At 43.5% G+C, this 70975-nt stretch overlaps 2 protein-coding genes across 2 annotated transcripts; both read left to right on the top strand.

Moving 5' to 3' along the window:
- The first annotated feature begins 4852 nt into the window (after positions 1 to 4852).
- On the top strand, positions 4853 to 45616 carry ATP10B (ATPase phospholipid transporting 10B (putative)). Its single transcript, XM_027892705.1, has 18 exons — positions 4853 to 4989; positions 5964 to 6248; positions 7241 to 7435; positions 18685 to 18889; positions 22455 to 22540; positions 24851 to 24957; positions 28383 to 28514; positions 30604 to 30731; positions 31846 to 32098; positions 33035 to 33270; positions 35836 to 36015; positions 36510 to 37074; positions 37567 to 37661; positions 38333 to 38459; positions 39949 to 40133; positions 43397 to 43435; positions 44876 to 44952; positions 45504 to 45616. Exons 2-17 carry the CDS (start codon positions 5983 to 5985, stop codon positions 44894 to 44896), a joined length of 2820 nt encoding a protein of 939 aa, XP_027748506.1. The 5' UTR covers positions 4853 to 4989; positions 5964 to 5982; the 3' UTR covers positions 44897 to 44952; positions 45504 to 45616.
- A 1979-nt stretch (positions 45617 to 47595) lies between these two features.
- LOC114061850 (probable phospholipid-transporting ATPase VB) lies at positions 47596 to 52039 on the top strand. The gene is made up of 4 exons (XM_027892697.1): positions 47596 to 48177; positions 48286 to 48390; positions 48815 to 49002; positions 51550 to 52039. The coding sequence occupies exons 1-4, from the start codon at positions 48031 to 48033 to the stop codon at positions 52037 to 52039; spliced, it is 930 nt and encodes a 309-aa protein (XP_027748498.1). The 5' UTR covers positions 47596 to 48030.
- The last annotated feature ends 18936 nt before the right edge of the window (positions 52040 to 70975 follow it).

Here is a 70975-nt window from a genome sequence, read left to right on the forward strand (position 1 = left end):
GCTGAAAGCAGAGCTGTTAAACAATTACAGTTTCCATCATCCACTTCAGGGTTAGAGCCCAGCCCAGCTCAGTTAATAGCTGGAGATGACTGACTCAAGTGCCCCAGTACCAGCAGGTTGTAATCAACTTCAGTGTGAAGACATAAATTTACAATCAGGTGCTTTTAAAAGCAAAAACGTCAGCTTGCAGTCACTCTAGTAACACTCCAGTAGGCTGCTCTGACAGGAACACCACCCTGGGAAGCAGGAGTAGAGAAACTCTTTCACACACTCTGGGACCAGTGGAAATGCTTCAGGATTTGTTGGCAAGACTTGGCTGCAGGTCTCTCTTGTATTATGTGTTTTGTGGCATTATAAAATAGTTTCTGTTGCATTATCTTATCTATCTAGGTCATTTAAATGCAAATATGTGCACCCCAGTTACCTTGTCTATGGAGGAATACAGTATAGGCTTAAAAAAACCCAGAGAGATAGGGTTGAAGGGAATCTTGCTCCTGTTTTTAAAAAGGAATTAATGCTTGCAAGGAGCACTTCACAAGTACATGTTATTATTATGCATTTTGTGCTCAGATTCTTTTAGTTGTGGTGGTCTTCAAGGCCAAGGAAACCTGTGAGCAGGAAGGGCAGATCAGCTTCCTGCATCTTAAGCTGTGTCCATCCTCCAGCAGTTCACGTGGTCCTCTCAGGTCTGGTGTTCTCCTCGTGGTCCAGCACTGCCAGGAATGAGTTTCTGGACTGAGGGGATTTTCACATCATTCTTTCAGAACTGTCTGACAGTAATTGCTCTGGGCAGAAGCAGAACAAGCTTGTGCTGGTTCCCCAGCCCAGGTGTTACTGGACGTTCCCTCAGCAGTTCTTGTGATTAGATCCTGATGGAGCTTTCCCTGGATCCTCGACTGACGTGGAGCTGTGCCCTGGTGAATTGGCAACCTTTTTAGCCACTCTCTTTTTTCTTTCCATTCACATAAATAAGTAACTATTCTCTTTGAGGCACTTTAATATTCAGATTTGGAGAACTGAAATTAGAGTCAGCACATTCTGACAAAAATATAGTTGCATAAAAGGTTTTTACATATAAAGGATCTTCTGGTCACTTTCCAGTTTATTTTCAATTTTTCTGCTTCCTTTTGGAATTTTTCAGCATTGCTGAGTTCCCACATGAACATCTGCAACGTAATTTTGATTTTAAGTGCTTTATAATCATACACTCTATAAATATTAGATTGTCTTTTAAAGGCCACTTCACTTTGATTTTGAATATTAAGTGGAACAAACAAAAAAAAATTATTGTTCAGACAATTGCTCTAATTTTGGTGTCCTCATTTCTGGGCTAAAATGTAACTAAATTCTGCCATTGCTGGAATTTGAAATACATGGTCTTCTAATTAAGTAGTGTGCAGGAGCACTCAGAGAGCTGGAGATAGAGGCATGCATTGGATTGAAACAAATATTAGTCTCTTTACAGTAGCAAAAAAAGACTTCTGAATAGCCAGATGAGAGCACGAGGGAGTGCTTCCCCAACCTGCAGCAGTGAGAATGTTTCTGGTGTGTTCTATTCAGAAAAACAAGAGACAGCTGTGCACAAAGCCCCACCCAGACACAGACACTGGGCTGGATGCGTTTCAGCCTAGCAAGTAAATCTTTGCTGATTAAATGAGTTTCCAGTCCGGTGGGTCTCCAGTTTGCCTCCCTTTGCCTTTCCCCAGGGCTGCCTTGCCTCCCCTCTCTGCCATCCCTGTCTCTCTGTGCTTCCCCTTTCCCAACATCTGGGTGGAGATGGCTCAGCCAGGGCTTTGTGAGGCCACCTGGGTGGGGTCTGCCCTGGAAGTTACTGAGTTACTGCAGTCACACTTCATTTATGTTTTGGAGGGTTTATTACACTCTGTCACTCCAATGGGGGTTTTAGATTGTTCAGGGCCCAACAAGAAAATTGGTAACTGGGCCCACAATCCTTTAATGCTTTTAAAATCCTTAAAGAAGGAATTTTCTCAACCCTATTTGAAACTTACTTGACATACAGGGGCCCAAATGGAACACCAGCAGGTCCCCACAGTGCTGGGAGTGCTGGCAGCAGTGATGCTCCTTGCACATGGCCAGAGAATTTCAGTCTAACTCTCTATTTAAGTGAGCACATAATGTGGGACATCAGAGCAAGCTCCTTATTCACAGAAGAAAGTTTAAACCAGCATGACTGTTTGCAAACTGGAAACTTCCTTCTTGAATAATATCTGATAATCATCCTTGTCTGCATGACCTGTGTGTCAGCATATGCTGAGAGCACATCTATTTTAACACCAGTCCTAATAACACAGCTGCAGCCCCGGGGAGGAGTGTTGTGCCTGAACATGCTCGAGCTCCAGGAAGGTTCTGCATCAGGCACTGAAATCTGCTCTTTCCTCAGCAAAGAGTCTTCTAATTAACCTATTATTGCAAGATTTTGGAGCTTGTTTCCAGAGGAGAGAGAATCTAGCCAAGACATGAAAAACGTGTCAGTGTAATTCTGCAGCAGCAGAGTGAAGCCCTGTGCTCTAATGACACACCAGATTTATCAGAACTCTTTTCTGTGTATCCCTCACAAACACAGACTTGCACTCAAACCCATTCTATAACTGTTAATCCATATTACATTTCTCTTGTTAGTTGAATGACAACAGTCTGCATTGACCAGGGTTTTTTTGAATGAAGCAGATTTTTGGAGCTCTTCTTTAATTGTGGCAATATTCTTTCATACTGCAAAGATATATCTAATACGAAATGCTAAAGGATAATTTTAGGCTGTGGTTTGTATCCTGCTAATCAATGTAATTGCCTTCCTCATTCTTCCCAGTCTCCATTCCTTTTTCTGGGAGTCTTAACCACAAAATATTTTCTCTGAACTGTGACTGAGGAAGAGTTTCTATATAGCATCACTAAAAAATGAAAGCCGTTTCTAGTAGGTAATTGCAAAGCAGATAAAGAAGTTTGTGGCTGAAATGTCTATAATACTCAGCTCGCTTGGTACTGTTTATCTCCGTGGCCAAACCTTCCCTGGAAAGGCTCTTTTGAGTGTATGCCACATCATGCATATAAGCATCAAGAAGAAAAATCACTGCTGCTTTCAAGTAGGAGATAAAACTAAAAGTTTTGGAAAAATGGAATAAGATTTTAGAGGGAACTTATGTTATTATATATCTTCTTGCCTTAGAAGTGAAGATGTAGAAGTGAAAACATCAGCTTTACTTAGTTGCAGTTCCTGATGATGCACATATCTGCATCTTAGTGCTGATTCTATTCTCATAGTCCTGATTTTCAAAAACAAGCTACACCCTGTCTGAAATTTTGCCCTGAAGTTCAGAAATACCCAACCAGCTTTTGAAAATGAGATACAGACCTTGTCTTTCTGGGATAGCTCTGGAAGTGACTGCTTTGTCTTGCTGCCTTCTGAAGCTGGTTTTGCATATGCCTATGAGCAGGACTGGCTTTCTTTTAATGTGGGTCTATCGTGCCCTTTAATAAACAGCATAGGATTGTGTAAAAACATGATTGTAAAAACATGATTGTTAAAACATGTGTAAAAACCTCTGTGCACACACAGGAGAGACAGGATTCCTCTCTCCAGCCTCTCAGTGTGGGATGCAGAGATCTGCAGCTGAGCCTCTTGTTTGGCAGGAATGAGGTAAGTTCAACAAAGAGAAAATTGTTTTCTTATTGCTGCCTTCTGATGAGGGTTCTCTTATGGTCAGCAATACCTTCTTGTATAAGAGTCTTCAAAAGACAGATAGCACTTGAATACTTGGGAAGTTTGTGTCAGGACCAGTCCTTCCTTGTTGACAGCATCAGCACAGCTCTCCAATGCAGTTCTGCTTCTGCCACAGAAGGGGGAAGTTTCTTTTAGGATTGGAGGAGATGAAGTATCCAGAGGGAGGATGCCAATCAGACAATGAAAAACTGAGACAGGCTCTTTGCAAGATCAACACAAGGATGCAAGAGGCAAACTCTTACCATCAGTGGTCTGTTGTAACATCCCTTTTTCAAAAAGTATTTCCCAAATACTTTTGCTGGCTTGCAATTGCAGTACCTGCAAATGGAAGATAAACTCAAAGCATTTGGGGATAAAAATGCCAAATTCTAGCAACTGCATGCTGGTGTTTATAGTGCAAACTTCCCTCTGATTTCTTACTTGTTAACAAGAAAGTTCACAACTTGTATAAGAATGCCAAGTTCCCAGTATAGTATGACATATATAAAATAATTTTAAAAGAAGCATAAGCCTGCCAGAGAAGGTTGGAGACAGAGGAGTATGAGGTAGTTTGTGTGTGATAAGCAGAACCATCTGAACACGTTCAAATCCACACCTGGGAAGGGCTTGCCGTGATTCCTTCTGTCTGCAGACCCACTGTGCCTTTCAGCTCCACTCCCAACAAAAGCAATAAATCTTTATCCCATTTCTCTCCAGTTTCCAAATGTGTTCACGTGCCCTGGATACTCCATGTTATGGATACAGGCAAGGCCTTGCTGTGAAAGCTTGTCAGAGTGCAGGTTAAACCAGCAGTGCCCTGACTGATGTTTAGGGCAGGCACAGAGCTCAAATCTTATCAGTGGGGACAGTTTCATCCACTGATTAAATGCAGGAAGAAGGAAATAAAAGAAGCTTTCCAAACACAAATGGTGGCCTCTGGTTTTAGAGGGAAGAGTTAACAGCTCTGATTGCAGTGAATACATTGCTGTGCAAAATCCCCACAGGAGGCAGGGGAGTCAATGGCTTGTCATAAACGGGAGCTTTTCCAGACTACCAGTACAAAACTGTTTAATCACTTCTGGTTTAATCATTTGTATGTTTCTTGTCTTGTTTATTCCAAATGCAGAGGTTCAGGAATTGAGACTCCAAGACACCTTTAACATTTTGGCCATCTCTTGACACTGCAGTAACTCCACTGGACAGTCAGAGTAGAGTGACACAAATTGGGACTGTGGGAAGGAGCACTTCTCCTAAAAGGAAGAATAAAATAGGTAAATATCCATTATAATTTTATATAATGAATATACCTCTGTGGGTGTGGAGACTTTGAGGGACATCTACCCAAGGAGGGAGAGGACTTGTCCTAGGCTGGATTGCACTGATGTTTTCTCCCTAGAAAACCAGCTGGGAAAACTGTGTCTGCCCTGTTGGAAACTGCTCCCAGTCCATCCATCAGGAACAGAATGGAAAGAAAGAGGGCAAAGAGGTTCTTGAAACAGAACCTTCACAGAAGACTGGACAATGAGACACCAACAGTGATTATAAAGCAGCAGAGGGGAAATGGTCTGGGATATTCCTCTGTGTGACTTGCCTGAATAATTTCTCCAGGCTGCCTCCCTCTTACCAGCTTTTGTGGCTTTAAGGACATAAAGGCTGCTTTTTGTCCCCCTTGGTTTCCAAGTCTGACAGTGCTGAGCTGCTGTTGGGCTGCACTCAGCACTGGCATTTTCCATTCAAACCAGGTTCCTTTGGAGACTCTGGAAAAACCTTACGTGAGTGTAAATGAAATTAGATGATGCTGCAGTTCTTTATTGTCTGAGCTATTAATATTCAACACCTGAACCAGTCCCCTTTTAAGTAAGAATGAACAGGAAAGGGTATTGTATGAAAGTCAGACATTTGAAGAAAAATGCCTGAGTAGATTTGATGGCACTTTATGACCGAAAAAAATGATACAGAGTTCGTGATGGAAAAACCATTGTTCCCCTGTGATAAATCGACCTTATCCACGTTAGTTTGGGATTATTTTTCCCCCAGAGATAGAAATAGAGTTTTCCATATTGAAGATTTTGTTGTATCTTTTATTCTGTGCATTCTCTGCAAAATTCCGAGGTGGGAGGCTGAGCATGCAATGCACTGAGTAGGAGGGTTGTTTGTGGTGTTAAACCTCTGCTCACAGACACAAAGTGAATTTCCTACCAGAATGGAAGTGGTTGTCAGTGCCTGTCATGCCTTTGTCTTGCAGCCTGACCCCCCTGCTGGGGATGGCTTTGTCTGTGGACTCGGCTTGGTGCCGCTGGCAGCGACTGGGAGCTCCTCGGCCCTCCCTGGAATCCACACCACTGCTGTTTTCTGTCAGAGACAAACCAGAACTCAACCCAGACAAATGGAGGATTGTGTTTCCTGGCAGTGAGAGACAGTGGAAAGACTGGAAACAAGCTTCTACCTTTCATTCTGGAAACAGGATACAGACCACAAAGTACACATGGCTCACTTTTTTGCCCCAAAATCTTTTCGAACAGTTTCTCAGGTAAAAAGAAATCATTCAGTGCTCCACGAGATTTTAGGACTCTCTCTGAAACAGTGATATTTGAGAGTAATGGACAAGGGCCATGTGTAGTGGTGACAGTACTAAAACTTAGGTGATGATTATTTGTGGGCAAATGTCACTCAGTTCACACTGAAATGGAGGATTGAAGCAATCAGCACTGGGAGTGTCTGACACTGCTGCCATCAGCTTTGTTTGAATGCTGGAACAGTTTTCTTAGTAGAAATTTAAAAATCCCTCTGTTTTCATAAACTCTTGGTTTTAAAGAACGCAGAAAGGATTCATTGGATGTGTTGAGAAAATTCTATGGATTTCAGCAGCTCAATTTTGATATCTTTTTAATGTCATGAACTGTCTACCAACTTTGAAAGAGTATAAATCTATGTGCAAGTGCAGATCAGGTTTCTGTCCAAGTGCTGGTTTCAAATTATGTGCCCCCTCAGCATAATTAATCATGTCAAAAAGATGCCCAGGGAGATATCATTATGATAGAGAGAAATGAAAATTGTATATTCATCTCTAGCCTTGAAATTTCCATTCTGTGTATTAGATGTACACATTCATGATTTGACCTTCCACTTGTGGAATCCTTCGTGGATTCCTGACTGGGACATTTCATTCATTGGTTTGGGGTTTTAAGGTTTCTTTGGCTTCTGTTTGATTTTGTGCTTATTTATAAGACTGAGGCAGTGGGGGGTCATTAAAGACCTTGGAGCTCCTGGAGGTAAACAGTGTCTGTAATATGTGGGGAAAGGGACTTAGCCATCATAGTATCAAAGTGCAGCTCACAGGCTCCTCTAAAGAAATAATTAACAACTTGGTTAAGCAACTGATTAATTCATTCTGGAGAAAGGAAAAAGAGGACATAAGAGTGGAATGATTAATGTTCCTTTGGCACAAAATGGGTGTTGTTCATTAAGGAAAAGACACATTCTAATTTCTGACTACTTTTAATTTATTTTCTACTTTTTCAGGCTGGGCAATCTTTACTTCTTCTTTCTGATGGTTCTGAGCTGGTTCCCACAAGTGGAAGTCTTCCACAGGGAGGTTACTCTGCTGCCTCTGGTTGTGGTGCTGCTTGCCAGCATGATTAAGGATGCTATTGAGGACTACAGAAAACACCAATATGACAAGGCAATAAACTCCTCGAAGACCAGGGTGTATGACAAGTAAGTAAATGAAACCAATTCTTCCCCCTTGCATTTGTTGTGGTGGAAACTGTTCATCTGGTTGGGCAGTAATCCCCTCATTGACCCTTTGGAGCACTGTAAATTTGGAAAAGCTCTTGGAAAAGAATTTGTTCTACCTTTAAAATGCCTTACTTATCTCACTGAAATCATCTCAGTATCACTGGAGCTTTCTTACATATCCCAGCAGTGTGTGCTGATAGACAGGTTTCCATTCCAAGTTTTCAAACCAGCTTGCCAACTCACACAACATCCTCTCCAGGGAGCAGAAGGATCTGGAGGAAAGATGAAACTTATCCAAGTTTGGAAAGGATAACTGGGGCTGTTTAAAAAAATGTAAGATGTGTCACACTGTACCCATTAATAAAAAACTAGTGATCAACAACATTCAAGGTGAATCATGATGGGGAACTGAAAAATAATTTCTAGGTCTTCCAGTAAGCAGAGGGATCAATACAGGCCTGGCTTTGGGATGGTACAACACCTGCAGGGAGCTGTTTGCTCAGTAGTGACTCAGAGGGAAGAAATAACTTCATGTGTAATTGTTGTTGCAACATTTCCATTTCATCAGAGTTTCTTGTCCAAGCACCAACTTGACTTGAGACTGCTCAGCTTGTCACTATATAATGCAGTAGATAAGAGTTTGCATTTAGAAGTTTAAATATTTAGGTCTCTTCCTTTTTTCACCTCCCCTTAAGATCAGGCTACAGAGAAAAAATTACTCTGCTTTGCATACACGTCATTAGCTCTCCTGGAAATGAATATTTATGTGTCAGAGGCATGGGGACCAAAGAGGGGGAAGAAATGAGAGACTGGAAGGAGTGAGTGGATAAGAGAGGGAGGTTTGGGGTCTATCAGAGGAGAAGGATTGGTCTGAGGGGCAATCCAGCTACGCTGCCCTTCACTTGCCCATGTCTATGTACAACCCCCAAAACTGCCAAATCAGAGGTTTACTTGGTTTGGGGGGTGGGAGTTGTTGGTTGTTTAATCATCCATGTTATGATCGTGAAACCAAATAGTAGATAGAGGAAGTAGAAGAGAAATGGTGTCTGAACTGAGGCTTGGGGCAATCTTTTGTTGACATCTGGGACGTGCAGCTCAACCCATTACCTTTGAGCTTCCTGGCAACTCCCAGGGCCATAAAGTGATCCTGAACCTCCTGGAGTGAGCTGAGACAGTGGTGTGTGTGTCCTGTGCTCTGGCACTACTCAGGTCGGAGCAGAGACTGTGTGAGCAGCGAGGCAGTGCCAGGGAAATGCTCTGAGCTTGCCAGTGTTCCCCAACAGGAATAACCAAACATTCCAGATGCTTGTGCCCCAGGTGAGGTGCAGCCTCCCCAGCAGGCTCTGGGACCTGTGCAGCTGAGTCAGGGTGATCCCCGGCCCCGGGGAGGTGGAGGCTGCAGCAGGAGAGGCAGCTCTGGGCTTGGGACACCTCAGCTCTTCCCTCCACCGTTCCTTTGGCAGTTCCTTTGGATTACTGAACTCTTCTGACTTTGTTGGATTTCAACTCGAAGCTACTTTTTGAGAGGAAAACAAGATGTCAAGGAGGATTGTTCCAGGCTGCTTCTCTAGAATGGTATGGAAGAAACATTTCTTCAAGGAAACCTGCTGCCACTGTGGCTCCTCAGACACTGAAACCCAAAATGAGGAGCTGGAGAAGAGAGGAAAAGTAAAGAAAAGAAAGAAGAAGAATGAAAACAAACGAGTGATCATCTCCAATTTGCCCTTTGGAAGTAAGAAGTGGAAGGAAAATCCAAACAGACACTATGACTCCAATAAAATTAAGACCACAAAATATACCATCCTGACTTTCCTCCCTAAAAACATCTACGAGCAGTTTCACCGCTTTGCCAACATCTACTTTGTGTTCATTGCACTGCTGAATTTTGTGCCAGTGGTGAATGCTTTCCAGCCAGAGGTGTCCCTCATCCCCATCTGTGTCATTATGGCCATCACGGCCATCAAAGACGCTTGGGAGGACTTTCGGAGGTACAAATTAGACAAAGAGATCAACCACATGGGCTGCTTCATTTACAGCAGGTGAGCTCTGTGCAGCTTTCATTGCTAAAACAACGCTTTGAGATCTTTTATCAGTGGTGAGGCTTTTTGTTGAAACAATTAATACATTTTGGGTGCTGGAAAATCCCAGGGATTCACTGAAATGGGGAAAATTCAGAGCCACTGTTTCCCATCAGGTATTTGTACTGATACAGGGGAAGATTTTTAATTTTTTTTAAAGCAGTTTTAGATAGGGAAGGTTAGTTTGAGTTTCATGATCTTGGTGTGGCTCTGGGCCTCTTAGATGTGAAGAGCACTGGAAATAGGTGCTTGAGGAGCTACAAGCAACTGCTTTCCTTAGGAATTTTCAGGAGGGTTTAATTCTTTCCATGTAAAGGGGCACAGAACAAGATCTGTCTTGGGACTTGTTTGCATTCTTAGATGCCAAGAAACCTCTTGAAGTTTTGGCCCTTTGAAACACATTTAATTTTGTACTCTAGACTGGAGCTTTCAAACTGAAACTGTAAAAATGCAGCCTAGAAATAGAAGATAGTAATATGTGCCTGTGTTTACTCATCTCTGAATGAATTAACTGCATATGCCTGTTCTCACTTTAAAATGCTTCAGGACTTCTTGCTCTCAGGACTTTCCTAAAGTTGAAAATTATGTTTTACTGTATCAACACTGTTCTCTCAGCAAAGTAGCAAATGCCTTCTCCCTGTTAAAATATCACAGCTGGGAGTCAGAAGTGCAAAACTTTCCATCTCTGTGGATGTACCTGTCATCCCTCCAATTAATCAGCAGTGCTTTATATAATGTGCACTTTCACAGGCAGGATCTTGAAGAACTTTGGCTTTTATCACACGGGGCTGTCATTTCTCTTTGTTTCTCTTGCGTGTGTTTGTCAGATTTTTATTTTTATATCCTGCTGGTTAAACAGGAAAACAATGGATTTGCTTGTTTAGAGGATAGACTTATCCCCAAATGTAGATAATGATTTGTCAGAAACAAAATTGTACTGCTCTCTTTGCCAGCTTGTCCAAAAGAGAAGGCACTTGACAAGTTTCTAAATAATGTTGGTTTAAGATTCCTCCTCTCCTGCAGTGGAGACTGTCAGTAATTGCAGCTCTTTGGGTAGGGTGGCAAAGCTGCCTCTCTGGAGATTGGAGATTGCAGTCCAGTTGGATGTCTGGATTATTCCAGTGTTGCATTAGCCTGTGAGGCAGTGGATTATCTGTTACCACTTGTTAAAACCAGTATGAAGGAGAAGAGAGGGGGTAGTAGGTGCTAATGAATGAATCCCATGATAATTGAATCCCATCTTATTTATTTCCTCTATACATACAGCAGCCAGGAAATTTAGATCTAAAGCCTTTGACCACAGGAATATGAGAAGTAGGGAGCACAGTAAAACTCGTTCTGTGTAAGGGAACAATGTCCATCATGGAATTACAACATGCATTCAGATCCAGATTCAACCCCAGCCATGAGCACTTTGTTCTGCAGGAACACGACATGGGCCTGCCTTAAAATTGGGTTTCCCATCCCATAAAAAAGATGTTCATCTACTAATGAATCTTGTCTAGAATCTTGTCTTTCACCAAAGTTTTATGGCCTAAAAAGGTGATGTAAGGGAAGGGAAGATGAGAAGGGTTTCAGACTGTAGGATTCATCCTGTCTGGAAAGAACGTGGGTAATTACAGTTGCCATCAGATCAGTCACTACAGCTTATTATATCATGAATAATTTTAATCAGGCTTCTCTAGTGCTTTGGGAAGCTGATATTTCTTGTTCTTCTTGCTGCCTGCAAAGTCATGGAAGAGCATGACGTCTTCTAATTTTCTTCCTTATGAATCATCTGCTGGAGGTGATTTTTTTTAACACAGGTGAAAGTCTTTTGGGGACCCTGCAAATTTTGTTAATCTTGTGGCAGCAAAAAGTTTTTCTTAATAGAGCAACTGATCTTTCATCCTAAGATGAAAGATTACTTAGGTTTTAAGAGGCAGTCTTGGAGTGCATATTGCCTTTATTTCAGATTTCAATAACAAGAACTCTGGCTCCTGCTCCAAAAGAAATACAGAGACAGACCAATCTTGCCCAAATGCTGACTATCCTCCAGAAGTTTCTTGCAGACAAAAGGAAGTGCAGCAACTTGTCTTCTTTTAACAAAGAACAGGGGGAAATGAAATTAAATAGGCTGGCCTTTAAATACTTTGCTTCCAATTTTGTTTTCTCAGAGATCAGCTGGAATGGGAAATCCAGGCTGCTGGTCTAATGAAAAAAAAGACACTTCCAGCAGTGTGTTTAAGGAATGTTTAACTGAGAAAATGGGAGGCAATCAATAGGCATTAAAGTATTTTGGGGAGAGGCAATAACTTAGATCTAATGTTTCATTTTGGAGATTGTCATTTCAGAACCGAAGCTTTGGGAATCATCTCAACTGTAGACAAACTTGTGCTGTCAGAACAAATCACACAGCACCAAAAGGAGAGAACAAAAAATTCAGACTGCCCTTCACTGGAACTCTTTGTCTGCTTAGTGTAAGGTTTTAGGACATTTAAAGATTTTTGCATCTGCACTAACTCTGGGTTAGTCCTGCAGAGTGATGTGGAAAGAAGATAAAAACTAAGGACTCAACAAACAGTTTCAAAACTGTTGGCAGTTTTTTAAAATCCAAACTGCCAACAGCTGAAAAGCTGAAAGTGGCTTAAGCTGCTCTGAAAGAGAATTAAAATATTTCAGTCAACTGAAATGTTGTAATTCTGTGTTGTCCTTTTCTCTCTGCCAGCAATGGAGAGCTGCCCTCCTACAGGCTTCTGGGCAGATACTGTTCTTTGTGTTTCCTTAGGCAAGCTGGGTAGCAAAGGCTGCCTTGCTGATTGAACCTCCTGCAGAGGCTCTGGGCAGCTGCACTTTGGGAAGGGAGGAGAGGCTGAACCTGCCCTGGATGCTCCCCAGGTCTGGGAGAGTGACTGGGGCTGCCCAGGGATGCAGAGACCATCAGGGGTTTGTGGAAGACAGCAGAGAAGGGCAGGGGACAGGCCTGAAAACAGGAATTAACCTACTGCCAAATCTCAGAAGAAATAAGGGAAAAAAAGCAAAGAAAGAACAGAAAAGAAATTTTATTTCTCTTTGGACCCTGAAAACATCCTTTGCAGCTCATTCGGCCCAGGGTGAACCTGAAAGTCTGTAAAGTACAAAGCAGGATGAGAGGAAAATACCATCCTGCCAAGGGCACAGTAAGCAAAAAGATTTCTTGCCAATATTTTAAATTAGTCTTGTTCAGCAGCACTGAGTTTTCACTTGTTAAAGAGCCTTTTCTTTCTGCTTTATTATTTTTGTTTTCTAACAAAGCATATAATGTTATGCATTTTCTAACAAAGGATATTATTTTATGCATAACAAAGCATAACAAGACTAGGAGCCTGCTGGAGGCTTTGGTGTGTTTATTTTATACACCAAAAAAACCTAAAGCCTACGTCCCACTTGAAATCTCACCATGCTCCCTCAGGCAAAATTGCAATCGATTTTCTTGGGCACAGATATAGAAATATCAAGGCTTCTGCACCTCAGAGGTGCCTCATCTCCTCAGTAGGTGCATTGCTAGGACAACCCCCAAGCCACTGTCCCCTTGCTGATGTCAGACGTGAGTGTGTGTTCTCCACTGGGACTGTCCCTGCCAGTGGGTCTGCTCTGCTCTGTCACCCTGGGATGTTGTGTTGTTGTTGTACCTCACCTGCTATGGAGATTTTGCACCCAGTTTGGCTGTGGGTACATGAATTAACAGTGGGGTTTAGTAACAGTGCCTTCTGTTTGTGCAAGCTGAGGGGATTCTTCAAACTCCCAGTGAGCTGAGGAAGAGTCCTCAGTGCCCTCAGGATGTTCTGTCCCCATGACACTGCTTGAGACCAGTGCTGCCAAAACTGGGAAGGAATTAAAACTTGAATTCATCCTCTTATGAGGAGGGTGCTGATTGTCTGGTCAAGAAATATGGGCCATACTGGGCTGACTAAATGCAAAAGAAAAATGTCACTACTGAGCTGGTCCAGGCAGCAGCTCCTGGCAGTCAAAGAGCAGCGAGGTGGGAGATGCTGGGAATGTGTGCATTGCTACAGTGAGGATCTCTGCTCTCTGAGGAGGAAAATCCATAAATCCATTACTAATGCTACCACTGGTTTGTGTATTGCTTTATCAGAGCTTTCTCCAAGATCTGTTACCTGCCAAGGCATTTAAAGCTGCTTCCCAGAAAAGGTGCAGTGGTTTAGCAACAGCAGCAGGAGTTAATGACTAAACATTAAGGGCAAATAAAAGAAAACCTGTGGCTTTGACTCAGAGAGCTGCAGAATCGTGGCCTCATGGTATTAGGATCCATCCTACTGTCTGGAGTTTTAAAATAGACCTTTAAAACCTGGAGAGAAGCAGGTTTGGACCTCATGAGCTACATAGTCATGTAAGGATATGACCACCAAAAATCTGATATAGACTGTGGGTTCTAGAAACTTCATAAGTTAATGAGAGTGTTTAGAAACCAATGCTAATGACTGATGCATGCTAAGGCCATTGAGTGACCTTGGAGTTACCTGTTAGTAGCAATAGCATTTTGTTCAAGGCAGTATTAAAAACAAAATAGATTTTCTTAAATACAATCATCAATAATTTACAAAACGAACCCAGTGAAGTCTAAGCAAATGTGTTCTCAACATGCTTTTTGCTCCTATTTTATTTTATTTCTTCAAAGGCGGGTTAAGAGAAATCCAGAGCCCTGTATATGAACACATAGTACCTTTATAGAGCTCTGGCACTTCCTTAAAGTTCTCATAAACTTGAATTGATTACACAAGTTGAACATAGGCTTCTTTTATCATCGAGACAATAACTTCCTTGTTACAATACTATAGGCAGTTTTAGCACATAAAAGATAGGATCTGCTACTACCATTAAGGAATTTGGAATGCCAAAACCATGGAAGTGTTTGTACTTTATTAGACTTTAGAAAAATTTCCCTCCCATTATCTTTAGAAGGTACTATTGCTCTCTCAGCATAGTGCCCCAGTCATAGAATGTAAAGGGTTGGGAGGGATCACCCGGTCCCAACCCCCCTGCCACGGGCAGGGACACCTCCCACTCGAGGTGGGGAGCCTGGCAGAGCCTGGGGCTGCTTGTGGGGCTGGTTGTGGGGCTGGTTCCAGGGCTGGCTGTGCCAAAGGACATCCCTCATGCTGCTGGGCTGATGTCCAGCTCACAAAACAACCCTCCCAGCTCCTGCAGTGGCACCACCGTGGCAGAAGCCAGAGATGAGTCAACACTGAGGTACCTTCTCATGCTCCAGCAGCATCTCCAGCCCAGGGGCACCATCAGCCAGGCTGTGCTGCACTCTGACCCATGGACAGCTTCCACGATCAGCTCCTGGCTGGTCTAGTGCCTCCCTCCAGTCCTAAATCTGCTCCTTTGGTGCCAGTTTTGTAAAGTTTGGTGGCAGTAGCTCCTAACTGTGAGGTCCTGGCCAGACAGTGGTCTTTGAAAACATTCTGTGAGGTTTTTTACATGTAAAAGCTGGTATAACCTTTGATAGCATAAGCTGTGTGAGGTTTCTGCTTGCGAAAATAGACTCTAAGGGGTAAGAACCTTGTGTGATTCACCCTGCTGTCTGTGTAGAACAGAGATCTCAGAATATCAGCATCTTTATTATAAAGTAGGTGATGCTTGAAGGAGGCCATTTTCCAATGCAGCATTTTAGCAAATTTACATACAATAAAATACAAAGGTTGGGGTTTGTCTGTTGATGACACTGATGTATTTTTCTAGGTGTGGCAACTTAGAGGGTGAAAAGGAGAGAAAACAAACTTTACTTTGAGCTGCAAAGGATCCCAAAATGGAGCTTGCAGTAATGCAAGGGAATAAGACTCATTGAACTCTAATTGGCTGATAAAATGCTTTTAGGTGATAAAGATTTTGAAGATCTTTCTCTAAGACAATCTAGGACACATAGATATGTTGTGGAGTGCATGTGAAAAATTACTTTTATTTAATTTCCCTTGGGGAGCAGAACAATAATTTTTATTTGCTCACATTCACCATCCATTTTGTCCCAGTTTTTGTTTGAGATTTATCTTTATTGAATCCAAGAACAAGAAATCAAATTGTTGACATAAAGTCAATAATTTATTCAAGTTTCCCCATGATCTCCAATGGCAGCAGAGTGTTTTTATGATCCTTTTTCCCAGAAATGACTTCATAAACTCTATTTAGTTCAGGTCTTCTGGTCAGATTTGATGGGTCCAATAACAGTTCTGGCAGACTTCACTTTGGCTGTTCAAGGGAAGCATCTCTTTTCACTGGCACTATCCTCTGCTGGGCTCTATCATGCTCCCCATTATCCCAGGACAGCAGGGGAACACCTGTGAGTGTGCTGATGATAAATTGCCTGGTAAGGAGAGAAGGTACTGAGGAACTTTTATCTTACCTGGTGGTTTTGATGTGCCCCAGCCCTGGTGCCACATGCTACCTGAATCAGATTTCCAGGTTCTCACCTATTGAAAATCATCCCATTTTGTTTATTTCATTGGTTAAATACATTTGCCCTTTTGATATGTCCCTCATCAGACATCTTGGATTTATGAAGCTCCTCTGTTTGTTCAGCAACCAGAGCTTGTGCTGTGAACTTTAATCACTGAGCAGAAAGTGGGCAGCGTTCCCAGTCACAGGGATTGCTGGAAGGAAACTGCTTCAGCTGAAAAACCTTGTCAGGCAGCTGGGCCAGTGCTGCCATGGGGGCACCAGTTTCATCAGGAAGTATTTGTCTTCCTTTCATCCACTGGTAATTCTCTACAAAGTTGTAGAAAACCTTTGTACTGCAGGAAATTGTTAATCTTCCGGCTCCAACCGAAGAGTTCTGTCAGGAGCAGAAAATGTGTTTCTCTACCAAACTGAATGTTCTCTGGGAGAGAGGGACAGGCAGTTCACCTGAGAGCAGGTCTGGGGTTCTGGCAGTTCCTGAACTCCAGTCCCTGTGCTGAGTCCTCCTTTCCTTCTGATCTGAAAGAGATCATTTGGCTTTTGTGACCCTTCATCTCCTCTGTAAGGAGTGACCAGGCAGAACCCTGACACTGTCTGTGTGACGTGTGTTTCCCAGGGAATCACTGACAAGATGTTCCAGATCTGTGATTTCTGGGTGTTGTTTGGGCTGAAAAGGTGTCTTTCCTCTGATGGGGAGCACAGCCAGCTGGGCCAGGCCCTTGTGGAGCGTTGTGGGAGCAGAGACGATGCCAGGTGTGCTCTGCAGAGCTCAGAACTCCTGCAGAGCAGGAGGGGCCGTGCAGGGATTGCCCTGCAGGAGCCTCAGCAAACACGATGTGCAAACTAACACGGCTTCCAGATGGCGAGGGTGGCAAGACAGGCCATCTCCTGTCTCTGAACTGACTTTATACTCTCTCTTTTATGTTTGAAACAAACAAATCGAGGAGTCCTACACAGAAGGTGTTTGACGTGGGAAGGATTCATAATTGTTTAGTTGATATGCTATATTAACTCAGTATCTCCTTTGTAGAGCATTAAATACACATCACACACCTGCTTCAACACTATTTAAATAGAAATTGATCTAGATTTTTTTTTAAAATGTGTAGCAACATCAAATTAACTTACAACAAACCTATGTTCCTCAGTGTGGTCTTTTATGTTTGTTGTTGAGCAAAAGAAAAAGGATATGCAGGTAAGCAGAGTCAGACGAAATTAAAAGAAGAATGAAAAAGTCAGGAAAGAAGAATTAATGTAAGAAGGAAAAAAAATAATGCTACAGCACCATCATTTAGTAAACACCTCCCAGCATTAAAGGGATTTAATTAGTTAGGTTGAGGGGTTGTTTTTTCGAATAAGAAATGGATACCACTGGGAAATGCAGAGAATTTAATTGCTTGCACAACCTTTGCAGGTAGCTGTGTTTGATGCTGTTTAAAGGACAGCAGCCAAGTGTGAGGGTTTGCCTGGCAGCAGCACGGCTGGCTCTGCCCTGCAGAGGGCCAGGAAAGTAGGTTAGCAGGAAGCAGCCCTGGGCCTGGCTCTGGAGCAGTGCTTGGATGTGTGCTTTGAACTGGGGCACAACACTTCATCTGCTCTAGCTGCTCCCCTTCTCCTGGTGCAGTCACTGAAATGAATGACAGTATTCTTCAGGCAATAGATGGGGATGATTAAAAACTTCAAAAATAAGACTCTTCATTACAAAAGGCCTTTTACTGTCTGTCTGGTAAAGTGTCGTGGGCATTTTCCCTCTTACAGAGCAAGGCATAAGATGGTTCAATTATTCATGTTGAAAAAATAATTTCCTCTCAAAGAGTCAAAGGAACCAAGCCATTGTTGCCAGAGCAGTTTTCCCATTAACTAATTTTAAAACTTATTGTGCAGTTTTCGGTTGGCTTAGATGGTTAAGAGCAGTTGAGCGATTAATTATTGAAAATGTAATGTCAAAAAAAGTCTGCTGTTTGCTGAACCTCTGAGCACTGTTCTGTTGATGAAATAGTAATCTCTTTGTAATCTCTTTTCCTTGAACCCCATAGGCTTTTCTTTGTTTTTTTGTTTTTTTTTGTTTTTTAATCTATTTTAGAAGCTCTTTGTTTCTTACTTTAACTTTTCCATTAAACTTGGGCTATGGTTGCATTTTTTTTTTTTTTTTGCTCAATACTAAGGGGTCATTTGTCAGCTCTTCTACCTTTTGAAGCTGTTTCTGAGTACTAAGCTCAAGCTTTGTAACTGCCTCTTGAGAGTCACAGGCTGTAAAGACCTGAAACAAGTGGAGCTGAGGTATCACTTTGCTGCTCTCAGAATCTAGATGCTGATGTTGGAAAGTGCCTGAGACACAGTCACATAGTCAAGGAAATTAATAGGTTTTGGTGAAGTGTCTAAATTTCTTCAATATTTCAAAATGCTCCCCTTAGTCTGAACTACGTTCTAGCTTTTGCTGTGGAGATTACAGGGCTAATGCTAGAACAAGAGAGAACTTCAGCTGTAGTTGTTTTTTTTTAAATTCCATTTAATTCCAAGATTTGGGTTGAATGTGACATGTGGTGAAGTGATACTATGGAAGTGTCTAAATATTAATTTCTAGTTGTTGTGCTGTGTCCTTTGAAAACAGTCAGTGTGCCACCAACTCCTGTTTTGTCCCTCTGAAGCCCCCCAGCCCTCGGGTCCTGCCCCCCCAGCGTCCCCCCTTCCCATGACGTGTTTTTGATGCCCCAGGACAGAACGTGCTTACGTCGAGAGGTGCTGGAAGGACGTGAGAGTGGGGGATTTCGTGCAGCTGCAGTGCAACGAGACCATCCCAGCAGACATCCTGCTGCTCTACTCCTCCGACCAGAGCGGGATCTGCCACCTGGAAACCGCCAACCTGGACGGGGAGACCAACCTGAAGCAGCGGCGGGTGGTGATGGGCTTCCCCAGCCAGGTGAGGACAGCCTGGGCACAGCTCTGCCCATCCCAGAGCAGAGCCACTGCTGCTGCTGGGGGAGTTATTGCTGCACAGGAGCTGCAGGAAGGCCCACGGTGCCTCTGCCAAGGTGGCCGTGGGGTCCCTGGTGGATCCTGCTCCTGCCCTGCAGCTGAGGCACCACACCTGGCTGAGCAGGGGGCATGTGGCAGCTCAGCTGGGACCTGCTCTAAGGCACACAGGGTTGAAAACATTTAAAGAATGGAATCTTTCACGGGAGTATAATAAGCATTTTAATAGGAACTGAAGGTTAAGGTAAATCAAAATTTTAAAAAATTATATGTTTGACATCACTTTTGGATTCAGTTTGAATGCTTAAAACCACCATTTTTTCATAGACCATTTAATTTATTTTTTCAAACACTTCTGTATTTTCTTGACTCACGTTGGATAAACCTGAAGTAAACATGAAAATATGATTTAAGGAGAGTTGTTCTTATTACATTAATAAGTATCTTTTCAAGCACAGTGGGGCAGTTTTTCAAATAACACAGTACAAGTTTAAGGAGTAGTAGCATGTGAAGATTATTTTTCCATTGGAATCACTCCAGCAGACAGGAAATCAACAAACCTCACAGATAATTCTAGGAATTACATCCGTATACTTAGCAATTAATAGCAGTGCCATTAGCAAGATCTTTTGGGGTTACTGGTGGGTGAGACACAGCTGCCAGGGAGCAGCCAGACTTACTACAGAAAAGCACCCTATTGCTGTGGCCAGCTGGGATCAGGTGCTGCACCTCATCCAGTGTTGCTTGCTTCTTCAAATGGAAGTTACTTTGCAAGAACAATTAGGGGCTTTCTCAGGGTTTGGCTGCCACAGCACAAAGTATACATTTCCCAGTGCCTTCCAGTGAGGATTAGGGTTAGGGAGAGGTTTTGTTCCTGAGAAACACTGGAAATGTTTAATATGTAGAGATTTAGCAGAAAAACAGGAAACTGTCTACTTTAAAAACATTTTTTCAAATGCTGTATTTGTGTCCTGCAGGCCTAGTTTACACATTAGGGTTTGTGGGTTTCCTTGTGGAGGAGAACAGAGGGCTCTACTGTCACACCAAATGCAAATTTCAGTCCCAGTCTTTCAGAATATGAGGAAGAAAATCAGCAAATGCTTCCCTGCCAGATTGTGCTCCCGACTCTTCATGGTCACTCCAGTAGACTTTGAGTTGTTATTTAGATAAACTGTGTGCCTGGGAGTGTCTGTGCAGAGGAGCTGCAGTTCCACTGGCAGAGTGGGAGGCAGTTGTGGTGATGCCAGAGTTCAGGAAGGTCAGAGCTGGAACAGTCACCTGTCTTATCCTGTTTGAGTTTAAACACTGTTGGTTAAACACCCCCCTGCCCCCTGCACAAAGTATCCCAGTGCAGGTTTTAGTGTGCCAGCTGCCTCCTGTTCTCTGAGCTGTTTCTTCCTGTGCTTTATGTGCTGCACAAAACTCCTCAGATGTGATGGGGTCTGTAAAGTGAGATCTTTAGAGATGCAGGAAATACCTGGGAACTGGGGTTAGTTCTTTGGTTTAGGACACGAGGAGGATGGAGAGAGACTATTTACAAGAGCATACAGTGAGAGGACCAGGAAGAAAGGCTTCAAACTGACAGAGAGTTGTGTTACTTGGATATTAAGAATTCTTCCCTGGGAGGGTGGGCAGGCCCTGGCCCAGGTTGGGCAGAGAAGCTGTGGCTGCCCCTGGATCCCTGGAAGTGTCCAAGGCCAGGTTGGAGCACCCTGGGCTGGTGGAAGGTGTCCCTGCCCATGGCAGAGGTGGCACTGGATGTTTTTTAAGGTCCCTTTCAACCCAAACCATCCTGTAGTTCTGTGATATGCTCAAAAATATTGAATTAAACTTCCTGTAAAAGACTATAAGAGAGGATTATTATTTTTCCTTTTATGATACTTTTGACTTGAATTTTCAAATGCAGAATTTGTGTTATCAAAAGAAAAAAAGTATTTGAGAGAATCATCCTTCTTTACCCCTTCTAGCTGGAAGCCTATTAGTTTTCTTTGTTAGTAATGAGCATTCTGGGTGACCTTTGCATTTTTCTGTTCTCCTGTTGTAAAAATCTTCCTAGCAAAACCAAATATGTACTGATTTTCCTGCTGAGTTCACTGAGTGGAACAAGATGCAGCAGAAGTGAACAATCTTTCTTAAAAGAGATTCTAAAACTATTCTTCCACATGGGTCAGAAGGTATACAAAATGCCTTTATTTTCCTCAAGCTTTTATATTTCCTCCAACTATTTTTTAGATGATTCTTTACTTTTTTGCAGTAGTATATATATATTAGACAAAAAGAATAAAAGAACCCATGTATTGCTTACGAAAAAAAGAACAGGAGAGAGAAAATATTGTAAAAATGAAAGCACTGTGCTTTCTGTAGAAAAGGGTAGGGAGGCCCAGCAGCAGAGCTGATTTCCAGCTTTCCTGACAGAGGAGTTTGGATTAAAGAGAGTTTTAGTTCTTTTAAATATTCTAATGCACAGCAATAGTTATTTTCTTTCACATTTCCCATATCCCATTTCTATTGCATTTTCTTAACTGAAAATCAAAGTTCTGTGCATTTTTCAGTTAAGAATAAAATCCCACTCGTGGCAGTCAAGTGCCTCTCCTGCTGCCTGCTCTCTGGAGCTTCCTGCAGTCCAACCCCCAACCTGCTCCTTGAACACTGGGAAAATCAAGCAAAATGTGTCCCTGCTCACTCCAGCTCTGAGGGAGCCCTGAGCCTGAACAGCTCTGTCTCATTTTGTGTCTCCCAGCACTTGGGGCTTATTCCACTGCTTTCCCTCTTCTGGATTTGTTGGTTTGTTCATTTGGGGATTGGGTGGTGAGGGTTTTTTTGCTGTTAGTCTTGATTTTAGTTTTATTTGAATATGGTACATTTATTCAAAGTGTGGGCAATTATTTTATGATTAAACCATCCTGGTCCATAGTATAAGCCTTCTATCATATTCAAAAAATTCATTTGAGCTTACTCTTCCACAGAGAATCTGAACTGTTTCACAGAATCTTAGAATCACAAAATGGTTTGGGTGGGAAGAGACCATAAGGATCATCCAGTGCCACCCCTGCCCTGGGCAGGGACACCTTCCACCAGCCCAGGGTGCTCCAAGCCCCGTCCAACCTGGCCTTGGACACTGCCAGGGATCCAGGGGCAGCCACAGCTTCTCTGGGCACCCTGTGCCAGGGCCTGCCCACCCTCCCAGGGAAGGATTTCTTTATATGTAATCTAAATCTACTGTCCTTGTTATATTCAGTTTAAATGAAGACAGATGTTTTCACTAATTGGCATCTGTGATGTCTTGTCCAATACACAGCATTTTCTTCATTTAATTTAACCAGTTGTTAGTTCAAGAGAGGAAAATCTTGGGTCTTTAAAGTTTTGCTTCAGGCTGAATGAGCTAAAGTGACTCTCTCTCTCCCAGGGCAAGTGCTCCAGCCTTGGTGGTCTAAATTAAGCTTCTCTTGGTGTTTGGCTTTTCAAGTAGTCATTGCATTTGACACTGATTCTCAGTGCATTTTCTCTTGCAGAATACTTTGTTTGAACCCGAAATTTTCCAAAGCACCATCATCTGTGAAATGCCAAACAACGATCTCAATAAGTTCAAAGGTTACATGTAAGTACTTGTCATCAGTAAATGCATTTTGGATCTGAACTTCAGTATTTCTCTTGGAGGAACTGGATGGAAGTATTTTGGGGATATTGATGGTTGTCACTATTACCTGTTCCTGGATTAAGGAGTCAATATAAAACATAGACTGGACTCCTTTTCTGAGGTGAGGCAGAACCAAGGCTTGGCACTGAGTTTGCAGTTGTTCCATACAAGCTGTTCTCACAGGGCTTCAACTCTCTTCAAAATTTAGACATAAGCTCATTTAAATTTGACCCACTGGTTAGACTAGGCTAGATTTTAGATATAAATCCTTCCTAATGTTTAAAGGTACCCAGTTTGATGGCTCTAATTTCTTCATCTTTACAGCCACAGGGAAAAGGTGTCCAAGATCTAACAAGCAATCCGGGTTTTCTTCTTGTTAGAAAGTTAGAAAAAGCAAACAAGCAAATTCCTGTTGAACTAATGTATTAGATTGGTGTGGAAAAGTGCTTTTCTTTAGTGTTTCTTCAGTGAATAATTCTGGCACAGGCATAACAAGGAAGTCTATGCCAGCAAATTCAGCAGACTTAAGCCTTTTCATGGACCATAAGGACATGGTTCATGTCCTAAAACTCTCCAACCCTCCAGCACAGGGCAGCTGTTTCCCAAGGTGCTCCTCAGAGCAGTAGGTCCCAGTCCATGCTGATCCCCACACCACACCACAGAAATGTCCCCCTGTCCCAGCCCAAATCCATGCCCCATGTTCCACCAACAGTTTAACTCCTGACTGTGCCACATCCCACCCAAAGCCGGGGTTGTTGTGTTCTGGAGCTAAAGCAGGAGTTAATGTCTCTGAGAGGAAGCAGTGAGAGTGTTCCCCTGGGGCAGCTGCAAATGGCCAGAGCCAGGCAGAGTGAGCCCAAGGGTTGTCTCCCATTAGCACTGACCGTGTTTAATCTGGGCTGGAGTTCCTGCCCTGTAGGAATGGTGCCTCTAACAGCAATGCCATTTCTCCCCTCTTGCAATATCTTAAAAGGCAAAGAGAGGTCAGGTTTCTATTGATTGCTGGCTGTGGTTGCTGGTTTGGGACCGCTGGGTATAATCTAAATTGAAGCAATCCTTCCAATTAGCCTGAGTAATACAGCACAGGAGCACTGAGATTATAGAAATGTGGGGGATATGTCACAAGAAAACACACACAAATACACACCCTTAGGACCCAGGGCTGGCTTCAAAATCTTCAACTTTACTGAAAGTCTGTAACAGAAATCTCTTTGGTAAATGCCTATTATCTCACCTGCTTGCTGGAATATGGAATTAGCTGCCTTTCTCTCCCTGCTTCAGGGGTAGATGAAAGAATTTGCCAGGGAAAATTACTCGCTAACAGTTAGTAGAGATTCCATCTTTGGTCTGCTGAGATTTGAGCTATTTTGTAAACACAAATTACTTGGAACAGGCTACCTTTTTCTCCAGGAACCCTTAATAAATTACTGAGGCTCTGTTGCCTTGCTATAACATCGTAGCAGTACTGCCTCTGCTAAAATGATTCGAAAGAACTTCGTGCCACACAGTAAGCTCTGTTCAGGGGGATGCAAGAAGGCTTCTATTAAATGATTTCACCAAGACTGAGATAGATTCCAAGAAAAACAGATTTCTGGCATGTTTTTTTACAATTCTGTTGGGTGTAGGCACCTACCCCTTTGCACTTGTCTGGTTTAAGTAATGAAATCCTGTGCAGCTGCACTGGGACATGGGGCTGTGCTTAGTCCTGAGGGAGCACCCAACCTTGCCCCCATCTGAGTGCCACTGCTGTTCACTGCTAAAGGCAGTGCCAGACATCAGACACAAAGAAGGAAAAGATGCATATTCTTGGAAAAAAAAATCTTTTCTGACCTGATATTTACATAACAAAACAAGACAGAGTGTGTGAAGTAAAAAATCTCAGCTTTGGTGAAGAACTCAGGGGGAAACTACCAGAGTGTCCAATAAAAACTAGACAAAGGTAGGCACGTGCATTCATTTTCAGAGGCACATAACAAATTGCCTGCCTGGTGGAGCTCTGACCTTGTGGTTTTCATCAGTTGGTTCTGTGAGCAGAAGGATCTGGTGTCACCTCATCATACACACACACTTTGCAAGTGGTCTTTAGAGACAGATTTGATCTTCCCTTAACTTCTTGCTGGAGTCTTCACTGAAGCTGAGTGGAATAAAAGCAAAATGAGGCCTTCAAACTTACTTGATTTCAACTTAAAACAGACAAGAGAACAACAATTTTGTTTAACACTTCATTAGAAGAGAAAAATTAATTGCTTCATTTGATATTCTTTCTTCTAGGGAGCAGCCAAATCATGAACGGGTTGGTTTTAACATTGAAAGCCTCTTGCTCCGTGGATGTACAATCAGAAATACTGAGGTTGCAGTAGGAATTGTTATATATGCAGGTAAGATGCACTTTCTATTCTGTACTTTCTATTCAGTGAGAATTTCGCTGTAAATATCCCTAAAGAAATAAGTATAATCTGATATTGCACTATAATTTTTAAAACTGGGAGTGCAGAAGAAAATTACAGAACTTTTTTTTTAAAGTATTACTCATCCATCTCCAAAGCCAGAAAGTCTTGCACTGGGTCTCTGGCAAGTGACAGTATCCTTGTGCATGTCAAATATCTTGCAAAAATATCCAGACAAGTAAAGAATTGCTGAGGTGAGTTTAACCCTCAGCTCTGCAGCTCTGACTGTAATACTAATTCCATCTGTCATAAAACCTACACAGCTGCCCTCAGGGAGGTCTCACTGGCTCCTCAGGGTGGAAACTGGTGCAGCTGAAGATCTACCCAGAAAAAACCAAAAAAGGACTTCCATCTGTGAATGTCACGCACCCATTTAATCTGTGGCAGTGCCAGCACTCAGGAGGCAGCAGCTGGAGGTGACAGAGAGGCAGCAGCAGCAGCACAGGTGTGTGCTGACACAGGCTCAGTGTGGCCAGGCACCCATGAATTCCTGCAGCACAGACACGGACCAGGAGAGGAGATGTCAGTGCCCAGATCCAGGCAGCAGTGCCAGGTTCAGCAGTGGGTCAGTTCATCTGTTCCTCAGCATCTTTTACCTTTGCAGTTTTACCTCTGCTCTGACTCAGGGAGCATGATTTGTCATTGGCTTTGCCAGCTGTGCCCTCTTCTGCTCCAGGCAGAGTGCATCAGCAACCCTCTTCTTTGTAGACTAAGTAGAGGTCAATTTAAACACACCAATTAATCCCATTGCCTATTTTTATCTTTCCAGTAGAGTTATAGCACGTGTTTCATATCTAATCAACAGTGAGGGTTCCAAGGCTGAGAAAATAGAAGTCACTGACTTTGCAAGAGTCATTTAGATTGGATTAAGCTCCAATCCAGGGAACAATTTCCGTGACAACTGCTTATTTCAGTTCTGCAGAACTGGGATCTAAATGTCTGTAGCTCCCATATGCTTCCAAGGTAGCTGTGTCTTTGTGGGCCTTGCACTGTTCCCTCTGAACACCACACGTGAGGGTGGTGCCCACCAGAACTACTCAATAACAATCTCAGTAGCCATCAGTCCCTACAGAACTGGAGTAACTCTCCTGTTGCAATTCCTATTTTTCTTCTGTTTAGTTAAGATCTCCCATTATGTTCCTTTGACCACCAGCACAGATCCTCATGTGGATCTCTGTTGATGCTGCTTAAGCTGCTGGTAGCAAAGGTTGGAGTTCTAAAGGTGTTCCCACAACACGGTGGCTTTGATCTGTGTAAGTCTTCAATTCAGTTTCCAACTGATGTCTCACTGGTAATGTCAGCATAAAAGTTTATTCTTTTTTTCCTAAAATTAGACTGGTTTGAGTCAGTATCAGCTTCATTTCCAGGGTTCTTTGACATTGATTATACTCTGGCTTTTAATCATGGTCTGTGACCTTTTCTGAACAGTCAAGATCAGTCACATTATAAGAGGGCACATTTTCCATTTTTATAACTCTATTACTCCTCAGACTTTCTTTCTAATGGAAGCCTTTGTGAAGAGCACAACCATCACTTAGAGCAATTGCTTGGCCTGTGCACTTCTCATCTGACCTGAGGATGGTTATACCCTTCAAGGCCACCCAGATGGTTCTATGCAAAGCAATAGCACTAAAGCACAAAAACCTCATAAGAGAGCGACAGCCAGTGTGGTTTACTCATTGTGATAGGGACAGCAGCAAGAATTAAATGCTTTTCACATAATAAAGTACCAGAAAGAAGTTTTAGATGAGCCCATCAACATCTAGAAATAGAGAGACAAGGTTTTAGTAGGGTGGTAGGTGAGGTGCTGTGTTGCACAGCAAAGGAAACTGGGAGGATTAGAGGATTTCTGATTGTCTGTTCCTTGCAAGGTGATATCTGTATTACAGAAGTGTCCCTCTCCTGATGGTCAGCTGAAGTGCAAAGGAATGGTAGCACTGGTATTTGCAAAGAAAGTCCATCACATGTTCTTCGTAAAATAAACCCATCAACATTTCCTTGAGTATTTTCTGGGAGGGATTAGAGGGTTTGGGCTTGTTTTGTTGTCAGCACAAAACATTCCATTAAGCCTGACACAGGAGAAAAGCGAGGAACAAGGTTCACCCAGCTGTGGAGGAACACAAGTGCAAGCAGCAGTGCCCTCCTCTCCTGTGCAGCTCAGTGCTTGGAGTGTTTGTTCCCAGAAGGCAGGACCTGGCTGTTGGTCTCAGTGCTGCCTGTCTGGGAGTGATCACAGCCCTCCTGCTGCTCAGGGAGCACTGGGAACACCTGCCCAGGGCGGTGTTGTCCAAGGTATCAGTGTCCACACCAGCTGCAGAGGAAGGAGCAGGGCTAGCGAGGGCTGGGCCCACCAGCAGGGCTCCAGGCTCTGTCAATAATTACAGATTCACTGGAATAGGAAGGCAGGAGTCCCAGCTCTTGGGTGAACATCCTGAACAGAAGGCTGGAGACTCATTTTCTTTCTTGCTCTCTGCCTTAATTAATAACCATTGATGTAAACCTGGAGTGGATCCAGCAGGTGTGATGGAATCACACCTGACTCCCAGCTTTGGGTTTGAATCACTTCCCCAGGGAAAGCTGAAAGGCAGCTTGGAAAGCAGTCCCTCACACACCATGCACATACAAATGAAAGCTAAAGACAGGTATGAGAGGTCTGTATTTTCAGGGAGAAAGACTGCAGAAATAAACATAAAAAATACCATTTAATATAGCAACAGATGGTGTCCAGACATCCCAATTGTGGAGCCGCAGTTTAGATAATATTAATAGAATTGAAAAAGCAATTTCTACTTCTTAACTTCTTACAGCACTCCTCTTTTTACATTACAAATAAACCAGCTCAATTCTAATTCACTAAGTTTAAGGGATGGGGTTTTTTTTAAATTCCTCATCGTACTGTTTTTTTAGCATTTTACAACCACATAGTGGAAAGCTAAATAACATTAGTGTCTGTCACTGCTTGTTGAATTTTTATTTAAGTTAATACATGAAATGTGTCTAGTGGCTTTTAAATAGCTGCTTAAAAATACTCAAATGTAGGTTTCAAGAATTTGTATAGCACCTAAGCAATTTTTTTGGTAAAATAAAAAAAAATATTATTGTTCATTTTCCTTTTATTCTTATGGAGATTTGGCTTTTGAATTGTGATCCTACTAAATACGCTCTCATTGGGACAGCAAAATGTATATGACAGCTGAAATCTGCAGTGTAATGAGGCCTTTTGTAAACCTCAGGTGTAGTCACTGATAGACTCAGTCAAATGGGAAGATGGGCAATAAAAGTAGAGTCAGATTAACATTAGTCATCCTGCTGTCATTTTGGGAGAGGAATTCCCTTACCTGATTTGTGTTTTGAAGGCCACGAAACCAAGGCCATGCTGAACAACAACGGCCCTCGTTACAAGCGCAGCCGGATCGAGCGCCGGATGAACGTGGATATTTTCCTGTGCGTGGGGCTCCTCTTCCTGATGTGCCTCGTTGGAGCTGTAGGTAGGAAGCACCGGCAAAAATCCTCTTCTCTTTCACTGCTCTTTCCCTAAGGGGTGGTTAAAGTTGATCTCCCAGACATGAGTGAGGTCTGGAGCTCAGTGCTCCTGGGGTCTTCAGATGGCTTGATCTTTCCAATAGATGAGTTAAAATGATGAATTTGAGCAGGCTGGTAGACGGAATAATTGTTTAGGTAGGAACAGCCTGTATTTTTCTGGGGTCCTTGCAGGTGAGAACATGAGAATACAGTAACCAGGATTAGCTGCCTAGAGTTTACTGGATTGCTGTTCTCAAAAACATCATCTTCACCTGCTTCCTTCCAGCTCTGATTGCAACCTGTCTGATGCTATTAATTCTAGCAGGCCAGAATTAATAGCTTCTCATCATTCTGAGGAGAGGACCAGATTTTAAATCCACTGTCTTTTGAATGGGTCATTGCTTTAAAGAGGTAACAGGGGCTCCCATGAGCCCCTTTTCTTTTTAATGGATTTTGTCTCGGTGACAACTTGCTTAGTGCTGCTGCTCTGATTTAGTGACAAAGTCAAATCATGTGGTTCTGCCAAGCCTTGCTGCACCTGCCCTGGAGGTATGTGATGGGACACACAGCCAGTGCTCAGTGTAATACCATTCAAAGTAGGAGCCATCCAAAACAGATGAACAATTGAACTGACTTAATCGCGTCTTTAATTTTACTGCTTCATGTTGCAGTGGGCTTTTTTGGCACCGAAATGGGATTTCAGTTTGACAACTGAGCTCTGTGTGAGAGAGAGAGAGACTTTATTTTCCTTGTTCCCTGGCTGCTGTCATGTAGATTTAGAGACTTGTCTTTGTCTGTTGTGTAGGGGCCCTTGAGTAATAAAGTCCTTCAATTTAAGGTTTAAAGTAGTCTCAAATGAAAAAATCAGCATTTGAAAACAGTTTATCTGCTCAGGTTAAAATGAAAAAAAAAAAAAAAAAGAACCCTAATGTTGTTAGTCTAAGTGAAACATGTGAAACAGTAAGAAGCCCATTAGCTTTCATCCATCCAGAGTGTCCCGAGGCTCTACCATGAGTTCTTGCTTTGCAGCCTTGTCTGAACGGGGGGTTCTAGGAAGAAATCCCACCGGTGCGTCAGCAGGATTTCTTGCACACAGTGATAAACTGGGGTAATAAGTGGCTTGCAGGGCAGAGTTGTTCTTGCTGAGATGTGACTCTGGTCTCCAGCAGCCAGAAAGCATTGCTGCAATATCTGAATATCTTTGGCAGCATTTTAGTAGGCAGATGCTGCAAAGCAACTGCTTCCTTCTGTGGTGCTAATGGGAGTTTGATCAGAGCTGGGTGTGTGGAGGGGACTAACAGAGGCTTTTGGCATCTGGAGCTATGAGGGAACCCAGCTGTTTGCCTTGGCTCAGCAGGAAGTTTCTGATACTGTATGTTCAGTAACTCTTTGAGCAAAGTTTATTTCCATAAGGACAGGAGGAAAAGTGGTAAAGCAATCATGATGGGATGTTGTTAAGTCCTGAGATGGAGCTTTGTTGTGGCAGATGTCTACCGGTATTTAAGACACGGTGAGAGGCAGGTTGGGATGTGATTTGATTGAAGGGAACGGAAAATTGAGTTGCCCCGACTGAATTATAGAGGGTTTGTCAATTCTGAAGACAACACATTGAAATTGAGAATGGTCAGGAAGGACAAGAAATGTTTCAGTTTGTTTATAAAAGGGTTCTAAGGTTTCTTTCAGTTAGACAGAAGTGTTTCCAGCACTGAGGATTTTTACAGACAGGAGGTAGAGATGGAGCCCTCCAGCAGCAAGATGTAGAATGAGGAAAGGTCTGTGCAGAGCTAAGAGCCCTGGGGGGTTCCTGCTGAGGGAGAGGAGAATGAAAATATCCCTGAGGGCTCATTTTTCACCAGCACATCCCTCGTGTCTTGGTGCTCCAGAGCCCTGCGGGTGCTTTGTGTTCCCCAGAAGGGCTGGGCATTGCTCAGGCCCATTGCTTTGGAAATGTTCCTTCTGTGCAGCTGCCAGGGCAGGCCATTCCTGCACATTTCAGGAGCTCTGTCCATCTCCTTGGGGCTCAGCCCATGTCAGTGCTGTCCCTCATTCCCACAGGACACGGCATTTGGACTGGAAACTTCTCGGAGCACCCACCCTACGATGTCCCAGACGAAAATGGCAATTTTCTGTCTCCAGTTCTTGCTGGTTTCTACATGTTCTTGACAATGATAATCCTGCTGCAGGTAAAAGATGAAAACCTCTCTGTTACCTCCGAGGAGGAAGCTTTTCAAAATTAAATATATTCACTATTGAACAATTAATATCAGCTAATAGCTGTGCATTACCTTCTTAATTCTATTTGAAAAAATTTCTGCATTTCAAACCATCCAAATGTGAAATAATGTATCTTCTTTTTATTTTTTCTTTCTAACTGCAGATTTTTCTTTCTTGCTGTTGAAACCCCACAAGGATATAGATAGGAAAGACATGTATTTTATCTTTCACTCTAGAATCTCTAGCAGATACAATAAAGAGGATGTTTACATCCAAATGTCAGCCTTCCCCCCCTCCCCATACAGAATTTAAAAATAATAATTCCAGTTATCATCTCAGGAAAACAGTGAAACAAAAATTGTCATTTTTGCCAGTGGGGAATAATAACTAGTTATGGTTCAGCTGGTCTAGGAAGGAAGCTAAATTAGAAGTAGGATACTTGTATATCTGAGTCTGATTAAGCTTAATTGGGGGAGAACATTTTATCGGGTGAGGTAAAAAAAAATCACATTTACTTTTCAGATTTCTTGATGTCACTGCTGAGATTTAAATGGACAGAATTTCTTTAATATGAGTGAAATGTGAAAATAACTTTCAGAGCTGCTCAGAGATTCCTTGGGGGATTATTCTTCATTACTGAAACAGAATATCTGTGCATCTTAAGAATTCATTATTATTTCAGGGCAAGGAAGTTCGTGGGTGGGAAGTGTGTGCCAAGTAATTGCTGGTGAAACTTTTCTGCACTCAGTCTGTGCTAGTGCATCCCTTCAGAGTTTCAGAAGGATAAGGGCAAGCACGGTCCTATGCCCAGAAAATGTGCTTTGTAAGGGCATCCTCTGAAAGACACATCTTAGAATTTGGTATGATAGGAATTTTGTCTTAAATGTGCCACTTATTGTCTCTGTTTATCCATGCCATTGTGTGCAGGACTTTTTCCCCCGAACTGTTATTCATCTGTTATACAATATGTCTCTAGGAAGAACTGTTTCTGTGGAAATCATTAGTGTGCCGTGCCAGGACATTGCTGACAGAAAGCAGCAAGAATTGTCTCACCGCTTACTGAGAATTTCAACTCTCTTTCAGACTCTGATCCCCATTTCTCTTTATATGTCGATTGAGCTGGTCAAACTGGTCCAAGTCTTCTTAATTCACAACGACATTGACCTGTATGATGAAGCAGCAGATTTGCCCATCCAGTGCCGTGCCCTAAATATTACTGAGGATCTTGGACAAATCCAGTATATCATCTCAGACAAAACTGGGACACTAACAGAAAACAAAATGGTATTTCGACGCTGTACTGTTGATGGAATTGAGTTTTCCCATCAGGAAAATGGTGAGAGATGCTTTTTTATTCTTGGGGTTTTTTTTCCTCTGAGAATTAAATGCTATTAATTTAAATATTAATACTTAAACCTACTGAGCCTTCTGATTGAACATAGAGCTTTGTGCATTTTTCTCCATTTTGTGAGGGACTCCTGTTAGAGATTCACGAAAGTCAAGGTGTTTTAAATGATTCAGAAGTCAGATGGGAAAGGTTTTCCACCTCAGACTCTGCCCTCCATTCAATACCCACTCGAGCAGACAAAGAGAACATTTCCTCTTTCATTTCTAGATGAACACCACTCAGCCTTTTATAAGCTCCCAAAATGACAGTAATTAGACTCAGTGGGTCCAAAAGTCATTAGCACACTTCTGTGTGCTGTGGAGAGCACAGCCAGCACAGTCCTGAGTGGGCCCTGCCCACAGTCTGTGTCTCAGGGCTCTTGGCATTCGGGGCTCTGAGTGACCCAGGCCCCTCCTTGGTCGCTGCTTTCTCAGTCCACACACTGGAAAGGATTTTATTCAGCTGGCAGGCAGCTGCCAAAAAGATGTTTGTGTTCTGTGACTGAAAACATTAGCAAATTTGTGAACTGCCATATTTCACTCTCCTGGTCCAGTCAACTGCAGAGTGCAGCTGAAGAGACCAAGCATTAGCACGAGTCCATAAAAGTGATGGATTGCTTTGGAAACACATTTTTGTTTTCTTGCAATAATAAACAGCGGGAGTTGCCAGAAACTGCAGTGGACAGGGAGGTTTTTCTGGTGCTGGCTTTTGAGATGGTTTTGCTTTGGTTTAGTTTGTTCCAGTTTTTTTTAACTGATCAAGGAATTCCACCCAAGCAATGCAAAAAAAAAAAAAAAAAAAAAACAAAAACCTCCAAACCCAAACCAAACCAACCAACCAACCCAAAGCCAGAAGAAGAGGTAAGGTTTCATTTTTCTTTTGCAGCCAGGCGCCTGGAAACCCACAAAGAGCTGGATTTGGACGATGAGGACTTTGCAAAACCTGAGCACTTCACTCTTCCCCCCATGAGCCCCCCGAGGCCGGGCTGGTCCCGGCAGGGTCCGGCGAGGTCCCTGCGGCGCTGCCAGAGCGCCCGGGCGCGGTTCCAGGGCCACGCCAGGAGCAGGTCATTGGGGCGGCGGGACAGCAGCCAGTCCCAGGTGGCCTTCAGCAGCACCATCGTGAGTACCACGAGCCCACTCCCCCTCTATGGCACACTGGGGAAACCAGCAGGGAAGCAGGAAAATCCCAGCCCTGCTGGAGCTGCCAGGGGGACGCAGGAGCCAAAGCTTTGGGTCCTCGACTGGAGGGTGCAGAATGCAGCCAGGGGGAGCGGAATCTGCTGGGGTTTACATCTGAAACCTCCCAAAATCTAACATGGCCTAATTAAAGTCAGGCTGGATTATTCTTCTTGGAAGTTTTTGGGATTTTTAATGGGCATTTCAGATGAGGATTTTGTGAACAGTAACAGAAGGTCACACACTTTCAAAATTAGAATTCCAATTAAAATTAAAGGCCTGGAAAACCCCTCCAAATCCTGAGTTTTAAAAAAAGTCTAGTAAATACAGAATTCTCAGAGCTTCATTTTCTGCACTTGTTGTTCATTATGAGATCCTCCTTACCCTATTCAGTTCCTCTGTCATATAGGAGATATCAGTCACAACTCTTCCTGTTCTTGGAATATGGGAGTTTTAACAGTTGTTATCCCAGGATTTCCCAGCCCAGTTCTCATGAGATGTTGAGAACATCTCCATGGATTCTTGATAACCCATGACTTGTGACTTTGGAGAACTTCTTATAGGTCATGATTTTTGAAATGTGATAAAGAAATTTCTTGCCAGTTTATTTCCCAATGAGATTTTTTACCGATAGACCTCTTCACTTTCTTCTATAAATAAACTTCTTTTTTTCCACTGTTAAAGTAATATCTGAGGAACTGGTATCAAATATCTCCTTTGCAGAGGAAGATTAAGTTGCTGCCGTGGACTCACAGGTGTCACAGTATCTGGATAAATTGTCTGGCCCCTGTGACAAATCTGAAGATGTAGTAAAAGAGGAGACAACAATTAGATACTGCCCAGAGGCTGTCCTGTATGTTGATGGCCTTTAAATGACACACAGGAGTATCCTTCTTTACCTGCCATGCCAATTCCCTATTAATAAAATGGGAATAATAAATTTTTCAGGGTCTCTGTGGTTCCTGCCCTGTGGAACTTGTATCTCCTTGTCTGATGCATTTGTGCTTTGCTCCAAATTTGGAGCATCCTGAGAATTCCAGGTATACAGAGAGTGTTGTGGATGTTAGCAGTCAGAGGTTCTGAAGAAAAATCCATCTTTGAACAATGGAACAGGATAGAGAATTACCATTTCTTCTCTCTACCTTAAGGGGTTCTTATGAACTAAGATAGGGACAGCACATTTCCTTCTAGATTTAATAGTTCCAATAACTAGTGCCTTAGTATTAGAAACATTTCATGGAGATTTCCATGAAAGAAAAATTCTCCTGATAAGTACTGACTTGTTTAAATTATTATTATTTTAAGTCTCCGATTCCTTTTAAAAGATCTGAGAAGACAACTAAAAAATCAGGCTTACCCTTAGCATGTATTAGTTTGCTAGAGAAAGGACTGCAAGTATTTCCTTGTATGTGAAAGAAAAAAACCTGAAAACACTGAGCCAGAAGAACCAGAGCCTTCCACGGCAGGGAGAGTGAAAAGCCTCGTTCCAGCTCTGGATTTCAACTGAGCTGCAAAACGAGCAGTGGATTTCCTTGCAATTCTTGGGATTATTTCTGAAGCACTCCTGACCTCAGCAAGCAGGAGTTCCAGTGCAGCACACTCAGCCCAGCACAGCCTGAAGGGGCTGGGGCACTTCAGCTGTCATTGTACAGAGCTGGGGAAAACTGTGCCAGACTGAACCAGGAGAGGGGGATAGCTGAGATGAACTAGAAAGCAGCTCAATAATTTGGCAGTTCCTCAAAGAAGACATCCAAAACTGTTGGCTCACAGGAAGCTGTCTTTTAAATTTGGAAGTCCTTGTTAAATATGGCCCTGAATTAAACCCAAACCAGATTCTGCTAACATGAAATTTCCATTAAAAGTAATACTCCCATAGCCCTACATCAAATTAAATTGTACATAAGTGACACTCTTTAGTAGTTTGGGTTGCAAAATAAGGTTTGATTAGAAAGAGTGTGGTAGTAAAATTAGAGAAACATTTCAGGAACAAGTATGTATTTATTTATTTATTGTAAGAATTGAGGCAGGATTCAGGAGGAGAAGCTGGAGGCAGCTTCTTTCTGGGTGCAAAATGAAGTTGCTCTGGAAACAAAAAGCTGTAACTAAGCCATAGGCACAAAATATTCTCTGTAGAAATGATGAGCAGCTTCCACACTGAAATGGAAGATCCCAAGTATACTTCCATCTGGAACACCCTTTAATTCAGGAGTCAGCAGTTTCAAAGTTGGAGGATACAGCATAGATTATTCTTGATTTTTAATAAATCTCAAAAGAAATAAAATTCTGGAATCCTCTTCTATTTCAAGATGCATTTCCTTCTAATTTTCTAGTTATGCAGCTTTCAGAAATATATCTTTTTTTTCCCTAGAAGTTAAGTACAAAAGGCATTTACCTTACATAATTCTAGGTGTAAATTCAGGAAGAGGCAAGAAATCTATCAAGTTGTCAGTTGTTCCTTGAGGCCAAGGGGAAGTGGGAATAATCCTCACTAAGTAATTTCTCTTGCAGGAAAAGGATGTGACTCCCGACAGCAGGCTGCTGAGGAGAGTGAGAGAAGCTGCACTCCAGGCTGAAAGTCTTTCTCCTTTTATCCATACAAGAGCTTCCACATCCTTTATTGACTTTTTTCTTGCCCTTGCCATCTGCAATACAGTGCTGGTCTCCACAGCTACCGAGCCAAGACAAAGGGTAATCTAACTTCAAGTGTATGAGGAAAATTGATTATGCTCCCATTTAACAGCACAGAGCAGTGTTCAGTGAAACCTGAAATGGTGAAAAATGGTTTCTTTGGAAGCACTCCTCTCGTTCCTTTACATTTTCTTTTTCCTTTTACTGTTTCCCTGCCTATGTATCCCTCTCTAACACAGCTTTTTAAGGTTGATGAATAGTTATGTCTACCATAGAATCTGCACTTTCTCCTTTAGATTTTCTATTATCTGTGCTGTAAGAAGTTTGTAGAACATACTCGGTTCTCTCTGATCTCCCAGGCTACTGACAGAACTCCAAGGGGCTTGACTGTATCTCTGCTTCAGAGGCAGATACAAATCACCCTCAAATTTGGATGCTGACTCAGCTATGACTCCTCTGGTGAATTCTCCCACCACATTTAAATAGGTTGCTGGGGAAGTATCTTGTAGTTCACATTTCTTTATTTTTAACTGTAGGTGTTCTCATATTTCTAGGTCACAGTTCCGCCACCAATAAGACCTTCAGGAATCACCCTGGAGAAGATCCATCAGATATTTCAAAGGCTGAAGTTAGCAAGCCTCAGCCAGTCCCTCTCATCGTCCCAGTCCAGTTCCGAGCTCGGGGCGAGTCTCAGTGCGAGGGGCCCCGAGGATTCCCTCTCTGCCCTGGCAGGCGGTGCCAGCGGGGCGGCCCCGGAGCTGCAGCACAGGGGCAGCACGGATGAGGGCACCGCTTCCCTGGAGGAGGTCTTTAACTCTGTGAGCAGCAGCTCTTTGCCCCCAGCCTTCTGCTACGAGGCCGAGAGCCCCGACGAGGCGGCGCTGGTGCACGCGGCGCGGGCCTACAGCGTCAGCCTGGTGTCCCGCACGCCCGAGCAGGTCACCGTGCGCCTGCCCCAGGGCACGCTGCTCACCTTCGACATCCTCCACACCCTGCCCTTCGACTCCGTCAGGAAAAGGATGTCTGTGGTGGTCAGGCACCCCCTCACCAAGGAGATCGTTGTCTACACCAAAGGCGCTGACTCTGTCATCATGGACTTGCTGGAAGACTCTGCCACAGGTAATTTCTGTTGTGTCTCCTACAAAGAAGAATTCAGTACTCTTTTCTGCATGAAATATTATATCTAGCTATTAGAAGTACAAAAAAAAAAAAAAAAGAATAAGCTTCGTCTAGTGTAGTGCTTGAGGTATTTATTTAACCTCAGTACTGCTTAGAACATGGAATGGGCTAATTAAAATTCCCTGCCAGCGCTAACCCATGTGGATTGTGTACTCTGCAATGATACTGTCAGAAGGGCCTGACCATTGTTTTTCAGCTTGTCAGCAAGATTGCTATAACATTAACAAACAAACAAAAACAAGTAACTTTATCTTAAAGGAAACAAAGATTAGTAAGCTTTCAGCTTCTGCACAGACAACAGTTCTGAGTTATAAAGAGATTTCTGTTGCACTGGAACCCACTTTTCTCTAATGCCCACTGTTTTTTAACCTTAGGCCATTAGATCACAAATGATCTGTGCTTAAAATACAGAATCTTTTCCTTGTGTTTTAGCTGAGAAGAGAATGAAAAGAATAAAAGAAAAAACACAGAAACACCTGGACTACTATGCCCGTGATGGACTGCGAACTCTGTGCATAGCTAAGAAGGTGGGAGAGCACCAGCCTAGTATTGTTTACAGCTTATCTCTGTATGTGTCAACAGATTTACTAGAAAAATTTAATGGTTATAATCCTTTCTGCTTCAGAGAACCAGCCAGATCAGCCCCTCTTTTTCTCCCCTTTTTCTTCAATGTGACCAGATGATGGATTTTTAGTCAGTCCCAAAACATTTATTTCTGTTTCTCTTATGGTAACTCCAGCTGACCTCCCCTTCCAAGCAAGAAACAAAAAATCTGCAGAGGAGCCAACGCTCTTCTGTTTTGCTTGGCACTCAGCTTTCAAAAATCTTGGGTTAGAGCCTGGGTTAGAGCAACTCAGTGTCATCTTCCATGCAGAAGGTGTCTGTGTGCAACAAATAGGTCACATCCAAGCTCTGGAGAAATGTAGCTCAACCTTCAGAAACTGTGTGTTCCAGTTCAGAGCCCCAGCTAAGGGCTGTGTGATCAAGAGTTTCTCTAGGTCGTATTTTTGACTCTCAGCTGAAGGCCATTTGTACAAACTACTGGTTCTTGCAGTTTTCTCTTGGAAGAGTTTGTTATTTTGAAGATGACACGGTACTTTACCAGCTTGGATAGGAGTTAAGCCTCTGTGATCCTGAATGTTGGCATCCCTCTCTTATTTAAATTTAAAATAAGCTCTGTTTAAATTGTGTTATGCAGGTCTTAAATGAAGATGACTTTCAAAAATGGGCCAATTTTCGTCGGGAGGCAGAAGCTGCAATTGACAACAGAGAGGAGCTGTTACTGGAGACAGCACAGCATCTGGAGACCAAACTCACCTTGCTGGGTACTAAAAATAACAACTGTCATTGCATGACGTAGCATTGGCTCTGCTGTGATGTTCTTGGCAATCAGACAGACAACAGCTTATACTAATTTATATCCAAAATCTTGCTCTGAGGTTTGGAAATCTCCAGGCCAGGGAGATACAATCCAATGACAGTGTCTATACAAGTTTTTGTGCATTTTGAGCAGCAGTAACTTTGAAGAAGTGCACTGAAACTCTCATGTGCCAGGAGCAAAGAACACACACATCAGCTGTTACTGTGGCTCAGCTGACACAGCAGATAATGAAACCACCCCTATTCAATCATGTGTCCTTAGATAAACCCATAAAATACTAGAAATTAACTTCAGTTTTGAGCACAAGTTCCAAGGGAATTTTGGTAATTGAACTGTGTTATAAAAACCAGTAACTTAAACACGTTGGCATTTTGCCAATGAATTCCTGTTGTTGTTGAATTGGTGGGTTTGCTTTCTGCACTTTGTAGAAGGATGTTTAATGTTAAAACTTATGTTCATTGGCACTTCTGCATCATCCATCACTATCTTACCTAACAACACATTCTGTTAAATTATGAAGCACTTCAGTGCTTTCTATTCTATTTTGTTTCCAAACATTTTGTTCTGTATGACTTTGATTTTTGGAGTTGTCTCAGTCTCATTTTTCTGTGAATACAATTTGCACCCATATTTCGTTATCCTGAATTTCTGTGATTGCAAGCTATTAGCATTATGGCTTCTCATAATCTCTGCAGTGATTTAAAAAATTAGAGTAATAATGGTAAATGCCATCAGGAGAACACATAAGAGGTAATGCAGATCTTGTCAGAATCTGTTACCTTTGCCAACTCCTAAGGCTCTGTGTGCTTTTATACTTTAATTTACAAAAAGTGTTCTTTTAGCTTAAATTGATACCTATCTTTAATGTACCACAGTTACAGCATCTTCAAACTGACCTCTAGTGGAGGAGATAAGGAGTATTGCAACTCTCAGATGGTGATTTACCAACATCATCAGGATGAGCGTTGGCATCTGCTCCTAAGTTTGTGTATTTTCAAAAAGAAAATGTACTGTACCGTTTCTTCTCCCTTTGATGGCTGAAGAATCTAACTTGACAATGGGGACAGCATTCATTTAAATACTCAGAGTTCATCTTTTCTGCTTGCTTTGATAGGACTTAATGCAGTACTTTAAAAATGCATCTAGTGTCATTCTCTGCCAGTACAGTGTCATTCTGGATTATTAGGAAGAAATGAAATTCATTGTTCTAGCAATGAGCAAAATGAAGAGCGAGAACTTGGCTGCTGACACATTCAGACCTTAATCCAAATGCAGATCTTGTGTCTGTGTTTGTTTACTGGACAGTACCTTAGCTCAACTCTTGATAAGTTCAGGAGCATGACTGGAAATCAAAGAGCTTTCCTTAAACAAGAAAATAGCAATGTGATTTCCACAGAAAGAAAACTGTTTCTCTTCTTTTCGTGTTTGCCCAGGAGCAACAGGGATTGAAGATCGGCTGCAGGATGGAGTGCCTGACACTATCGTGGCCCTTCGAGAAGCTGGGATACAAATCTGGGTGCTGACAGGAGACAAACAGGAGACAGCAGTGAACATTGCATACTCCTGTAAGCTCCTGCACCAGAGAGACACCGTCTTCACCATTAACACTGAAAGTAAGGTAAGGAGAGAAAGCCAAGATGCGCAAGAGGATGCTACAGAATTTGCTACATTGCCCTTTTTTCGTGTCTTGTAGTTTGGTGCTGCTTTGCTTTTGACCACATTCAGCACAAAAAAGTCAGCAAAAATCCACATAGCATTAGGCCAGCAACTCTGCAGACCACACATAACAGGATGAATTGAAATACGAGACACTTCTGTAGAGTTTCGTTCAATTAGAATACACTGGTTTTTCCAAATGAAAATATTCTTTTTAGAAATTGCCTGAATAAGTAGCTATTACCTGAATTACTAGCTTTAGAAAGAAGGTAATATGCAGTTTAAGTGCCTAATTCCTTAATAACATTGATTTCTGGGTTTTCACCTTACAATGGAAATTTCAGTGACAATGATATTTTAACCCTGGGTGATATCTTTTGGAAGACATTTGGAAAGTACTTTGAGTCAGCCAGGAAAAAGTCTACAGGTGTAGATCTAATTAAATTCAGAATTTTCTAGTTGCACGTTCCCTAATAGGATTAGACTTAACCAGAAATTTATTAGTGAATAATTTTTTATTTTTTTTTTTACCTTTTTGTGTAAGCAGAATTTCACTTTCTTGAACACCCAGATATAGTTCTGATGGGTCAGTTGAAAACACAGTCACTTCCTTGGCATTCCATGGTGGTGCACGTCATTGTTGATGTGCACAGACATTCCCTGAATTTCCACAGGCAGCAAGAAGGGCAGGCAGCAGGCAAAGCAAACACTCCCAAATGAGGATAATCACTCCAAAGGCAGGTCTGTCAGCTCCTGTGACTCACTAACACACAGTGAGCAATCTGTGCTGCAGTCCAGGGCTGTTCCTGACACCATCTGAGCAGAGCAGAGCAAGCACAGTCCTACCTTCCCAAGATGGGAAGTGCCATCCTGGATGGGGAAAGGCAAAGGCTTTAGAGAAGCCACCCTGGTTTTTGCTGGCTGTGGAGCAACACAAGCAGGGTACCAGAAAAACCATGCCTTGATTCCAGAAAGTAGAACGGCCACCACTGTGCAGAGCTTTGCACCTCATCCCTCCAGGCAGCCAGGTGGGATAGGTGGCTTTGGAGATGGATTTAGGGAAGAGCGAGTCCAACATCATGGTTAAACCAGATCCATTTGCTAAGGAGAGGTCAGCCCTGACTATTTCTAAACCCAGAAGAAGGGTCCAAGATGTGTGATTGCCCTTTTTGCATTTTCTTGCTGGTGACCTCTGACTTCCCATAGAGCCCTGGCAACCCCTGAGGTGCTCCCAGAGCAGCCACTGCCCTTTTCCCAGTGCTGCTCTGTCCTTTTATGCAGCATCAGTCGTGGTCCCCTCAGCAGGGACAGGAGGCACCGTGAGATCAGCCCTTCCATGGGCTGGCAGGAGGCTGGGGAGGGCAGGTGGAGCTTCCCTCTGTCACTGGGCAGGTCCCCTGTCTCGCTGTCCTCTGTTTCTCTCCCCACAGAACCAGTGTCCCCAGTATGAGCTTGCCTTTCTCTATAAAGCTATTGTGAGGATTAATTAAATATAGTTCAAATAGAGACTGTTTTTCTTGTGATAGGCAATTGTGCAGAGCAGTGAGATGGCCTACTTTCTAACTGCTTTTGTCTGCAGTGAGTAGCTCTCCAAAAAGGAATAAAATCCTGTGCAAATGTCTGTCTCTTTTAATGTCATGGGAATAGGGAAACACGCAAAGATGATGTGGAATTTGGCATGGAATGCTCTCCTTGCTTCAATGTGTAATTTCATTTGATACGCAGATCTGCCCGAACGGGAGGCAGAATGAATACATTTAGGATGGAAATTAGGAGATGGTTTCTGCCAGGGAAGTGATGCTGCAGGCAGGACCACCCTGGCTCCAGGAAACACTTCCCCACGGCACCCTCTGATCCGGGCTCAGACACAGCTGAGCACAGCTGGGCAATCCCAGGGGGTCACTGGGTACTGCAGTTGCACCACAAAGAGATCAATTCCCTCCCTTCCAAAACAAAACTCAGCACAGACACTGGCTCTGAAAGGGGCTCCCAGTGCAGTGAGGGACACACACAACTCAGACAAAGTCTAACCTGTTCACTTTGCCAAGTTAACCCTTGAAGGAGGGTCAGTAGAAGGCCTTCTCTTTACCCCTGAGCCCAGCAGCTCATTCAAACACTGAAAATTAAATATCTCCAGGAAGATGCAATGTAAGGAGGTACCTTCGGGGATTCATTTCAAAAGCAAGCCAAGGCAAACCAGGAATTTCCACTACAGTTTTTGGTTTGTTCACAGAAAGATGATGCTTCTTCGGTATTTTGTAGAGGTTTTAAGTGTGCAGGATTTGTATTAGATGTCAGAGATACATTTGATTCCAGAACCTCCCACTTAAGAGTAATTTAAATCTTGCAAACATCCTACACATGTACCTTATGCAACATAAAGTGAAAATAACATTTTAGAACTGAATCATCACTCAACAAAGCTAACAGAAAAGGTAGAAAAAGGAATGATTAGCTCCTCAGGTATTCAGTGCCATGCACAGAAGGAGGACTTTCATTGCTAAGCAGCAGCAAAATAAGATCATTCAGGGTTTTCTCTGATAGTGGTGTGCCAGTTTAGAAGATCTGTCTGGGAAGTCTGTTTGTATTTAATATTGAGTCAGTTCTGGTTGTTTGCATCTAAAAGGGGGCTTGGACCAAAATGAGGCAGATTTGCTGAGAGAGAAGGACTAAATTTGTGTTTAAGACACAGTGCTGGAAAGTAGGAATTTTTATTTGTGTTCCTAACTCTGACACACACCTGATATGGGACCTAGAAAAGGCCAAATTCTCAAATTACTGGATAATTTTGATTATTTCTCTACTGCAGTTTATTTCTGATGGAAGCAAATGCTGCAATTTCTCACATCATTCATATCAGAACCAGATTTTTTAATCTCCTTAAAAAAAGAAAAAAGGATTTTGTTTTTCATTTCTGAACTGTCAGCATTGCAATGCACACGCGTCCTCCTGATGTAAAGATTATTTTATTTTCTTTAAAAATAATTCCTTCCTTCAGTCCACTGGCTGATGAAACGCTCAGTGTTTCCGTGGAAGGGTTGGGTGATGATGCTGTTGCAATAATCCCTGATCAGATGGGCCAGTGCATCTCCCAGTCAGTTCTGCCTGATCTGTCTGATAGGCTTAAACCCCCCGGCACGATTACACAAACACACTCGGCGAGGTGCTGAGCTGGAGAGGGAGATGGAGACGAGCATTGCTAAAACCAGGCCTGTTTTCTGGCAGGAAACTTGTGAGTCTCTCCTGGATTTAACCCTGGAAGAGGTGAGGAAGAATTCTGAGTCTGACGAACCGCGGAGGACGTTTCTCGGCCTTCTGCCAACACCCCTCTCGGCCCCCGAGGCCCCCGGCGCGGAGTTCGGGCTGGTGATCGACGGGAAGACGCTGAACCTCATCTTGCAGGGGGGTCTGGAGGAGAAGCTGCTGGCGCTGGCTCGGCGGTGCCGCTCCGTGCTCTGCTGCCGCTCCACGCCCCTGCAGAAGGGCATGGTGGTGCGGCTGCTGCGCAGGCAGCTCCGAGTCACCACCCTGGCAATAGGTACCCCCCGAACCTCACAGCACAGAGGGGAGCAGGTTCCTCCTCTGAGAGTTAGGGGAATGGAGGGATTACACCCTACACGCTGTGCCTCAGACAGACACAGTGAGGAAACCCCACCGAATAATCTTTCCTTGTCAAAACGCACATGAAAGCCCTTCTTCATCTTCCACTGAGCAAATCTGGGCCCCCTTTAAATGAGATGAAGGTGCTCCAAATTCAGAAACTCCCAGCAGTCCCTTTCATGCACATCAGCACAAACACATGTACGTGTTCCCTTCGGAATGTCCTTGCTTTGGGCCTGTGAAGCGCTCAAGAGTAGTCACTAATTTGTCTTTTTATAAAGCCCTTTTCCTGTCAGATTTTCCCAGCTGGTGAAAACAGAGTTATCCCCAGAGTGGTATTAGGCAGTGACTCATTTGCCTTTTACCTCCAAATAATGTGAAATGTTTTGAGTTCTCTGCCCCACTTTTGGCAAGTGATGCCACTAAAATCCTTGCAGAATTGATTTTTATTACTTCCAACTAAAAAAACACACCTCTGTGGACCAAACAGAAAAGGAAGAGTATGTTGTATTTTAAATTTTTTTTTTGCTTTGCCTTGTAGTTCAAAATGTAAGCTTACAGCCTTCTGCTCCATCTACCTTGCTTTACCAGCTAACCTGATTTACCATCCCCACATTGCAAGCGGCAGCCATGGCTGTTCTTTCCCTGGAACTGTGGTTATGTATTTCATATATTGCTGGGAGTTGAAACAAGCAAAATAACTCCTGAAATTGGCTTGTTACATTGTCATCTGCAATCCAATTTATCCCACAATATGGAGAATTCAAGTAGTGCTGCAGAGCGTGTTGCTGAGCATATGGAGCTCACCAAGCAGAAACACAACATGATACAGATGTAGATGGTGTCGGGTGTCCATCCACCACCCAGCTGGTCCCACTGTTGGAGCCAGGTCTCCTGGAAGGGAGGGAGAATGTTCCTACCAAGGACAGAGCCTGGAGGTCATCAGGGCTTGGTGCTAAGTATCAGTTATGCTAATTAGGATGCAGATAGAACAGAATAGCCAAAATAATCAGCATAGCTAAGCTTATTTCCTTCTGATAGAGGCACTGTGCATTCAGCACACTTTCTTACACTTCTGTTGTTCCCCCCCTCTTCCCATTCTAGGTGATGGTGCAAATGATGTGAGTATGATTCAAGCAGCTGACGTTGGAATTGGAATATCTGGTCAGGAAGGCATGCAGGTACCCTGTCAGTTTACTTCTATTCCTCTTTTGTCATGTGGTCTCTTGCTGTTTAACAAGTTCCATAGCAGCCCTGTGCTCTCGAGTGTCATCTTAGAAATGCAAGTTGGCATCATTACTGTCATAAATTAACATGCAGTTCGTAATTATGGGTCCAGCCAAAAAACAGCATTTTGAGCCAACAATTAGCATGCATGGACAGATGTGTGTTTGCTCATAAGTCTGGAAAATCAGCAGATGCCTGTCCAGTGTTAGCTTAGCATCTGCTTTCTGAATCCTCTCTGCTACTGCATTTGCAGGTTTTGTAAATTCTTTTCCCCTGTTTTCTGCCCTGAATTGTTTCCCACACATCCCCCTTCCTCACACTCCTTAAATGGAGAGTTCTGCAGAGAGAGTTCCAACGATTTTCTTGAGGGTTGGTTTTTTGGGTTTTTTTTCCTGCAATATGCAATAGTAGGAAATTATTTCAATGTCTGTGATCAAGTCTCATTATATGGAAAGGGCTGGGGAAAGGCTGTATTGTAAATGACCTGCTTTTCCTCTCACCAAAGGCAGTGATGGCCAGTGACTTTGCAATATCCCGATTTAAACATCTCAAAAAGCTGCTCCTTGTCCATGGACATTGGTGTTATTCCCGCCTGGCAAAGCTGGTGATTTACTTTTTCTACAAAAATGTGGTAAGATTATTAAAATTATGGTGGTTTTCATCCTAGTAAGGGTTAATTCCAGGGCTGGTTTGGGTTTTTTTGGCCTGGTTTTGTTTTTTACAGGTTATACTCATACTTTTTATGAAGCTACAGTTTGTGTTTCTTCACTTTGCAAGTTTATAATGTGGCACTTCTTTCTTAGCAATGTGCTGCATAAAACACTGAGGAAAACATGGGCTTTAAATATATTCTGAAACTAGCATTATTCCAGGGGGAAAAGGACTCAAGGCTTAGTAACTTTATATGGTAGTTCAAGAAACTTCATTAATAATACCCATGAGCCTCCAAATAAAATTTGCATAAGGAAGATCAAATTATTAGTGCTAGAATATAGAGGATGACTCTGCACTAAGAGTTGCCAGCCTGTGAAACATCTGAATTTTTATAGCAACCACTTGCAAGTAATGCTGCAGACATACCTGGCATTTTTATTAAAAATTTAATGTATATGCAAATGAGCTGTGCATTGAAGTATTATGTAAAGTCGAAAAAGGATAGTAATTCCATTTCTACAAGACTGTGCAAACAAGTCCCTTTGACATGAAATACACTCTGATCATGAAAGGCTATTTACTTAGAATTCAAAGTATCTGTTTTTTGAGGGGTTTTATTAATTTTGAATAAGGATTACTTCTTATCACTGTTAAATTTTTTAGTGGAAACGAACACTTTCCTTTTTCTGACTGGCCATCCTTTTAGAGTTCAAAGGATATTTATCTGCAATGTGAAATATCTCTCCAGAGTGGGATGCTGCTGTTCTATTATCTCCCCAGCAGCATTAGGGAGCAGGAGCCCTTTGATTCCACGTGGACAGCCAGTTTATGCAAGGATTCTAAAATCTGGTGCTTGGAGCTGTAAACAGTTTACTTAATTATTCTCTGATATGTTCTTAAGGAAACCTCATGGCTTTTCAAGAGCTCTATCCCAGTGGATTGCTGTGCAGCAGACCCTTCAGATACACTGCTGATGGAAGGAAGGGCAGGGCTGTCTGCTGGCAGTACCTGTAACCAAAGCAGGTTACAAAGGGCTCTGTCAGCAACCAGTGTCCTACACAAACCTGGGAGGTGGAAGTGGGAGAGTCACAGACCATCTGTGCGTGGGCACTGAAGGGTCCAGAGCGGGTGCAGGGTGGGGACAGGGTGGGGAAAGGAGGGGGATGGAAGGAAGAGGCCACATAAGAACTTCATGACTCCCACAACCCAGAGAGAAATGGAACCACATCAGCAGGAAGAATGGGATGCTGCACATGTGGAGGGGCCCAGCACAGCTGGTAACAGGCTGTTGGATTTGTCTTTGCTTCTCCCCAGAGCTACGTCAACCTGCTCTTCTGGTACCAGTTCTTGTGCGGGTTCTCAGGCAGCATCATGATTGATTACTGGCAGATGATTTTCTTCAACCTCTTCTTCACCTCAGTGCCCCCTATTCTCTTTGGAGTCCTGGATAAAGATGTTTCTGCAGAAACACTTCTAGGTTTGCCTGAGCTATACAAGAATGGACAAAATTCAGAGGTATGTCATGATGGCTGAAGTAGCTGCTTGATAAGCCAAAGGACCACAGGTTTTTTGGTCTGGGAACAAGTGAAGGAAGAAAAGAGTTTAGACTGACTTGGAACCAAATGTTCCATTTTATGGTGTCGAGTTTACTGATGTCCACTAAAAAAAGGCATAATTGTAGCTGTCAGAAGAGCTGGAACACACGGCTGAAGTTGCTTCTTGGAAGTGATGCTGGTGCTGGGTCATGGTCAGAAGATGTAAATGGAAGGTTTATTCTGCCATTAAATGTGAGCAGCAATCCCAGCATGTCGCATTATAATAAGGGAAATGACATGCTAGGGACTCAGCTCTGTGGTTGGATTTTTTGATTGAAGAAGAGATGGTGGAGCAAACACGTGTGTGTGTGTGTGTGTGTGTGTGTGTGTGTGTGTGCATACATATATGCACTGTGTATATGGAAGGATTCTCAGTGAAGGCTTATGGAGGAACAAAACAGGATAAAAGATGTAAAAGCTGAAAGTAAAATAGTTTATCTGGTCCTTGGTTAAACTCTGCTCAGATTTGGTGCTTCAAACACTCTCAACCTACTAAAGAACCTACTAAACCTACTAAAGAAAAGCTCATTAAAAAAGATTACAGCAAAAAGTGACAAGAAAACACAAATCCTTAAATCAATAAGCAACCTGACATTTTTTTTTTCTCCTCTCAGGTTCAGAAATACACCTGTTAATGTTCTAAGGTCTATCTTTAGTTAATAGAGAGAAAAGGTCTGTTCAGAGATAAGCCTTTGCTTTAATCAGCTGCTCATGAGGCATTTACTCATGGAGACCAGTTAGCTCTAATCAGTAGTCTGAATGGAATAAAAACAGGCAGCAATTATGTCTGCAGGACAGGCTAGGGATATGTGTCCCATCCTAATGACTGTTATCTGTAAACTCCTGCAGATATACAACCTGTCCACTTTTATTATCACGATGCTGGATGCCTTCTATCAGAGCCTCATTTGCTTCTTTGTCCCCTATTCCGTAAGTAACAGGCTCATTAATATTCTCATTCTCCTCTTCTCCTTAAAAAGTAGAAAATTCACTTCTGAATGGTCAGGGTTGCTCATACTGCCTCTGCCTGTTTTCCAGGTGTACAAGGACTCTGACATAGATTTGATTTCCTTTGGAAATCCCATCAACACCATCTCCCTCCTGACCATTCTCTTGCACCAGGCTCTGGAAATGAAAACCTGGGTATGTGTTTGCCCTGCCCTGGTGACAGGACTATTGTGTTTTTGGGAACACAGCACCCTGTGCAGGCATGCCATTGCCTTTCAGAGTCATTTGCCTGAATTCTGGGTCACAGAAAGTGAGTAACAGATGCACTGAGACCTCACAATGTGCCAGAATTTGTTATTAGCCCCGGGATAACACCTTCATGTGCACAGAATTTGTTTGTGCTGTGCCTTTGGACAGGACAGAGCACAATATCTGCATACTTCATATGAGGACGTGCTACTTAGAGAACTGAACTCTGTTGTTTTCTGAGTTCATTTCTGGCTGTTTCTCCTACTGCACATTTCAGTCAAATGGCCTAGTGGATAAATTCTTTCCAAGCTGTCTGTGTCACCCAGAGCCAGGGTCTCACAGGCTCTGTCCTCTTGTGCCCTTCCCACAGACCCTGTCCCAGCTGGTGGCAATCATCTGCAGCGTGGGCTTTTACCTCGTCTTCTCCCTGATCTACAACGCCCTGTGCCTGCTCTGCAACCCTCCCACCAACCCCTACTGGATCATGGAGAGACAGCTCACAGAGCCCACCTTCTACCTGCTGTGCCTCATCACCCCAGTCACGGCGCTCCTGCCCAGGTTGGAACGAGTTCCCCTCTGTGTTCCTTGTGTGGATTTGTGGGCGCTGCAGGGCAGTGCCAGCAGTCCTGTGTGCAGAATTGGGATGTGTCAGGCACGTGTCCTGCACGGGGATGGCGCAGGGCGGGGACTCAGGTGCCTGGGTTTGACTTTCCAGTTCACAAACCATCCGTTTGTTCAGTGATATAACCTGAGATAAGTCACTCTATATCTACTCTTTGTGTCCCACGGGAAAACCTTTCTTTCTGGGGTGCTCCAAAGTTTGCCAGGACAAATCTGCTATGTGATTGTTCACTCTCGTGAACACAACATGGTTGAGCTGATCAAGACTAGAAGGCAAGTCTTTGCAATATTCCTATAAGCTTTGAGAGTTACAAAATATATTCTGTTTTTTAAGTACTTTGCAGTTCATTACCAAGCTAAATTTAAGAACATGTTTCTGTATGAAAACATTTTCTTCGTCGTGAATTTTATTTTACTCTCTGCAACAAATCAGGTATGTTAAAGATAACTTTAAGTGAGACTGGATATTTGGAGAGGGATAATTATTTTGATACACTGCTGGAAAAAAAAATGGTTTGAAAAACAAAATGATTCTGTTCCCATACATGTATATGGGAAGCTTACTACTTTTGGTGCTTAATACCTTAACTAATCCTTTATGCAGATATACCTTGTTTGAGTTGCACCATTTATTTAAATTCAAATTCTTTATTTGTGCTTGGACAATGAAAGCACACCCATCTGAGTTGGTTTGACTAGCTTCCTAGTTTCCTTCTCATCCTAATTGCCATGAAGTAGTGCAGCACACTGGTACTGCAAGAATCAGGAAAATATTTTTAGTATCTGATTTTGTAAGTGCTTTAAGGCATTAGAACTGAGCCTTAACTTTGTCTGAAAAGGAACCTTTCAAGACTAGATAGTCTTTTTCTTCAAATTGTTATTATTATTCCCCCATTTGAGTTGAGATGCTCTTGTGACTTCATGTTCCGTTATATAAGTTCAGATGAAAATAAACAACACATAGTTCAGTAAGGTCTCATGTCTTCTGGGCAGGGCACCCTTTTCCAGCCTATTTTGCTCCTGTGTGAGTTTTGTTTTCCTGTCAGGCCTCATTCACAGGGTCATTTTTGGCCCTGAGCTTCCTACTGAGCGCAGCCTCCCACACGTGCTTGGAGAACTCGCACGCCCATCCTGGGAATTCAGCACAGTGAAGATCCTTGCTGCCTCAGCAGCTTGCTGAGCTTAAGGATTTTATCTTGGCACCTTCAAAGCTGGAGGCTGGGGGCCTGGGCTGTGCCCTGCCTGCTCCAGGCTCTCCCTGCAGAAACATCTGGCAGTGCTTTGCAGTGTGCCCTCTGCACATCTGCACCTCACAACTGCCCATTAAGTTGTGGCTGCACAGCATTAAGTCCTAAAATCCTCAAGCCTGTCAAGAAAGGGATCTGAATTTCATGTTTGTTCATTGGCAAGGGAAGGCTCTGTGTCTCTTGGAGGATTCCAACATACAAACCAGATGTATTTGTCCAGCTGTGGAAGGCAGACTGGTCTGCCAGGACCTGCAGAGACCCAGCAGACCCTGCAGGGCTGTGGGAAGGGCAGGAGCAAGTGAGAGCAGTTCACAGGATGGAAGACACAGTTTTCCATCCCTTGTCTGTCCTCCTGTCTGGCCCACCTGCAGCTGGCCCAGAAGATCCAGAGGAAGGTTGAGGGGAAAGCCAGAGGACAGTCTGATCCAGATCTGTGCAGACCCTCGCTGTGCTCTGGGACTGACCAGCCTGAGCACAGGCACACAAATGGAATTCCTCCACTCCTGCTGGTGCAAGCCTGAGAAATCATTGCCTTAAAAGCCCTTTCTGTACTGAGTCTGGCTTGTTAGCCTTCTTAATCCTGTCACACTAATTTATACATACATTTAGCAGCAGGATGGGAAGACAGCAGCTTTCTCAGTGCAAAAAAACATGTCCCCACGTTTGTTTTAAAATGCATGTTGAGGCCATCTATGTAAAGGTCAAATCCTAATAAAAAGATGCTTTCAAGGGGACACTGGTTTTCCCACAAAGCTGACATGACATGGAGAGAGGATGTGTGCTCTCTCACTGCACACAATGTATGGTTATGTAAGTTCTGTATCCTGCAAAGGGCAGGTAGGACACCTTTTGGTTGCTGCCTTCTGAGCAAATCCAAAGCTGAGGTTTTAAAATTTCTAGTTTCCTGTTATCTACCAAATTAAGATCCTTTCTTTAGCCTCTTTTAGCAGTATAAATAGAATGTTAATATTTTCAAATACTGCATCTCTTGATGAACTTTAGTGTCTTCACAGGTCAGCAATTGAGTACTTGTAAATACTAAGTAAATTATCACATATACATATAGTTGACTCTCTGTTGTGTTAAGATCCAGGAGTCAGCTTTCATCTGCCAGGTATAAGGTGTCTACCAAATGCCTGTAGAGCAATGGAAAATTAGCAGCTGGATTTGTGTTATGTGATGAGATTATGGAAGGAGCCCACTGTTAAGATAATCCATTCTCTTTCTCTTTCATCAGGTTCCTTGTTTCTGCTCTCCGAGGAACCTTTGGAGCATCTCTGATTCTGAAAGCCCAGCAGATAGATAAACTTCCTAAAGGACAGCAGGATCCTGAAATCCAGAAACTGAGATCAAGAAAAGGAGCTACTTCTGGTGCACCTGCATGTAATGATGAGCTTGACCAAAGCATCAGCCACTTGTGTGTGTCCCCATTTCTACACCCAGCAGCAGCAGCAGCAGCTGTGTCTCAGGGGGACACAGAGCCTCAGGGATTTTCCACCTCTGCAGCGAATCCTCTCGGGAAAGGGACCCCAGAAGAGGGCTACTATTTCTATAACAGGTGGGCAGAGGAAGAATGTGCCGCCACAGACTCTTCCTCAGGACCTTTCCCTGGCCCAGGTGCCCTTGCAGCCAGCAGGGAAACAGCTCCTGGGCAGGTGAGCAAAGACAGTGCCCCCAGCTTTAACTACGGCAGCCACCGGCGCTCGGTGAGCGCAGTGACCCTCTGAGCCAGCTGTGCCAATGACCCACAGCCCCCTGGAGAGGGACCTGAGGGCAAACAGAGCCCATCTCTGCCCAGCTCACTGCAGGTGGAGAGAGGAGCAGCAGCAGCAGCAGCAGCAGCAGCAGCAGCAGCAGCCACGACGGGACTTCTTGACCTCGCTGGTTTTGTCACGTTAGAGGAACGTTACCTGAGCATCACACACTTGCTGAGAATTGCCAAATCTATTTATTTCAATGAATATTTTTGTACCACATTAATAGGGAATAATTGTACTAATGAGGTTTCAGTGTTGTTATGCTATTGAGGTAACAGAAGGAGGATCCAATCCTTATTAAATCAAGTCTTAAGCAACACATCCCACTCTAGCTTTTACTATCAAAGTCTTAAAAAGACCTCACTAACTTAAAAATTACAGTTCTGCTGGGAAAAAATGTTACCTTTGGGTACTAAAGGTACTTGAAGAATAAAAAAAATGGAAAGACACTAGAGAATGTTCCAGGTTTTAATATATGGACTTTCTACATGTAAAAATATCAGGTCCATAGCCTGTTTTCCCTGAACAGTAAGCTCAGTACTTTTATGCAGGTAGTGGTTTGACCTGATATTGTTAAGAAAAGGACAAATGAGTTTATAAGGAAAAATACAAATACTGAACTGCAAGAACTGCCAGGATAACTCTGTGATAAGTGGAGTCTACTTCTTCATACCTACAAAAGCAGACAGATAAAACAAGTCATATTCAAGGATTTATGTCAAAGAATTCTAAAGTTGTCCCTGATTTTTCATCTAGAAATTCAGTTTCTTCCTTCCATTCTTTATATTCTCATGTAGTGTTGCTGCATTCAGCCAAGTATAACTCGTGCTCCTCCCCACAGCTGGTCACGTTCTGTGGTTGATGAGATCTCAGTAGTGGAGATTTTGACAAGCCATATATGAAGGTCACTAATCACATTGCAGTAAGTACATGGTGTAGAATGACCAAAATATGCCTAATATGTTCATCCTTTTCAGTATCTCAGGACAACAAGATGCAGGAAAAAAATCCCATAAGATGTCACCATCATCACTACTTATTGCAATGCAATGAAAGGTGACTTGGGTATTTCTTATAGAAATGTTGACTAGTAAGACCGTTTCCCAAGTTTTCTTCACAATGTGGGATGAAATCTTAACTAGTTTTAAAGTCAACCTATTTGTACTTTTGTGAATCTACCATTGGTTCTGATCTAAGTAGGTTTTTAGCCTTTTTTATACATGCTGTATTAATTTAGGTATTTAATAACTATCACAATATGTGATCTATTTAATAACCTACTTAGCAAATACTAATTTAAATTCTGTGTGTTATAATAATTCCTGTAACTGGACTTTTTAAGTTCTTACTTTAAAGCAACTCAGGCAAAATTGAGCAGCGTATCTGCCCCTGCGACTCCTGGTAGCCAGAGCATGTGTAGAACTGCCATTGTTAAAGTATTAATTGTCAGCTGTAAAACAATTCAGAAAGAGATTTTTTGCATGATGTACAGAATGAAGGGAATTAAGCATAGCTGAGACTATTGTTAATGGAGTGTGAGATTGCTCAAATGTTTGCTCACCAGCTGGGAATGGACCTGGGGTGACAAGACTGAAGATCAAGCCTCTACAATTCATAGCCATGTTTTTATATTAAATGGTCCATTTCCTTTGAACTTAAAGAAGATGTCAATTTCTGACACGTTTTATTACAAAATGTGAAGTGTTTTTTGTAGTAATAAATGTAATATGGTCATGACTTGGTGTGTTGCTGAGAGACAAAAAACAGAGGTGGAGGAGGGGTTTTCCTTTTCCATGAGCAGCAAACTCATGTTTCCAGGGGGCTATTCCCCTACCTAGTAGGAATGGTCATCATAAAAACTAGGTAACAAACCCACCTGAATGTGCAAGGGGCCACATGGGTCATGTTTATGCAAATCTGGAAGACCTGCAGACATTCCTGAATTGAAAGCCAAGAATTAATTTCATGTTTTCTCATCCCAGTTTCTGCCAAACTGTTCTCCCCTGCATTTTGCCCGGACAGCTGGGTTCAGAAATGGCAGAGTTAAGGGAAGGTCCTTTTAAAAGAAGGGGAGTGAAGGAAGGATTGATCTGGGTCTCCACCAAAATAGCCTCTAAAAGCTCTTTATGTCAGGGAATGAAAGAAGTGGAAGAGTCCCAAAAATAGTTACTTCAGTTAAAAGAAAAAAAGAATCCAGATTTACATGGCTGTCTGAAACAATTCTGCAGCCCAACCTACAGACTGTGCCTTGGATTGTGTGGCAGCTGACCCCAAAATGCTGCAGGGGTGGAGAGTTTGCACTACAGAGGAAACCCCCCATCCTTGAGGGGAGAGAAGGCTGGAATAAACACGCAGAAAGGCAGCCCCTGCAAGGCCTGGCCCCTGCTCTCCAGCTGCTGCAGAGCCTTCCAGAGCTGTCCCTGCCACTCCTCCCCAGGGGACAGAGCTGCTCCTCAGGCAGGTGCTGCCCCAGCCCAGGACACGCTCCCTGGGAACACTGGGAACACTGGGATCTGCTCTGTGCTCCTGGGGAAGGGCTGACCACCAACAGCTCCTGTTCCAAACAGCAGGCACTTCCCTTCGACCACCAGGCAAATTAGCTGGGACTGCCAATCCTTTGGGGAGGCAGGATTGAGAGTTAAAAGACTTCTTTTTTTCCAGTGAAAGCAAGCCTACAGCAAGACAGCAAAGTTCCCTAAGGAATGTATTTGGAAGAGGGGAAAGTGTATTTACTAAATGGGTTCTTTAGACCTAACTGGATTTCCAAGGTAGCTTTATTTATTTATTTCAAGACACATTTAATAATACTGTCGAGATCCATGTTCCATTAATTCTAACGTGAATGTTTCACAACAGAACAGGTGTCTCACTTTTTAATGTATCCTCCAGTGATATTCAACATTTCATCCACTTGGACTATAACACATTAAACTTAATGGGGGTTATGTGAACTTTTACTGCATTCCTTTTATTTCAGTCTATGATATTATTTAATGACACTGCATTTGCAGCAGCGCTTTGAGCTGCACAGAGCTGTGCCTACATGACAAACTGGAGGTGGCATCTCACACAGAGGGGAGCAGGAGGTGACCTGCCAGGTCTGTTGCCTGTCACAGATGCAATCCCTGGCTGCCTGCAGTGGTCAGTGAAGAGCCATCATCACATTTTCAGCACAGGGGAGTCGTTCTGGGTGTTTTATCACAGGGTGCAGGAAATGCTCACCCATGTCCACACTTTGTGCATGTCTGTCTTAGCACAGCAAGTTAGAGATGTGGTCTCTGACAGTTATAGCTGATTATCTGCTGGAATCCAGAACTATTCAGGTGGGAGAGAGGAAGGAATCCAGTTTGTCCTCTTATATATCTCAGAAATATCAAAGCAGCTTTAAAACTCTGTGGAGATAGCTGTGCATCATGCTGCAGCACAGAAGCCACTTTCCCAAGGATGAATTGCATCTATTTTGCCATTTGTTGGTTGATGCTGCAATGTTTAATTCATTTGTTTGATTGCAGTTGGAGGTGGTGTTGGAGTACAGAGCTCTTTGCTTTAGGGGAAAGGTGACTGCAGGCAGGATGTGGGATGATTAGGTACTTGTAAGCAGCACTGATGAGTAAAAATATAAACGTGGAGACAAGAGGCTCTTGAAGATAATGATCACAGGGGGTGGGATTTAGAGAGACAACCAAATAACACTGAAGATCTACAAAGTACTTTTGACATTGCCAGTGACTGGAACTTGCTGCAATTATCAGTCCATGAGACAACTGTGAACAGAACTTGCTGCCTGTGTCTCTGCTCATTCTCAACTCCACAAACAAGACTGAGCTTGAATAGAGTCGGAATCATTATTTTTCCAAAAATATCAGAGGAGCATCTGTCTGTTGTGTGAAGGCACTGAAGGCAAAGGTTATTTACCCACCATTCCCAGTGCAGCTACTGCAGTTTGATCCCACCTCTGGCCACACTTTGCAGTTTTCTTTCCCAAAGAACTTGTGTGGTTATTCTGTTCTTCAGCAGGAGAGCTGAGCTCTATACATTATCAACATAAACGACTAAAGGGTCAAGTTTTGGCTCCACAGAACCTGAATTTTGACCTTGACTTCAGAGAAACCAAAGCTGCTGCTTTGTTCTTGCCAGTGTTGTTCCACACCACATGATCTTTATGGGACTGGGAGGGGAAGCAGTAAAAATATTTACAGTAAGTAGCCAATACATTGGCCTTCCTTTTGTATGCGTGTATTGCTCCCTATTTTACTAACATTGTTCTATTTAACCTCAAACAGATCATTTAGGGAACTCCTGTGCATTTACTGGTTTTATTCAAACAAGGACAAATGTAAATCGATAGGCAGGTCAATAGAGCTCCTTTGAAATCAGCTGGATTCAACTGAGATTTTATTAGTGCCCATCTTGTTTTGTTAATACTTTAATTCTAAAGACTTTTGCCAGGAAGAACAAACACCTAAATATGCTGGAGCGGAATGGCTCCTCTTTCACAATGTTTAGGCACCAGTAGGAATGTCAAGGTGTAAACCAAGACCTGAAGAGCAGAGCAGCCTCTTCATCCTGTTCTGTGGACAAGGGATGGAGGAGGAGGTGGCCTAGTAAGTACCAGGAGCACACTGGAATGATAAAGGAAGAACATGAACATGTCCAAGACCTTCTGGAGCTTTCCAAACAAAATCTAAAACTACTTTCAAGGGTTGTTCAGAGGTCACCCTGGGCTTGAAGAGCCCACCTAACATGTTTTGTGAGTAAAACAAGTAAAGTTTGCATCCATGGCTGTTCTCAGTGACGGGCAGAGCACTGTGAGAACAACCACACACTTGCAATAGGCTAAAATGAACTTGCTTTTAATCCTGTTTTGAGAGGAGGTGACGCTCTAAAGATTCAAATGCAATTTCTCAAAAATGTGGAATGTTTATAAATTATGGGAATCTGTTCTTAAGATCCTTTGCTCCATTTCCTAATCTTCAATTTCACAGTAAGGAAGGAATACAGTCCAGAGACATCAAAGAGCTGGAATTGTGCTTGCAGCTATTAGTTCTTAGATGAAAAAAACCCAAAGCTAAAATTTAGAGCCCAAAGGACTCAAATTCTCCACCACTCTTCAATAATGGAGCCCAAGCACACACCAAATAAATATTTTAAATCCTAATGCTGATTTGGAAGGCAGCTTATTTAAGAGGAATATTCTGGCACCACATGTGCATTTGAATTGCATTCATTTAAAATTCAAAATTATTTGCAGTTTCTTGAGAATGCTTCACATACCTGGTTATTTGTGATCCATCATATTTTCACAGAGCTGGGCAGTTGAGTATCTCAGCAGAGAATATGATCTCTTTGCAGTAGGGAGCCCCAGACAATCCACATCAGCTATTTGTCTACCCAACTCTTCATTAACAAACAAACCCTCAACCCCAGTGAGATCAGCACTACGGTGGGTCTTGCTTGAGGAGAACACACCCACTGGACTTTTGAAGATTCATCTACTATCTGTCATCCAAATAAAGTTTTTCTTTACTTCTAGTGCATAGAAATATATCCCAGTACTGGTAGGGAGCCAGAGCGAGCCCATCTGTGTGATAAATGACGAGACTTCCAGGGTGTTCAGAGCATTATCAGGATTCATTTCATACCTCATCTGTTATTATAAGCATAAAATGTGCAAACGTTCTCCACTGCTGTAAATGTCACCATGCTGGGGGCAAATGCTTTGATTTTCTATCAGCAAATAATGTTAAATTATATAGTGTTTAATCACGCTCGGTGAGAGCCATGAACTTTAAAGAACGAGTTTCTTTCCGATCATTCCATCTCCAGTTCCCCTGAAAATGGACATCATCATTTAAAAAATCCTGAAGATGACTTCCACAGCCTGGAGGCTTCCTGACGGTTCAGCACTGATAGCAGAGCACTAAAATACAAACCATTTGCACATTAACATTATTTGGATTGGGGCAATCAGGTATTTGAGCATAGAATTTGAAAGTTAACTTTGAAAATCAGAACCCTCTGATTTTCTGGCACGTTTTAGGGCGGTGAAATTTTTTGTATTTATAGAAGAGTCCACATTACCTGGTGCGACACAACCTTAAAACTGTTAATTTCTAAATAAAGCAGTTGTATCTACCAGGCCAGATTGTAAGTGGTTGGAAGGTAGGAGTGCTCCACGGGAGGAACTGCAGGTCTGGGGCTCTGTGTGTGAGGAGAATCTCACCTACACTGCCCACCTGCTCCTTCCAAAGGGAAAGGGAAGGGAAAAGCACGGAGGCAACCCGTGGAGGAGACTTGTACAGGGGTTAAAGAATATAAATTTCCAAACCCCAAAGACAGAGTGGAAGGTAACACTGGTAGTATCTTAGCAACCAGAGGAACTACCAGACAGGCTGCACAGGGAAATCAGCTCTAGCCCAGCTCGAAGAGCTCTCAGCTTTATATTTGTTATTTGTTATGTGTTTCTGAAACTGGATTTTTAATCACAGCATTTGAAAATGCAGAATTTTTTTTGCTGGAGAACATGATCTTTGGTTTCTGCTGAGGGGAGTCACACTTTTATATTTGGATGATTTATCAGAGCAATTTCATCAGCACAGGCCACACCTGAAGGGCAGGTTGGAAGAGACAGTAGAATTTCCCATGAAAGGAGGGGTGGGTGCTGTGCTGAAGAGCCCTCTGCACAGCCTCTGGTGCAGGCAGGGCCACAGAGACAGGGCCTGAATACACCAAGAAACAGGAAAGTTGTCTATCTGATATCTCCACCTTTTTTTCTGATTAAAATGGCTTCGGCACTGTTAGTACAGACTTGATTCTCTGGATTTCTGTATCATCCTAATATACAGAAATTGGTATTTCTTTCCTAAATCATCTGAAATAGAAAGATCTATTTCATAGCAGTCATGGGGCTCATGGCAAAAGTTTTATCACAATGCAGAATTGATATAAGATCAGTCCTTTTTCAAAACATCAGCTTTCCATATATTCCTTTGATATAAAAATGCAGCAATCTTGAAGCAAAATAGAATTTGCAATTAGTCAAATACTACAATAATAGATGCATATAAATGCCAGTACATTAAAACTTCACTTCGTTGCCCTTTTATTGTGGGAGTTTCAGCACCTATTACTTCCTACTAATCCTGTTATTCCTATTATTCCCATTATTCCTCTTCCTATTATTCCTATTCCTATTATTCCCTATCCTCTTCCTTAGATATGTTCTATTTGTTAATAATATAATAATATAATATAATAATATTATAATATAATAATATAATATAATAATAATATAATATAATAATATTTTATTGTCATCCTGGAAAGATAAAATCACCTAAAAAACACCCAGAAAATAGGTTAAAGTGCAAGTGAGTTGTGTTTGATAAAAAGCAGATAGTCCAAGTCAATGGTTATCTGCTGTTCAGTGCTAAGTGAAAATCCTTTAAAGATTGACAAGGAATGGGAAATTATTCAGAATCCCCTAAATACTCACATTCAAGAAATATTTTGTCTGCTTAATACTCTCTACCCAGCTCTAATCAATTGTCTGTCAGCATCCAAAAGATTGTTTCAGCTCACAAAAGGCAAACCAGATCATTTATTGTAAAAATACTGTTATTAGCTTGTGTATAGCTCCTTCTTTGTTAAGCCACTAATGGTTCAACTGTGCTAAATAATCAGATGGTTGGGAAGAGGAAAATGAACGACTCAACCGTATTTCTGAACAATAAACTGCACCTAAGTGACTTTAAACAATTTTCAGTAAGACCTAATCTCTGTGTAGTGAAACCATTTGTCTCCAACAGAAAGGTCTTGTTATTTACTGAACATCCATCCCTCTCCAGGGCCTTTTGTCTTGTTACCTGACTTGGAGCTGACTCAAGGGCAGTTTTTAATTAGTATCTTGAGGTTAAGAAGTCACTTGCTGGCTACCCAGGCCATCCGGAGCCAGCCCCCAAGGATGCTCCTCCCTCAGCACAGAGGGCCCAGGGTCAGGGAGATGCAGATGGCAGCAGCAAAGTGGATAATGTGCTGCCAAAACAGGTAAAAATGGACCTGGGAAGTGTCTTTTTCTAGACCTAACTGTGCAACAAATGGTTTAATAGTCTCTCCCTCTGCAACAGCATTTGTAAATAAAACTAAACTGCAGAAATACCCCGAAGCCAGCAGGTACTGCTGCCCTGCCAGCTCATGATCCCCAGCAGGGTCTGGTCCTGGGCAGCTCTCCTGGAGGAAAATGGATGTGCTGCTTTGGGATTCAGCAGTGCCAGGTGCTGTCAGGGATGCTGACAAACACCTGCCAGGGGGTGGGAACAGTCTCTCAGTGGCTGTAAATGGAAGGAACCATCCTTGTCCTACCTGGAACAAGCGACAGGAGAGTCTCTAAGTTGTCAGTGGCTGGGCTGGTAGATGGGGGGGAGTCAGAAGAGGGCAGAAAATGTTGGTATCAAATGCAGAGAGAACCCAGATTTATCAGGAGAAATCCCTGCTATTGTCTGATTGCTCCTTTACCTTATGAGAACTAAAAGCAATCATTTCAACAGGAAAACTGAACAGATTCACAAAGTACAAATTTTAAACATTAAAAATTTCAATAGTTACCATCTTGGACAATAAACAGGAATTAATTAACCTCCTGTGCCAGTACAAACATCTATCAGCACTGCCAGTCTGGCAGCTGACAGCCAGGGCATTCAAATTTCTTTAAGTCTTCCCAGTCAATATTAACGAGACACTAAACACTCAGATTGCACCTGTCCATTGGATTAGACTGACTGGGTTAGTGTCTTTGTGGTCTCTTGAAGACTGATAAGCACCTGCTTTGAACAACTTCTTGGGGAAGCTTTCTTGATTCCAGCCTTGGAGTCCCTTCTGCGAGGTGTCTAACAGCTGGCCTTTCTGGATTGGAAACAACTGAATTATCCTGCCTGCTAATGGATGGTGCAGCCTGGGAAAGCTTCTGTGATGGGATAGCAGATGGTGCTTCAGCTCCCTTATCTGAACTGCAGGGGAAAGACTGGCTGGAGGAGTCAGCAGGCCAGGGGAGCACTGTTTATACCTGGAGAGCTGTTACCAGCAGAGCACGAGCTGCTCAGATGCTCTTAACAGACAAGAGGAAAGTCTTGGTTCGAAATGATCCTGAGTTTCCACTCAGGACAACAGGCAAGTAAGCAAAGGGTGTCATTCCAACAGCACACTGATCCAGCACTCTCTAGAACTGGAACATTCCTGTTTTTCAGATGTTAAGTAGTGAGCATTCAAGGTGAGAATCTCAGCTCTGTATGCAAGGCATCAAAGGCCTTTTCCTTCTGGGAATGGCTGTAAAAGGAGATGCCCAATAACTGAGGGCTGGAATTGTAAAATAACAAGAAATACTCTCCATTCATATCAGTACTATCCAGGTGGCCTTTTATATTTCACCTTTTTTTCAGCAGGAACCACTTTCTGCAGCACCTGCAAACACAGATCTTTACCTGCTTTCCAGAAGGGCAGTTCTCATCAGGCAGTCAAGTGAGCAGAAAAGTTACAAAGAGTTTTACCGTGGCCAGAAGCTGAATGCCTTTGTTTCCATACATATATGTATAACATACACACGTTTAGCTATGAAGAATGGATGGAAAACAAATTTTTGCTATCCCCCAATAAATGTGAGGTGAGCCATGCTGAGCCCACAGCACGTTTTCTCTGGACTCAGACACAACCTTCCCATTTGTGCTGGGAGTGCCTGTGGCTTCCTGAGCCCCACCTGCTGCAGGGTGGGGGGAAGGTGAGATAGAAACTCCAAAGATGAACTTGCAGTGGCCACAAACAAGGGATCCCTGCTTGTGAATGCAGGTGCATCTCAGAGCCAAACAGGCTACCAAGTTTTGCACCTTGCTCTCCATTTTGACAGGTTTCTCTTTCTGGGTCACTGTTCCTTGCACAGATGCAGCCCAGCTTTATATAAGCTTTGTGTAATGAGGTCTCTCCTCATTAATTTTCCTCTTGCAATCCCCATCCACTTCTTTTCCTTTGCCTTCTGATTCTTCTGCTTGGATGTTTTCCTTCTGCTTCTTATTTCTGAAGGAGGTATCTAGACATGAAAAGTGAGAACAGAACCGAGCTGAGCTAATTAGCAGCTGCTTTAAGCTATTGTTTACCCTGCACAGGAACACATCTCCAATCAATGCCAATTTGGATCACAAAAACGATGCTAGAGAGAGCCAGGCCAAAGCCTTCAAAGCCCATAGACAGCCCCTTCTCAAACTCACCCTTTTGCTGCAGAGCAGCCCCACTGAGAGGCATTTCCCTGCTCCATAGGCTCCTGCCTGCAGGGAAATGGTCAGAAACACATTCCCCACCAATTCCAGGTAAGTGGAAACACCGTGTGAACACTCCCAGTCAGTGTAGCATCATTGCTACTGCAAAACAGGGAGGAAAGAAATCACTAAATGTTTGTTTTAAGAAGAAGAAAAAAAAGAAAAAAAAAAAAAAAAGAAGGAAAAATTAAAAAGGAGTTTGTTTTTTTTTCCTCCTTTTCGCTGCCATAAAGCTCTAATATCACCTCTTATGGTTCCAGCTCCCGGGAAGGAGCCAGTAAAAAATCTGCTTGTTCTGGGTAAGGATCCATGTTGGCAGCGTTGGTTCCTCTCTCCTGGGGGCACAAATACAACACACATATTTGTGTTACTCAGGCCCTTGGCTCGGTAATGTGGGTTGGAGCTGCTCTGCCTGGGTGTGGAGGAGCCTTGCAAAGATGCTCCTCAGCTCAGCTGGACTCCATTTCAATGCAGGCAGGAAACCTGAATTAGCTACATCTGCAATAAATGCAATTCAGGTTCAAAGTTGTGATTTTTTTTTTTTTCTGGATCAGGCTATGAATGGTTTTGCTCATGCAAATATATGAATTTGCTCTGATTTCCATGAGAACAACATGGAAAGATTTGCACTGACTTTATGAACTAAGTTAATTTTGAACTAAATCATAACTGGTGAAAAGTATAATTTGAGCTTGCTTTCAGTTCATAACAAACCTACAGCGATTTGCAAAAAGGAAAAAAAAAAGCCTCTGTCAAACTGAAAGCAGGATGTTTGGTGGAAGCCACTGCACCAACATTCCGAGCTCTCATTTGTTCCTCAGGCTGAGGAGTGACAGTGTCACCTAGCAACTTCTGAAGGGCATTCAGACCTGACAGTGCTGAACTCCAGAGAAAAGCCTATAAATAAATTAATTTACAAATTAATACTTTTTATGAGTGTCAAAAGCATCACATTTGACATTAAAAAAAATTAACTCTGTACAGGAGGAATCAAAAAATAATTGTCATGCTGCCAGTTATGCAGTGGGAGGATTTAAACATATAATCATGAAATACTGTAACCCTGGGAAGCAAAGGGGTGCATTCCCAGTGTCCCTGCTTTGAAAGGTGCACCTGCCCACCCATAACATGGATATACATATATCTGTGCAGGGATCTATGTATATTATTTAGGTAAGTTCTGTGTTTTTCCAGGTGCTTATGTTAACACAGAAGAAAGATTCATGGCTTAAGGTTTGTCCAAAATATTTAATCCCTTCTCATATGTACAGTTTCTCACTCTTCAGTAAGTTCATACCCTGCCCTGCTCTCTCAGCCCACCTGAAGATCAAGGGGTGGAGGACTATGGTGGGCTGCAGTGTTGAAATCCAGTAACTTCCCATTGCACTGCCCCTGCCAGAGCTGCCTGGATGGAAAAGAGCAATCCATGTGCATGGAAGGGTTTAGCCAAAACCAACAGGCATGATGGTCAGCAAAAGCTGGGCTGATTTTGGCTGATGGATCAGCTATGGTCAGGATCATGTCAACCAGCCAGTCTCTTTACTCCATGGACTAAAACTAGGAAAAACAGAATTAATAAAAGCTAAATTAGGCTTATAATAATTTGTAATGGGAAATCTTGAGTAGTTCAACATCAGAGAGACAGGTCTAGGCCCTCCTTTGCACAGCTGAGAAGAAAAAGTGTCCCTTGCAGTGATTTTCTAGGTTATATTTTAATTATTAAAAGCTTTCACAAAAGAAAAAAATAGGGAACTTTCCTAAGAACTATCAGACTTATATTGCACCAGGACATTTGCTAAAAGGGGAAATAGAAGTTCTAGAAAAAGCCACGAGTGGGCACATATTGCATTGCATTGTCTGTGATCGTGTCTCTCACTCCCACAGCCCCTGCAGGTGGATGTGCTGCTCTCTCTGCAGTCTGGGTGTCTGAGTTTACACTTCAGCCCTTCATCACCCTCCAGGTCATGCACAGGGACTTCTCCAAGGTGGGGGAAAGAGCAGGTGCTAATGGGATCTGCCTGCAGGCTTGTCTGAACAGGCTATTCTAAAATAGATCTAAGAAATCTACAGTGCTTTAAATCAAACCTCAGCCTGGAAAAGAGGCATCAGTTTGAGCGTGGAAAAAAAAATAAAAACCAAAAAACCAACAAAAACTCTAATAGCAGTGAGAATGGAAACACTGGAACTCATTAGTGGCTCTACCCCAAACCTTTCCTCTGCTTTCCTCCTGTTTCCTGTGAGCCCTGGGCTTAACCTGTATTCCAGCTGGTAGTCGGCAGGTTGGCTATCCAGTGCTGGAAAGCAGCACAGCTCCCCCAGGCTCAGGGAACCCGTCACTTCTGCACTGTGTGGGCACAAATGACAACTTTGCTGCCTTTTTTTCCTTTTAACACCCATATCCCCATTTGATGGAGGGGCTAACAGCTCCCACGGGCTCCCTTGCCTGGCCTGGTGCTGGTTGTTGATGCAGAGAGAGAAGAGCCAGGCAGGGCAGCCCACTCCCACCTACACACCAAAAGCCAGACAAACATCAGACCTTTATTTCTGTTAGATTTGATTTCTTGATCCTCATGGATACGTTATTTGTACCTCTAAGGGCCAGGGCAGGTGTCACTAACTATTTGGGCACCAACCAACTTCTTTCCTATACGCTGATAAGCACAGGTGCCACTCACACAGCTCTTCCCTTCCCAGCTGAGCGTCAAAGCCTCCCAATTTCCTGGACAAATTTGCCAGTGGTGGCAGCAAGAAGGTCTGGCCCCGAAGGACAAACCACAGGAAAATAACCTGATGATGCTTTCTGCTGCTTGTGGGAGGATTCTGTTTCCTTTCTTTTCCAAGAAGCTGCTGGCAGCTGGATGAGCTGAAAGCCTGGCTGGCAGTGAGGGGAGGATGGGCAGGGATGGCTGGCTGGCTCTGGTGCCCACTGACCCAGGGCAAACAGATGTTTTGCTAAATGTCATTGACACAGCTCGGCCTCTTTCAGCAGCCCGAAACAAATCTCAAATTTCCCAATTTCTCCTCCAGCATTCCCGGTGCTTGGCTCATCCTGCTCATGGAGGGATGAGAGCACCTCACCCATGCCCCGCTCTGCATGGCCCCAGGGAGCCCCAGCACCAGCAGAACGAGGAGCACCAAGAAGGAAGGACAGGCTGAGGAGCTGATTCCTCGGGGGGACAGCGAGGGGCCGTGTTCTGCAGCGCTCAGGGGCTCGGGGTGCTCTGATGGGGACAAGCACAGGCTGGGTTGGATGCAGCTGCGAGAGTGGCCCAGCAGCTGGAAGAATCCCAAAAACTCCACCGAGTGCTCATGCCCAGGCCTGCTCTGTGGGGACAAGGTGGCTTCGTGCACTTTGTAAACCCGCCAGGCCCTCCAGCAGGGTCTGACCTAGGGGAGCAGACTGTGCTCCCAGCCTCCCCCAGCCAGCACAGTGGAGGACTCTGGTTATTCCCTGAGTGCTGCACAAGCTGCTTTTCTCCCCCCTCGTGTCCCTTGGCACGGCTGGGCGAGGGGCAGAGCTGAGGTGCCCCTGAGCACAGAGCTGCCAGGCCTGGGAGGGGGCCAGGGGGCAACTGTTCAGGGGTGTCTCCTCCTACAGAAAAGCACTGTTGCTACTACAGGGATTAAATATGATTTTTTTCCCCTTAAGAACATATATCATATGCCATAAGGTCTGACACCAGTGTATACACATTTATTTAGGCTGCAACATTCCCTTGGCTTCACAAAACAAACATTTTCTTGAGCAATTTTTTCTCTTTCACTGCCTACATATATAAAACAATACTGAGGATAATTAAAAACTAAGTCTGGCCCTGCTGCTGCCAGTCAGAACATTTCCTACCCCACGGGCTGGGATGAAACCAAACCAGATCAGTGATGCAATCTGTTCATAACAACCCTTCCCCTCTCCCCGTTCTGTCCTCAGCTCCCTTTCACAACTGGCTATTTTTCATGAGAGAACATGTTCTTTTCATAAGCAACTTGTTTTGCAAAGCAGATGGAACAGCAATGAAGTGAACAGCAAAAGCCTCAAAACTGAGTGGGATAAAAGCTGCAGTGACATCACCCCCCAAGGACAGCAGTTCCCAAGGGCAGGACGGGGACCTGTTCTCCTTCCACACTCTCTGGAGGCAGGAGCAGCCTGGGACCAGGAAGGCACCAGAGCAAAGTGCTTTCCAACAGGCAGCAGCAGAGGGCTCCCACTGGGATCACCGAGAACATAACATGGGATCCAGCAACAGAAACAGTAGAAAATAGTTTATTTGATGATGAACTAATTAATCACTGAGGGAATCTATCAGTATGGTATTTGATCTGGCTTTCCAGAGTTTTCAGTTCCACCTTTCATCTGTAGTAAAAACCATCTCTGCCTTTTGATTTTTTTAAAGCTTCCCATATTTTACTTTCACTGACAAATAAAATACATTTTCTTCTTTTATCATTACATTTCTCCACAGCTACTGCAGAAAAGCAGTGCTGAAGCAAAGCTGTAACCCCAGTAGAGGCTTGGATTTCTTCATTAGAGGGAGGATCCCATTTAGGAGACAGACGGAAATGAGTTTGATTTGTTGTATAAACACTTAGCAACCCAGGGCCTGATGAGGTGCTGAGCTTCAGTTTAATAATTTCTCCTGTGACTATGTCCCAGCACCAGGTACACTGATAGAAGAAAAGTGGTAAGCGTGCAGAGAAAATTGAGCATTGATAAAAGGATTGCTGGTGGGTGGGAAACAAGCAGGAACACCCTGGAAGGTGCCTGGCTGACTGCTCGGGAGGTCCCTGTGCGAGCTGATGTGCAGGTGGGAGTGGAGGAGCCTGCAAGGCACAGACAGCCCAACGTACCTTTGTCTCCAGGCACTGTGTGTGCAACCACAGGAGAAAATCACTTTCTGTTCCAAATGGTTAAAAACTCTTTGTATTAATCAAATCAATGCAAATGATGTAATTTAGGTGACTGGCAGCTGTAATGGGCTGTACAAAGACACTCTGCCAGCTTAAGGAGAACTGGGAAGGCACTCAGCTCTCAGAGCTGCAGCAGGAGCTCACCATTGGGGTTAAAGGCAGAGAGATGGAACAAACCCCTGTTGAGTGTCTCCAGACTAACAGGGGTGTGTGTGTGTGTGGGGGGGGGTGTTAATGGGTCCTTCCTGAAGAGACCTCCCAAAGATGTGTCCCCACTTCTGCTCTCTAAAAGCAGGTCTGTACTTGCAGGCACCCGGTGGCTCAGATCAATCCATAGATCCTGATACGTATGTTTGCAGTGGTGGAAAAGGCTCCTCCTTTCTACGCCAACTAAGATCATCACCCATGGTCTGAGGGGTCCTGCCTGCAAGCACTGTCTGCTGAGATGCTGACAGTGCATCTGCACCCGGAGCTGCCAGGCTGGGGCTGCAGCCAGGGAACAGCAGCACGGGAGAGTCTCCAGTGAAATTCCCCAGGGAAGGAGTTTCTCCTGGCAGCTGTTCCTGCTCTCACACAGCTCCTGTTTGATCCACCTCTGGACAAAGGCACACAGGCTGATTTAAGCTCCAGTGACGACAATCAAGGTCATCCTTTGACTCCAACATGAAATGGTGTTCCTGTGCTTCATCAGCCTCCTGAGGTGTGAGTCACGCTGGGGATGGCTTAAGCTCCCACCAGACACCAGAGGATGAGCAGCTCCTGTGTCTCTCCACCTTCCTGCCCATGCACCTTGAGGCTTGGGACTAAAGGTCTTTGGGAAGCACTGCCCCTCCCAGGAGGGTGCAACCAGACCGGGGTTTAACACAAAGAGAGGTGGAAGTGGAGGCAACTGTTCAAGGCATTGGCTGAGCTGGGAGAAGAGGGAGAGAGGGACTGAAAAGAACCCAGCTCAAAAGGGATGAATAGAACCGTATGCTGTGAGCAATCCTGTCTGTCCTTGCAGAAACACTCCTGCTGCGTTCTGTGTTAGGTAACTTCTGGGGATGAAAAGCCGAAAGAAAACAGTATTTTATGCCAGAGAGGAATTGCATCTTTAGCCACTGTCCTCACCATGTACCACAGGGCACAGAGAAGAGGTCTGTCCCCTGTGCCACTCAGGGCGTGACCATCATCCCCTGAAGACTTGTTTCACCCAAATCTTTCTGGTTCAAGGACCTCCACTTCTCCAATTCCAGCATCCCAATATGGGGTTAAACTGAAGTGCCAGCCCCTATTTTTTAGACCCCAAATACAGTGAAAGGACCCCAGACAGGACCCTGGGGTTCTATAATACAGTAAGAAAAGGCTTTACAGAGAAGATATTATATTGAGTTATCTTACTCAAAATTAAATTAGCATTTTAATGTTGTTTAATTAATGGCACGATTTTTGTACACCAGTTTATAATGTTGGGAAAGGGTGTTTTACAACACTGCACATACAAACAATAAATTGTGCAGTGCAGATGTTGCCACTAATTGTAATATTTTAAGTGAAGAGGAAAACACTCTGCTTACCTTTTAATTAGTTTTATTCCAAGCAAACACAAAAATAAAAATTTACTTGTCTTTTAAGTAAATACCATCTGCAATATATTTCCATTCCGCAAAGGCTCTCTGCAGCCTGCTATGCTTCTGCATCACTGTCCCTACAGGAGAAAGCCTGTTGCTACTGCCAAGGTAAATGGGCAGTGATGGGGATTTGCAGTGTGGCTCTGACATGAAACGTGCCCCAGCCCTACCCAGTAAACCTCTCAGAGGAGTTTCAGGCTGGAGGTGCCCTTGCCCTGATGGCAGGAGAGCATAGCAAATGTCTGCCTGTCCCCCTGTCTGTGTGGCACTGGGCACTTGGGGACAAGCCTGGCACACTGCAGGGCACACAGGGGACTAGAGAATGACTTGCTGAACCACACACATGCCAGTTTTATCAGTATGGGAGTAACGTGAGGGCAGCAAACGCTGCAGGAAGCAGGCAAACCCACCCATTGCCTCTTTGCAGCCTTCTGCAAAAAAGATAAGGGCAGCTGAAATAACCCCTAATACTGGCTAATTTATTTTCCCATTCCTATTTTGTGTTTCCAAAGCACAAAAGATGCCGATGTAAATGCGTGATGCCCGAGGAAAGAGGCCACGTTTGTCCCTGTTCACTGCTGTCCAATTTGCATGCTCGAGTTTCCCCCAGCAGCAGTTCCAGCGCACGCAGAGGCAGAGCCTGAGCTCCACGTCAGACCCTGGCGAGTTATCCATGCCCTGGGACCAGCAGCTGGCACAAGCAGCACTGCTGGAGGAGGCTGAGCCAGCTCAGGGCACTGCTGGCACCAGGGCTGCTCAGAACCAGCAGCCTTTATCTCAGCCCCAGGGCAGGTGAGCAGGACTCCTGGGTGCATGCGAGGCAGCTGAATGCCCCTCTGTCCAAGAGGGTGGGACCTTCCCCCTCTGCTGTGACAGCTCAAGCATCTCAGAAACATCTCATCCAGGGGCTGTTGCTGCAGTGCAACCCCAGCATTCTGCAGGGTGAGCTTTGGCACCATCAGCCCCCCCTCACCCTCACCAGGGGTCAGGCAGGCACTGCCCCTCCTTTGGGTCCATCTGGGTTAGATTCATCCCAAGGAAAACCGCTGCAAAGGAGCCTTCTCACCTCCCCCTCCCCACCTTTGCAACGCAACAGGAAACCAAAACCCAAAAAATCACCTACCACTGCTTTTTGTAATGGGGAATTTTACATCTAACCCTTCATATCCCCTATTCCTTCTGAGCTGATTTTTAAAATGCACCCAAAGCCTGAAGCTGGTGACACCGATGGGCTCTGTGCTCCCACACATGAGCACCGGGCACTGTGGGCAAGGGAGTCATGGTTGGGATCATCTCCTGCTATTGCAGCTGGAGTACCAGCTCATCTCCAAATCCAGCAGAACCAAAACCTGGAAATACATTTTCTAGAAATGTTTGTTTCATCATTTCTGCTTGTTTTTTGTTCTCAGGCAACAAGAGGCAAGAATGGGAGGAAATTATTAACTAAAGAGCTCAAGGTGTTCCCACAAAGCAAATCATTTTAATTTGTTTTAATGATCTGCCTCTGAAATCTTGGGGGTGGCTGCAGTGCTTGGGAGCACTTAGCTTCCAGGCAGCGTGGCTGAGGTGCACATGGACATCCCTCCTCCCCTGGTCCCCCACCTCCAAGCCACTGGCAGCACACGCCAAGCCCAAGCAGCCTGACCAGCCCTGGCACTGCTGCGAGGTCCCAAGTGCCAGCCTGGGGACCTGGGGACCCTGCCTTCAGTGCCACTCACTCAACATCAGCTTCTCCTGGAGGCTGGCCCTCCTGAATTACCACACAGTGACCTGCACACAAAATAATTAGCTTATAGACACTTCCTTTTTAAGAAATCCTGTACTATTCCAGGTAGCGCTACTTTTCTCATCTTATTAATTTTGCACCAGTTAAATGAAAGCTGATAAACTAGAGACTGCTGTAAGACCCAGAGAAAATTAGGTTATGTAACCTCTTTTTTATTTATTTAGCATGGTATCAAAGTTGTTTCTTATCATTCTTCAGGTATATTGTGCTGAGGAATAAATTAAACTGTCTATTCAACAAAGAGGGGTTGATTTTTCTGCTGCTAATTTTCTCTCTCTTTCTCAATTCTCACTCTATTATTAGG

Source organism: Empidonax traillii, unplaced genomic scaffold (assembly GCF_003031625.1).
Source record: "Empidonax traillii isolate 1590-97213 ecotype Southwest subspecies unplaced genomic scaffold, ASM303162v1 scaffold363:size828163, whole genome shotgun sequence".
In the NCBI taxonomy this organism is placed as follows: domain Eukaryota; kingdom Metazoa; phylum Chordata; class Aves; order Passeriformes; family Tyrannidae; genus Empidonax; species Empidonax traillii.

What these genes read in the sequence shown, in the direction of transcription:
- ATP10B (XM_027892705.1), top strand. Translation starts at nt 5,983, where the DNA reads ATGGCTTTGTCTGTGGACTCGGCTTGGTGCCGCTGGCAGCGACTGGGA. An exon ending in CTCTGTGCATAGCTAAGAAG is followed by an intron (nt 37,662 to 38,332) that starts GTGGGAGAGCAC and finishes TGTGTTATGCAG; the next exon opens with GTCTTAAATGAAGATGACTT. An exon ending in CCATTAACACTGAAAGTAAG is followed by an intron (nt 40,134 to 43,396) that starts GTAAGGAGAGAA and finishes GTTTTCTGGCAG; the next exon opens with GAAACTTGTGAGTCTCTCCT.
- LOC114061850 (XM_027892697.1), top strand. Translation starts at nt 48,031, where the DNA reads ATGTCTGCAGGACAGGCTAGGGATATGTGTCCCATCCTAATGACTGTT. An exon ending in CTCTGGAAATGAAAACCTGG is followed by an intron (nt 48,391 to 48,814) that starts GTATGTGTTTGC and finishes CCCTTCCCACAG; the next exon opens with ACCCTGTCCCAGCTGGTGGC. An exon ending in GTCACGGCGCTCCTGCCCAG is followed by an intron (nt 49,003 to 51,549) that starts GTTGGAACGAGT and finishes CTCTTTCATCAG; the next exon opens with GTTCCTTGTTTCTGCTCTCC.